The 70,283-nt window shown below is 39.5% G+C and overlaps 1 protein-coding gene across 1 annotated transcript; it reads right to left on the bottom strand.

Moving 5' to 3' along the window:
* Positions 1 to 28,685: 28,685 nt before the first annotated feature.
* TMEM106B (transmembrane protein 106B) lies at positions 28,686 to 48,419 on the bottom strand. The gene is made up of 8 exons (XM_030444520.1): positions 48,264 to 48,419; positions 44,866 to 45,087; positions 41,776 to 41,839; positions 40,436 to 40,595; positions 37,561 to 37,701; positions 37,421 to 37,470; positions 35,068 to 35,121; positions 28,686 to 34,282 (listed from the first exon to the last, which is right to left on the bottom strand). Exons 2-8 carry the CDS (start codon positions 45,083 to 45,085, stop codon positions 34,144 to 34,146), a joined length of 828 nt encoding a protein of 275 aa, XP_030300380.1. The 5' UTR covers positions 45,086 to 45,087; positions 48,264 to 48,419; the 3' UTR covers positions 28,686 to 34,143.
* Positions 48,420 to 70,283: the final 21,864 nt, after the last annotated feature.

Genomic DNA, 70,283 nt, shown 5'->3' with positions numbered 1-70,283 from the left:
TTCTATGCAAAGATTAAGGCATTGTAATCCACATCTTTGTGAATCTGGATTTAGCCTTTCAAGGAGCAAAGTAACATGTTAAATTATTAAAAAAGAGAAGCCTAGAAGTGCAATACTAAATGCCTAAATTGTGCACAAATTCCCATCTTGCTGGTACCTAGGCAATGGAAGCAACTTTTAGATGATACATATGTACATACAGTTAGATTCACCCTGTGCAAACCCATGCTGCAAAGATCTTTCCATGCAGTACTGATGCTGCAAAAAAACCCAATGAGCTAATTACTCATGCAGAAGTTGCCATAGTCTGTAAATTTGTTATCTAGAAAAATACCAACATCCAAACCCTGTTCATATTGCAGTTCCAGTTGTGGTGGGGAGAAGAGTCTCCTCTTGCAAGTATGAGAGTTATTGGATTGTGCAGTGAGAGCACTCTTGGTAAAATCCCTTGCCAGAAATATATTAGGGAATAAATTCTTCCCACAAGGAGTAGCTTTGTCTATGCCAGCCTGTAGTGAAATGAGGCAATGAGGCAGCCAGGTGCCACTAATTGCCAGGTAGTGGGCATGAGCTTGTGTTAAGCCCACCTGTGCCTGATTAGGGCAGGCCCCCACTCCGCATGAGCATGATTAGGGGGCCAATAAAAGGTGAGCTTCCAAACACAGGCTCAGCTCATTCCTGAGTAAGTCAGCAGAGAGGTCAGTTGAATCTGGAGCAGTAGCACTGAGCCAGGCTAACCAGTCCTGAGGGCAACCAACTCAGGGCACTGTTTGTGCGCTTCTGCTGGAACACCTGTTGGACCTTGAAGTGCCGTGCCCTAAGAGAGGTTCGTCTTACAGCATCATCAAGCTGTTTTATTGATAAGGATTTCCTCTAATTGCTTATCCCTCCTGGAGAAATTTGAGGGGCTCAGCCTTTAGAGCTGAGCTCGTGGTGTCAGCTGCTGTGGGCAAAGGTGGGCTTAACACAAGCTCATGACCACTACCTGGTAATTAGTGGCACCTGGTTGCCTCATTGCCTCATTTCACTACACCAGCCTTACAAGAGCAAAAGGAAAGAAGAAGAGAACTGAGACACTGATTCTGGTCTGTATTGTTCTCTGGGTGTATCATAATTTTACACTTCCTTGGCTTCTGCCAATAATTTTGACCATATTGTGTTCTTCACAGTATTATTTTTTTAGTTTTGTCTTTTCTCCAGTTTAATGTGTAAGTGTGCCTTTTTGATATTAATGCTTAGCAACAATTCATTCATACAGAATTCCTTTCAGCTATTCCTCATTGTTCATGTAGACCATCTGATTTCTAAAGTAGTTCTGTTTCATCCCATATCCATGCTTTCTTATTCCAAAAGATGACTCCTGGTGGCTCAGGTTAATTAAGAGCCCTTTTGATTTTAATTTTTTTTTATTTATTTCTCTTCAGGTTTCCCTTGAGGATAGTAAAATATGAAAGAAAATGATCATATTTTGAAATATGGCAAGTGCCCCTTCAGCAGAGATAATTAAATGCAAAGACTATATTAAATAAGCTTGCCCAGGTGTTTCATTGAATAAAATAAATTTGTTTAAACATAATCTTCTATAGGAAGGATTAGGCTGCTTTGCCATCTTTGTGCATCTAAATTCATCTCGGGGCTTATGAAATTTACTGAGTGTATGCCTGCATTTTAAAGGGGTTTTGTTATGCTAACAGAGGTTCTCGCTGAAAACAGAAATGCTTCTAGACATCCAACATACTTTAGCCTTAGGAGCACAATTTGATTTAAAAAAAAAAATGGCAGTTGTGGAGTTGCTAAGTGGAGAGTCAAAGAGAATTCACATTCATTCATTCATGTTGTAATGGTTGTTATGATACTTTCAAACTAAAACCAAAACAAAGCAGTTTGAGAACTAGGACTTTCACAGGCTCATTTTTTGCTTAATTAAACATTAAAAGAAGGAGTGTCAACATTACACTGCTATACTGGCTGCCTGTATCATGAACAACAATGTGTAAATGTCTCTTGAGGCTTTTGAGGGGTACTTCTGCCCAGTCCAGAGAAGACAGGGAAGGACTGAAACTTGCATTATAATCTGAGCTAAGGTACTCAGCTTCTTACTGCAAAAATAAGAATGCTCACTGGGAGCTTGGGATTCTGCTTCCTGTAAGGCAGAGCAGTTGCAAGGATTGGGCTCTCTCACAGCCACCTGGCCACTTTATATGCCACTTCTCTTATGTCTCTCTTGCTTGCTTCAAAGACTATTTCATTACAGGGTGAAAAATATTTAAGAAGTATAAGCTGACATCTTTATGTGCCATGGGATGGCTGAGCCATCTGTAATACAGCACAATCTGGTCTCAAAAGTACACTTGTAAGAAAATGGTAAGCCTAGGAAGCAGGATTCAAAAATTTAGAGGGTGCTTACACAGTGGTGTTGCACAGTCATCTAGTAAAGTATCAGTAGCTCATTAATCAAGTAGACTGGCTTGAGTAGGAGGTGATGTTAGGAGGTGTATTATACAGGTAACCTCTTTCCTAGCACTGTGCAGTTCAAAGCTTTGACGACCGTAGCTGCGCTGTTATGGTGCACAGCTGGACTTGGTGATTTATTTAATTACATCTAAAATTATGTCATCCAGAGCTAACACTTTGTTTACCAGTGCAGCATCACAATTAGCACCCACATTTATACGTCTCAGCATAATTTGATGTTCATTCTATTATGTACAGATGAGCCATCATGTAATGGTAGAGCTAAGTAGCACTGACCTAAGCTGTATCCCAACTCAAGTCCATGTCAGATTTTTCATATAGTAGAGACTTATGACCAACATCAGTCATCTCTGTTGACAGTCTGAATACTGATGTGTCTTCCAGTGCAATTGGGCTTTGGTGGTATTTGAAAAATATGTATGAAAGAAGGAAAATTACATATGGGTTTATTTTCAAACATTCCCTGTATGAATTAAGTGAGCAGAAATATTATAGATATTGTGTGATATAGATATGTACAGGGTGTGTACAAACACTAATCCACATGCACATCTCTTGTTGGTATGCAAAATTAAGGCTCTCTGTGGACTGCTTATACAAATTGTCACCATTAGCACACCAAGTCCTCTTTTCATAATGTTAAGCCCCTATTTTAATTTATCTGAAACAAATATATTAATCTGAAGGGTACCAGCCCTGTATGCAGCTTTCAAAACCTTCGTAAATTATCATCTTCACATAATGGCAAACTCTCAAAAGGTGAAGTTTAGTCAACAAGACTGATCTTCACTGAAGTCCTTGTTCACAGATTTATCTTGCTTACTAGGCAGAAACATGGAAATGGTATGGTTCATGAAATACTACAGAATTAACACTTTTATCATTGCAATTAGTTATAAATCACTCATATTTTTTCCTTTCCTAAGCATTTCCAATTAGAATACAGAAAAATCTGTGCCTGGGGACTCTGGCTATCCCATAGCAATACAGGAGTATTGTCATAAGACCAGCCAGATTCACTAGAAACAGTTTAGCTCTGTTTGAAGCTCTGTTTTATGCACAACAAGGTCATCCAGTCACTAGTCTCTCTTTAGAATCCTAGATGTAAATTACCTGACAGGAAAAGAAATGCTCTTTCTTTTACTCATTAAAGATTACTGAGTGAAAAGATCAAGGCTTGTCTTATTCCCTGGCAAACAGCTCAGCTTTCAGCTGTAACCTTAATTCCTTGTTGGATCTGATTCTATCTTTTGGGAACATTTGTTGATGTATAGGCTAAGAAACCTTCCAGTTCTACAAAGCTGGTAGGCCAGTGACCCTTTATCTGATTTCACAAACATAAAGCAGTAATTCAAAGTTACAAGTTTATAAAACAAAGCCCTGATCTTCCACTGCAGGTCACCTTGGTTAGTAGCTGCAATGAGGAGAGACCAAATGATTACACAAATATTGTGCGATTTAATTTTGAAAGCTGAGGACAATCTCACTATAAGGAAATCTGTTAAATTCTATAGGTCAGTCCCATTCTATAGATGCTTCTTCTGAAAAATGAAGAGCAGATACCCATCAGTGGAAATCAAATCTGTCATTCTCCGTATCTTGTCTTCATAGGAGAGGTGCTCCAGGCTTCTGATCATCTTCGTGGCTCTCCTTCTCCACTTGAGGACCAAAGCCCAGGTAAAACAAGACCATGAGACACTTCTAAGGATCACATCAAGCTTCCTTTAGAGGCATCTGGGACATCTGGGAACCTTTTTTTCTTCAGCACTGTGGTGTCAGATTCTGCATCCTGGAAAATAAATGCACAATGTTACAAGCCACCAGGTAACTTGAATTTTTATTTTTCCTGCTGTTTAAAGGGCTCAGTATCTCTCAGTGCCATCCAGGTCAAACTGAAAATCCTCTTCCATCCCCTTTTCTTCTCTGCACTCTGCTAAGCTGCTGAAGAGAGCTTGTAAGCAAATGAAAAGAATTTGATTCATTCACTACTTGGAGGCTCTCAGCCATGTCGCTCATAAGTAAACTATTTTTTTTGGCACTGAATCTTATATTTTGCCCTGAAAGAAATTTGGCATAATGTCCAATGAAAAGAAAAATTGAACAGCACTTGGTATAACTATTGACTATAACTCAGATACCACACCACTGCACACCATATAAATAGCAGGAGCCTATTTTTCTGTAAGTTTGTTGAAGTGGAAAGTCCCTACTCATAATTCCTCTTGATGAACTCTAGAGAAAAGCCCACGAAGGCAAACACTTGTTCTAAGGTAGTGAATTCTATATTGTTAAATGTCTGCCTCATAGGATTCAGCTTTGTATCAACTTTATTTGATTCAACTTTCCACAGTATCAAATACTAAGAATTTTATATTCATGTAGTTATTATTGTACCATAATTCCTAATTACACTCAGCCTGGAAACCATAGCAATGCTACTCAAGCTGCCTCAAAGCAAATCCAATGTCTGTGGAAGCATCCAGAGATTCATCCTTGAAACAAAGATATCACTTTGTCTGCCACAAAAATGCTGCCAACTTTAGGTTGAATGTGGCTACTGTTCAACAGGGCACAGTAACACACCCCAGCAATGTGGAACAGGAAATGAATAAAAAAGACTACATCTAATTGATATTTAGATATGGTAGGATGTAATTACTCATGCTGGAATTCAGTGAAAGCATCAGCATGCTGAATGCTCCCTTATTAAAAAAAGAAAAAAAAAAAAAAGTACATTTAGTTCCTTACTGTCCACCAACAGAGAAGAATTTAGTTTGGCAGCTGGTGGTTAAAAGGGAGGTTGCAACTAGATAATCTTTAAGGTTCCTTCCAACCCAAACCATTCTATGATTCTATGATTAAATATGTGATCTCCAGGGGATAAGCTCAGCTCTCTCTGCCACTCATGTGCTGGGCTCCCATTTAAACTCAGTCCCTTGATGGACACTAACTCTGATGGATGTTTTCATCTGCACTGACTGGGAAGACTTTTCATGCTGTACTTAGTGGTAAATGTCACATTTAGACTGCATATTAGACTGTTCTTTAGTACAAGGGTGGTGAGACTGGAACAGGTTGCCCAGAGAAGCTGTGGATGTCCCCTTCCTTGGAAGTGTTCAAGGCCAGGCTGGATGAGGCTCTGAGCAACCTTGTCTAGAGGAGAGGTCCCTGCCCAGGGCAGAGAAGTTGGATGGGTGATCCCTTGTAGAAAATCCGCAGAGGCTTAAGGACAACACGTAGTCACCAGTATGGTTAAAGTGAAGTCATCCTTTAACAATTCACACTCTCTTTATATAGAGCCCTTGTTTATATAACGATATCTTGCAGGTGGCTATATCTTGGCCACAAATCCTGTTCTCACAGAACTTCTGCTGGCTACATCATTATCCTGTTATTCTTCTTTTCTGCTGTCAGCTCCCTTATCTTTTCCCCGTAGCTCATCTTTCAGTAACCTTGCAGCTAGGCCTCAAGGCCCTTAGCTTACTCTAGCTAAAGCTAAATAGTCAGGATTGCTCACATGTGTTTTCTTCCAAACAGTTTCCCAACAATCTCTAAAGACCCTTCCCACCATTCTGTGATTCTATGGTTGTGCATGGACCGTGCTGCCTGAGTTTGCACAGTTTGTGGCTTGTTGGTTTTATTTCTTTGTTTGAGGGGGTATTTTGTTGTTGGTTGTTGCTTTGTTTTGTTTTCCTCCCCTAAACCTTCAGTTTCTGGAATCCCATGAGCAGTTTTAATACTAAGTGTTAATTTTAAAAGCTGTGAGATAGAGGTAAGAATGAGACCCCAGAAAACGCCAGCAGATAAGCCTCTTCTGTCAATTTCTTAAAAATATTTTTTAAGCCAGTATATTCTGTGTCTGTCTTGGGCTGTTCCTAGGGCTGGTAATACTGTCCTTAGTTTCTCTTTTTATAATGTGCAATGGTAACTTTGTACATAAATGGATTTCTCAGAACACATGTTCATGAAACCAGAGCCTGAGGTGGCCTGGCATTCTAGCACAATTCCATAGACTGAAAATCCTGAAAATCAAACTTCCAAGACAGAAGATTCTCCACTTGCTAATTTAGACATCACATTTGCAATAACTATTGCAGTCCTCTGCATCATCTTAGGTTATTTTGACATTTGATGACTTTTAAAATTCCATTTCTTAGATTTGGCACTCTGGAAAGCTTCATCCTTGTTACAAAACAGCATATACAGTTATATTTATTCATGTTATGTCCTCTTATGTCACAACCTTATTATTCTGAGCTGGTTTAAAACCAGCACTGACAAAGGTGTCAGTTATCCAAGTGTGACATCCTGACCACCACAACTGGTGATTCAGCATAAGTAAACAAGATTTCTTTCTGCACCTAGCTGTCAACCACTGGGTTGACTTCAAACTCAGTGTTCCTTGCCTCAGATATTTTTTAGGGAGAAGGTCTTACAAGGATAGGCTGAGGGAGCTGGGGTTGTTTAGCCTGTAGGATACTCCAAGGGGACCTTATCACTCTCTACAGCTGCTTGAAGGGAGGCTGTAGTCAGGTGGGGGTCAGGCTTTCTCCCAGGCAATGAGTGACAGGAGGAGAGGGTATGGCCTGAAGCTGCACCAGGGGAGGTTTAGGTTGGATCAGGAAGCAGTTTGTCATGGAGAGGGTGACCAGACATTGGAATGGACTGCCCAGAGAAGTGATGGAGTCACCATCACTTGGAGGTGTTTAAGGAAAGGCTGGCTGTGACAGTGCCATGGTCTAGCCAGTGTGGTGATGTTAGGTCACAGCTTGGACTGTATGATCCCAGAGGTCTTTTCCAGCCTTAATAATTGTGATTCTGCATATGCTGATCCTCCCTATTGCTCTATAATGAAAGTTGTACTGAATGTATAGGATTTAGATGATGAACTTGGGAGTTCCAAAGCTGCTGCAAACACCACTCTGGCTTGAAATGTGGTAGGAATAAGCTCAGCATTAATGTTTCAGATGACTGAAAAGAAAACATTGACTTTGTACATTTGACTGAGTATACTTGATGAAGATGAGCTTGATAAACCCCCAGCTGCTTAGCACTTTAGACTTACAGCTCATGCTGCTTATCCATAAGATAATTTTGATAAGATAAATTCAGTGTTGCTGGACGGATACTTATAGATAGATTGGACATATGCACTATGTCTTATTTCAGGAGAAGACAATGATAACAAAAGTTATGAAAATGTAATCTGAAACCCAGCCTCAATAATGCAAGCAGATTGTAAGACAGCCTCTTCCCCTCTGCAAGGGTTAATATGAATGCTGAAATCTCTCATTTTTACTTATTGATGAAAAGTCCAGTCCATGGGCTGAAGATCACAAAAGCATAGCTACCATTCCCCCCCTCAGCCAACTCAGGGGTGGCATGCAAGCATTCCAGGCATGACCTTTACACTTGGTAATCAATATGAAACATCAGTAATGTTTGACTCGCCATTAAAAGTGATTTTTGTTACACTGCTGAAAAAGAACAAGGCTGATGGGAATCTGCACCATCCCAGTGGGTCCACCTCTCCTGCTACACCTCTCCTCAGCATTCTGAGCCATCCAGCACCAACAACCTCCACAAACTAAAAACTCCTAATGGGTAACATCAGCCTCTCAAGAAAAGCGTGTTGTTCCTCAGGAAGAAAAAGGCAAGATACATTAAAGACTTCACCAAAGCTTTTGTTTTTTACACCTAGGTGGACTTTTCTCTGTCAAAACTCTGATAACCCAGATAACCTTAAGGAGGAAAAAAATCCCATCATAATAAAAGACCTCACCAGGGGCTCCTAATTAGCCCAGCCTGTGAGAAGCAAAGGAAGACAGGAGCTTCTCTTGAACACCACCATCAGAGACAGGTAGTAGTCATTTTGCCTACACAAAAATAACCTCACTGAAGTCTGCCTAGTACAAAACCAGCATTATTGCCTAGGTACTGGCCAGGCCTATCACATAAGCAAAGCAAGTAGTATATAAAAAAAGGCAAGCAAGACTGATTATGAAGTAGTTCCAAACAAAGAAAGCTGCAAAAATCACAACTGCATGGGTTGTATATTTCTATTTCATAATAAGAATAAAGCCAATCTGATAGTAGTCTGAAAAAAAGGGAAGTTTCCTTTCCTGTTTTCAGTTCTAAGAACACCTTTATGGAATAACACCATAGCTATTTTTCTTTTACAGCTGTTATCTGGAAGCTGACATGGATCAATATACAGTACACTCTGGCACAGTTAATGGAGTTATTATGAGACCATAAAAATTTTTGTCTCCTTTGCAATCCTCACATTCAGTATTGGCCATTATGGATTTTTATTCAAGGAGACAACCCGGGAACATGCACAGCCCTAATAGTACATCCCATTGCCTCACTGGGACTTGGTGACTGGGACTTTTCTCATCTAAGCTGTTCACAATTTATATATACAATGGAACTAAAATGGAGTAAATACCTTAATGTCTTCCTTGGTTATGTCATTCTTCAGCATTAGCTCTACATCTGTAGAACTTTGTTCAAGCTGCTGCAGAAATATCTATTCAAACATGTCTCAATTTTTAGCTGTGACTTTTTGACATGTCCCATCATATAGCCAATAATGATACATTTTTTTGGCATTCTTAAGACTGCTTCCCATGTCCCTCAGTTACTTGCCCCCAGCAGAATGGCTGCAATTATTAGTGTTTGCTTCACTTTGTCATTTGTATTCTTCTAGTTCCATGTGAAGTATGACTTCCTGCCATTTATTTCCTAATAGCAAGTAGCTGCCTTCCCCCCACCCTGAGGTTTTTTTTTCCCCTCCAAAGTGTACTAAATTATTTTCTGGCCAAAAGCATAATTGTTCTTTACTGTCAATATTTTCCTGAGCTTCTTTAGGTTCTGTTCACACCCAGCAATAGAGTTCCTAGAATTACTTAGCCACAATTAAACTTCTAGACTGTGATTAGAAGTGTTTTCATAGTAGCAGATCCAAACAGCATGAAATATATGACAAAACTTGGACAAAAATGCAACCTAAAATAATACTTTGAGACTTACAGTTTTTTATGTGTGTGATCATCTTACACTATGATTTCTAATTCTGAAAAACAATTTTTTATTAGCATTTGCACAGTAATGATGCAAACAGAATTGGTAGATTTTTAATCTGATATTGTGAAGAAAAATTAATGTTTCGTTTACTCTGCTTGGGTCAAGCAAAACTAAACACACTGAAATACACCTCTCTCTGTTTTGTTTTCCTTTGCCATGTTGTAGATTTGTTTACCTGGCATCCATTACTGAAAAAGTCCTCCCTGCATTTCTGGGTCTTACAGATTGTGAGCATGGAGTTTGCTAATTAACTGCTTGCTGGGGAGGAAGAGTAGGGGTTTGTAAACCTCTAGCAAGGAATGAAAAATAATAAACAACCAGAAGAAAAGAAAAAAAAAAAGAAGAAAAAAAAATTAAAAAAAAAAAAAAGCTAAAGTTGTCAAAGCATGGAAAGTTACACAGTTACACATATCCCACTTAAGTTTTCCTCCTATAATTAGGTTTACAGTCTGCAGCCTAACATATAAACAACACAGATATAATTGCAACCTTCACAAAAAAAACAAATTACTACTCACAACATTAATCAATTGTCCTACATTTTACTGGGGGAAAGTCATCAGTAAAGACAATAATCATTAAAAAAGAAAACAAATCTGTCTCTTCAGCAGGCTCAGTATTGTTAAAATGCACAGAAATGAGAACACATAACCAAGCATTCTGACAACTGTCTACAAGCAAGATACTTGGGGAAAAAAAAAGTAATTTGAATGTATTCTGGAGGCAGTAAATGTCCCTCTGAATTGTGTGCATCTGGGGTTTCATATGTATATCCAATTCACATTGATTTCTGTGTAAAGCTCTAACCATACTTCTTGTTGCTTAGCAACTCAAACAGCCTCAGCGTGAGTCTTACAGAAAACAAAGGCTTATACTTTTACCTAGGAGCCTGGAATTTACCATAGACTAAACAAAATTAATACATTTATAAATGTTTTCTTATTCATTCCAATAAAATCAGAAGAAAAAGGCCTGTAGACCTCAGTTTGAGTACAGTTATGCTCAATGTTAAGAAAGAAACCCTGGTGTCACATTTGACATAGCATAAAACAATCATCACCCCCAGAACCCTTGCAGCAACAGCAGTTACCTTACTCTTTCCAGAATAACTCTTTTCATATAACTCCTCTGAAGCAAATGCAGAAGAACTTGCCTTCACTTTTAATCCATGTGACAAATCTATACCAGAAAATAAAATTCACCTGCCTGATGTGTAAGTGGATGGCTTGGCCCCACTAAAACCCAGAGTGAGACCTCTGCTTGAAGCACTCCCATATCGTGGTACCAAAGGAATGGCTGCTGGTCAGTGCTTCCTGAAGAAGCTAATTACAAGCCCAATTAAATGAAGAGGGTGAAATGGTAAAGTGGGAAGAGGTTAAAGAATTTAAAAGCTATGATCATAAGTTTTCCTGTTTTCTCAAAAGTTCCTACCTATAATGCTGCAAGGGATGGAAAAAACTTCACATGGCAAATCATTTGTGCTTCTAACGAGTTAAAATGTTGCTCCTTACCTTTACTGTGACCTTTTGGGCTCTTAAATATCTTCTTGTGAGAAGACTCTTTTGGATTTCTTTTCACAGGTAGAACAAATCCAAACAAAATCTGATTTTATATTGATAGAGGCCTTGAAACTAATCTTAGACAAAGCTTAAGAAGCTAATCTTAGGCAAAGCCCTTAATTAGTTACATGGGTGATATACATGGAGCCTTAAAGTCAGGACATCTGGCTGCAAGGATGCTCCTGTTTCTAGAAGATTCACTGTTCATTAGGCAAAAGACTTAGGTATAGGCATGAAATAACCTGGGCAAGAAGTGGGCTGGAACAAGAAACTGCCTGGAATAGTTCTGTTGCTAACAGTTTCAATACAGTGAAGTTTTAGCCACAAAAAAAGTACCATTTTGGTGCATGGTGCTGATGGTAAGTGGGAAGGGTGATAGAAAAGAGGCTGAAAACTGCCCCTGCCTGAGGAGTAAAGCACTTATCTGCTGTCTAGGAGGCCAGCAGAGATTGAGATGTTAATCCTGAACCTCTGTGAAATGGCTACAGCTCCTTGGCTGCTCAGAGGAGGGCTCTTCTATCCAAGATATAATCAGGTGCAATCAGAGAGCTAATGGGGACCTCAAAGCACACCTTGCCCTCATTAATGCTCTTTGGGCACAGTGTAAAGAAAATGTGAAAGTAGGATTGGGAAATTAGTTTCCTGCAGTTAACTGCTCAAGAACAAGATTTAGATTGCCTGCCACCAGCATTTTACCTTACCACCCCTGTGCCTGTGTTAAGGCTTTGGTTACCTGTGATGCTCCAGGCTCTTACCAAGAGCTTTCTGGCAGAGTGGGAGGAGGTTTTGCAGAGGTTTTATCAGCATTACAGCTCGTGGGTCTGTACCTAAACCTAACCTGCATAAGCAGCTGTTATAGCCTGAAGGTGGTCTTTAAAAATGTGCAATAAATCTAGGCACATGCAAACTGGTGAAACAGTGGAGTTTTTGTGTGTCTATGTGAATTTAAAATAAATTAATAATGGTTTTGTTTTGGGGTTTGGCTGATGTGGTTTATGGCTACCAGCACATCCAGCAGCTCCTGACACTGCAGAAACATTTCTTCTCATTCTGTATCAGTGTCCAAGGGACAGAGGGTGAGAGCAAGCAGAGTACATTTTAGAAACCTTTTTATGTTCCACCTGGTATTACTGACTGCTTCAGCCCCTGGCTACCACAATGCAGATTAGGAAAAGCACAGCTATGCCTTAAGGCCATTTCATCCCACATTCCCTTGAATCTCACCCACACCTCACAAGGAATCTGGGTAGTGCTTCCCCTCTTTAAACTGAAATTAGTCTGAGAACTGATTAACCTGCTCTTGGGAGATACTTCCCCCGGTTTCAGTGATTCAGAACAAGTCCAGCAGCTATGGCTTGCACAGTGAGGAGGAAGCAGGAAGTCTCTCTCATGTTTAAGGGACACTGTAGGTTTGTTCTTCAGAAGCAGCTGTTATTTCTCAACTTAAAAATAAGATGTTGTGCCATGAAAAAATGTGCATTTTCTATCACATTGTGACTACAGAACACACTTCTAGCCTGTATACTATACCTTTTGTGGCCCAGTAGTGAAAGTCTATGTGAAGAAAAAAGAAACAACTAGAAGAGTCAAGGCTGGAAGCTAGTCATTACTCTTCTTGTCAGTGGTTGTATCACAGTGAACTTCATAAGTAATTCATGATTTTTTTTTTTTTTTTCTTAACTGTCCATTGAGACTGTGATTCCTTGTTGGGATTCACAAAGAGTCAATGGATGACCAAGAAGAGACAAAGGAGGTTTGTGAATCTATGTTGAACTGAGGGGCTATTACATTTTTAGCTAAGTTTGAGAGGAGGAAAACGTCATTTAGAAACAAAAGGAGAGTACTCAGTCCATATGTCAAAGCCTAATAAATCCTGTCTTTGATTTTGTGATTGTGAATAGATCAATTAAATGGATGTTACATTCCTGAATGAATCCTTTTAGTTTTTATCCATTTGTGGCATGAACACACTTTCCTGAGAAAGACCCAGGGATTCGGGAAACAAAGGGCTCTTGAACCAACTTTCATTTCCTTTTCCCAAAGTGCCCAAATCTGAAATGGTTTTCAGATGAAAAAAAGAAATTAGGACTCCATGCTTAAGTGAAGTAATTAAATGAAGCCTCTCCATTACATTCATATGTCTGGCTAAATGATAAGCAGTGCAGACAAAAGCTTTTCATTTGAAGCATTTAATGAGAGTATTTCTGAAAGTAAGAGCACTTCAGAAGTTGAGGACCATTTTTTTCCTCCCTCTCACAAGCTGTAATTCTTATGCAGAATATGGAAACGTGTGGAAACTATTTTTCCTTCCTGCCTTCAGGAAGGTGACAGCCACAGTGCTGGGAAGACAGGTGAATCCAAATGTTGACAAAGTGCCTGCAGCTCTGGTTCCTCTTTACAGAATCACACAACAAACTGAGAAGTCACAGAGGCCAGAGAAGAGCATGCCAGGACCAGCATGACTTCCACTTCATATGATCAAGATGGAAGAGGCTTTGACTGCTGCAGCACTAGCCAGCTCTGACATCTGTTTATTAGAAATTGAACTGGGAAAAAGGAAGAACAGAGAGCATTGCAGTGAGGGGTCCACCAGCTACGTCCTCCTCATCCAAGAGATAAAATTGATACAGCACATGGATACTGGCACATTGCAGTGACAAACACAAATGAAGTTAACTTTAATTTTGCTTATTTGTGTGACTGTCTGCTTGCCTACATGATGTTGTTAACGAAAAATCCTCACCTCTCATTTTTGCCGTCTGTTGCTCATACAAAATAAAACTAGCAAAAATGGTTGTTCATACAAAATAAAAATAGCATTTTTTTTCCCCAATGCTGGCTACGTTTAACATGTTCTCCCACAGCTCCATAGTTCATAGGAGACTGTGCAAACAGTAACTGTACAGTCAGGAACCAGAGATTATAAACATTTTTTTGCTGTGTTAATTCACAGTTCAGTCATGGTGTTGAAAGTCTAACAGCAAGACAAGCAACTTTTCCAGCAAGGCACATGGGAAAAAAGCTGACTGATGAATATATACAGAAAGAACTCTAGGACCTGTTTAAATTAAGCTGGCTGCAACTGGTGTGCTAAATCAAGGTAGCCCAATGAAGAGTGGAACCTACATCTCCCTGCAAGCTCTTAGCCTATGAAACATCTTTGTTTCTTCCCCCTAATGTCATTAAATTGCAGGTACAATTTGTCAGAATTTGCTTGAAGGCTTGAATTTATGAATTTCTGATAGGACACTAACTCATCCAAGCATATGTGGTTTTACATTACAAAACAGAGTGGGAATTGTACCCACAGTATGAGCCCCGACAACTTTGTCATTTGTTATTTATGAAAATGCAGATACATGGCAAAGAATATGTTCTCTACAGTATTTTTTCCTTCACGTCTAACACTACATAAACCTAAATTCACTGGAGACTTTCTGAAATAACCCCAGTTACAATGGTTGCCTGTTGCCTAAAAAAAAAAAAAATCTATTCAGTTTACTGAACATTAGCTTGGTGGAAATCTTACTTGGGAGTTTGATTAAATATTAACAGCATATTACCCAAACATGTCTTTTTCCAGCTAAATGTACAATGACCCAAGAGTACAAGGATGTGAGCAAGTATATAACTGAGTCAACACATTAACAATGTGACTGCCTTGAATGAAGGCACAGAATTAAGACTGAATAAACAAATAACCTCCATTATTGGACATCAAGTCCCCAAAGTGAGGGGACCTGCCAAGTGGGGTTTGTCACACTGCATGTAGCTGTCTCTGGAGGGATTCTGCTGCAGGATGAGCACGAGGCATGTAAGTGAGCACATCCCTCCTGCCACCCCACCTTGGTGGAGCATCTGCAGAGAACCTGCTGGGGAAAGGCAGAAGCCTGTGAAAAGCCCTGGGCACTCAGGGAGAAGACAAAAAGCAGTGCAAGATGCATCTTAACACGTGGCCCTCTGGGTGCTGTGAGCACCTGAAACTGAAGGGACACTGAAATGCTGACAGTGCTACCCTTTCCCTCTGTCCTGGCTCTTCCAATGAGGAACCTGACTGACAGGTTCAGCACATCAGCAGGCTTGAAGCTTCTTCCAACAACAGCAAAGCTAAGGGCTATTTTCCAATTGTCCAACAGGGCTGTCACATCTAGTATGTGACCAAATGGAGTGGGTCAGAACATCCGGACAGTATTTCACATTGCATTACAACCCCTGGGTATTAACTGAGTCAAGGAGCATCTCCTGTGTGCCTGCTCCCCAGATCCAGCTCTACGCTGAAGCAGAAAGCAAATGTCATCATAGCTCTTGAGATGTCATCCTTTCCAGGTCATGTTAAAATCATCTGAAGAATGATGACTGCCCAAAACAAAAAAAATAAGTAAGGACATTCATCTCATCTACAATAGTGATTTTGGCTTCAAAAGAAAAAAAGAAAAAATTGTCTTATTTAAATTATATTGCCAATGTAATATTTACACGTAACTTTGGACCAAAAAAAAAAACCTTAAACCTCAAAAAACTCTTAGTTTAATGAAAATTATCTTTAAAAAATTAACAAAACACTGAACACAATGCTAACAAAACTAATTTTCTCAATTCAGGTAAAGTCTGCTCCAAAATCCCAGTTCAGTAGAATTCCTCTACTGACTAATTTGAGGTTTGTACCTGGTCCATTGCTAGTTTCAAGTAGAAAAATGAACATTTTTTTCATCAGTTAGATGTTTAACTTGGGGTTTGCGAAATGTGACACAAAAAGATATTTCTGGCTGAATAGTGTAGGTTAACCAGGGGTTCAGGAATAAGTTTTGATAATGATCTTTAATGAGTTTTATTGACCACATATTGTTACTTGTGTTTGTTGCTTCATAGCTCTCGTATTCTGAATATGTGCACAGGCGTATGCATTCATGAGAATAGATGGAAACAAACAATATGGAAAATGGTGTTTTAAGCAATCTCCTGACACCAAAATGTAAATTATTCTCTGTAGAAATGAAAAAAAATAATAACGTAAGAAAATTAATTATGAGTCTGCTCTGTTGGAAAACACCTCAGCACAGATGTTACCCTGGAGGTGAGGTACCTGTAAGGAGAAACACCTCTTTCCTAATCTAAGTTTTGCCTTCAAATCTGTTAATGTGTTTTGTGGATATCAAGTAATTAATTCCTAGATCATGCAAGCTTTAATATTTGCTCCTTCACAATCCCCTTGCCTGGCAGCCACTGCTGATCATCTGAAACTATCAGGTCCCTCATCTTTGTGAGTTGGGCACAAAACTCTACCTACCTATGACAGCGTAAGACCCACAAGGTACATTTCATACATGAATAGATGGGAAACTTTGTTTGGGACATCCCAAGAGAATACCTGTGTTACTTACATAAATGTTAACTTTGCCATTCATGTTCACTGCTTCTCAAATGACAGCTGAACTAGAAGCTGTATTTCCAGCATCCTCCACCTGACATGTCCAGGGTTATGGCCTCCAGGCATTTTTGCTTAATATACTTTCAGATGGAGCCTAGAAACATTTCCGTAGAATCATAGAATCATAGAATCGGCTGGGTTGGAAGGGACCTCAGAGATCATCAAGTCCAACCCTTGAACCACCATTGTGGTTGCTAGACCATGGCACTGAGTGCCACATCCAGTCTCTTTTAAATATCTCCAGGGACGGAGAATCCACCACTTCAGTGGGCAGCCCATTCCAATGTCTGATCACCCTCTCCGTAAAGAAATTCTTTCTAATATCTAACCTAAACCTCCCCTGGCACAACTTAAGACCATGCCCTCTTGTCTTGCTGAGAGTTGCCTGGCAAAAGAGACCAACCCCCACCTGGCTACACCCTCCTTTCAGGGAGTTGTAGAGAGTGATGAGGTCTCCTCTGAGCCTCCTCTTCTCCAGGCTGAACAGCCCCAGCTCCCTCAGCCTCTCCTCATAGAGTCTGTGCTCGAGTCCCTTCACCAGCTTAGTTGCCATCACACGTTTGAAGTCAGTGCTGCACCTTTGCAGCCAGGAATAAGGGCAGAGGAAGTGGGAAAGGTTGAATAAACTATAGCAGGAAATTATTTGGATAACCCCACCATGAGGTGATGTACATCAGTACTCAGGTTAGATACACTGTCATATGAAAACCAGTCTGTAGGTCTCCAGTTTGAGCCATTAGCCATTTTTTTCCCCTGTCACCCTGCTCCAGAGGGAACATCACTCTAGAGACAACAGTAGGTGATACTATCATTATTTATCATCACCACTTCCCTCCTGGGACTGTTAACAAATGAGTCCCATATGTCTCTTGGAAATCTGTCAAGAGCATAAATACATTACAAAGAAGGTGCAGACAGTCATTATGTAAAATGACTTCTGCAAAAGTTCTTCTGCAAAAAAATAGAGTTTAAACTCTGCAAAATTAAATGGGCCTAATAACCTCTTTATCAGCAAAACCAGAGTAATCCTTAGAATCATTGGTACCATCAAAATTTATGTCCTTTATCACTGGCCTTCAGTGTATTCATATATTCATATGTGTATTCATATACGCCTATAGATAAACATATACCCACATTTTGGTGCTCTGGAGTTCAAAACTATAGAGTTCTTTAAGTCACTGAATAGAAACAAAAAAAAAAAATCAAAAGCTTGCAGAGTATCTGTGGTACTGGTACCACTGTTCTTCCCGTGCAGAAGTTTAATTGCCTAGTCTCAGTTTTTATTATTTCTAGTAGACAAAACAATCCTACTGGTAGATCTCATACTGAAGCCTTAACCAAATTCAAATTTTTCTCATCTTGATTTAACCCATTTTAGGTCCCCCATGAGCTGTACCTCTAAACCAGATGCCCTGCTTACAAACCATAACAGGGACAGAAGCTGCTCATGAGACCCTGCTTCTACAGCACAGTGAAATGCATTATCTAATAGGTTAAATTTCCATGTTATATTTTATTCAGAATATTGTGTTCAAACAGAATTTTCCTTCTGTTTCAAAACAAAATAGAAAGCATTCCATGAATTTCAGCCTGTGCTGATATTTTAATAAGACCCAGGTATTTGAGAAGGAAGGAAGGAAGGAAGGAAGGAAGGAAGGAAGGAAGGAAGGAAGGAAGGAAGGAAGGAAGGAAGGAAGGAAGGAGGAAGGAAGGAAGGAAGGAAGGAAGGAAGGAAGGAAGGAAGGAAGGAAGGAAGGAAGGAAGGAAGGAAGGAAGGAAGGAAGGAAGGAAGGAAGGAAGGAAGGAAGGAAGGAAGGAAGGAAGGAAGGAAGGAAGGAAGGAAGGAAGGAAGGAAGGAAGGAAGGAAGGAAGGAAGGAAGGAAGGAAGGAAGGAAGGAAGGAAGGAAGGAAGGAAGGAAGGAAGGAAGGAAGGAAGGAAGGAAGAAGGAAGGAAGGAAGGAAGGAAGGAAGGAGAAGCCTATGAAATAAAGATCAAGATAGTAAAATTTAAAAAGCCAGATATTTAGACAAAATCATAGCAGTTCTGAGGTGTTTTAACTTTCAACTGTCCAAAAGGTATTCTCAAGACATAATTTATACCACTCTTTAATAGCATTAGGGATGCAAAGGATAAACCATCTTTTCCCCCGTATGTGAAAGGGTTGTACATCTTTCTATCCAACTACCTGAAATTCTAGTAGAATTATCTTAATTACCCTTCTTGCTGCATTTGAATGACTGCTTTTCTTATGCATGGCATATTTAATATCTCATTAGCAGGACCTTCAATTTTTTAAAATTAATCAAAATTTGTTTTATACTTCTGAAATTATTAAATTGACAAAGGAAATTTGTCAAAGGAAATACCATGGGGTTTGTAATGAACAAATGAATTAAACTACTAAAAGATTCTTCTTTCTATGGAAAAAATAAGGGAAAACAATTAAAAAATGATGTGAGAATTAGCTGAATTATTTTGCTAAACAGTGCTGTAACTGATTTACAGTTTCTGCTGTAAGGCTGATTTACAGTTTCTCCCTCTGATATCTTCATGCTTGATTGTATCATTATGCAGGAGCTCATTTTATTTTTGAGGGTGGTAGGGGTTTTTTTTGTCATTGGCAGTGATTCTTTGCACAATTTCATTTCTCCTATCACCATCTGACTAATGGAGAAGTAGAGATTTTAAATCTTTTAAATAAGAAGTAAAATTCTCACCCAAGAATAAAGCACAGAAGCCAGAAGTGGGATCAGACATCTACTCATTCATCTTTTAAATGAATGGCTTTATTTCAGAAAGTACTACACAGACACAAATCTCATTAGCTTTCCAGGGGATATTTTAAAGCTAGTCCACTCTAGGAATACATCAAATATACAGTCAGCATTTCAGTGTAAAGTTCTAGCAGAAGTAGCATATTTATTCTTCCTTCCTGGTAGTTTCTGTTGGGGTATTTGAGAGAGAGATATATACACACATGAGCATGTACACGTTATTTTAATACATATTTTATATATGCCTTATATAAATATGTACATTTAATATCTTATATAAAATACACATGCATATATACACTGCAAATACATACAATTTATTTATTAACAACTGATAACTTCTTTTTCTAAAATGATTCACCTAAGCACATAGTACACAATGTGCCTCATCAGCTCAGAGGGGTCTTCCATTTGAGAGGGATTTATTTTTATTTATAAAAACGTAATATTTCAGTGACATTATATGTACTTATATATTCTGATATTTCATGGGTTATATATACCTGAACAGTTAGACAAGGATTCAGTATTTGTCATTTTTTTATGGTTTTTTTTTTCCATTCATGCTTGATGTTTTCCAATGAAAATGCTCTCTAGTCTTGCAGCACTGCATGACCAGTGGTGATGAGTGGAAATAAACATCTTCCTTGTCTTCTGTACCATCATTAGTTGTGAAATCAGCTCTAAACTCACCTGACAACATCACCATTTAGCATTGATGCAATTTTAGTGGGTTTTTTTTTTCAGAACAGTTTATTTCAGCTAAAGAATAACCACAGAGAAGAATTAAAAGTACTTTTTTACCTTCAAAAGACTGACCCGAAACTATTGTTTTCTTGAACAGTGTTATGTTAATGATAAATTTTATTACCATGGGTTTTCAGCATAGTGTTCACAGGCTTAAAGGGAAGACTGCAAACGCAATGAATTAGGACCCCACAGGGGAAATGTGCACATATGTGCAGGAGCACACATGCACACACAAGCTGAATCACCAATCATCTCCAATACCTCCATAATAAAGTAATTTCTCTTCTTGACACTTCAGATGAGATTTGGGTCAGATTCTGCACAGCCCCAGTTTGTGTCTCCTGGCAGTTCCTTGCACACCTCCCACCATCAATCAGTCAGCACGGGGTGACCACCGGTGCTGCAAGGCAACAGCACTATTCACATTGTACTCTCCCACAGGAACCAAAACCCCAGGAACCTGGGCACATTCATTAGGAAGTCTCTTCAGTAATTAGTTCAAGTTATCAGATAAGGCTTGAGAAAAATAAAATGCACAAAAAAAAAATAAAATTAAAACCACCAAAAAACAACCAACCAAAAAAACCCAAAACCCCAGCCCTGCACCACTGCACTACAGCAACTCATCAGAGGCCATGGCCACAGTGCCTTGTAACATGACCACATCTGCAGTAGTCTCACAATAGCAGCTGTGAACCTATATTTAAATTTTCCTGAAGACATGATGACAAAGAAACTCTGGATTGATGGAAATAGCTAATTATGTGTGTATTAAACAACTAGGCAGAAGTATTAATGTATAGGAGATTCCACCCACTCATGGTTTAGTATCAAAATACTAGTATCATGCAAATGCTGCCCAAATAACTTTCCCAAAATAATTTTTAATAAAATTATATCCAGGACTGTATTTAGTGAAGCCCATCACTAGTGCACTACATTGTCAGATCAAGGCTGAACTGATTACCCTGTAAGGCAATATTTGTAACAGCTTCTATTATTCAAATAGCTCAGGAGACTAAGAAAAAAATCAAGCAAAATGCCATCCTCATCAACCGAAAATCTCAGATCAGTTTGTCTGTCACTGCAAATGGCAATGGCAGAGATACTCTTCAATGCCTTACATGTATAAAAAACTGTGGAGGAGCATGGATGTGAAACACTAACAAATCTGCTCAGTGCATTTGTTGCTATATTAAACATTTGAACCCTAGCAGTGAATTTCCCCTCCCCCAATAATTAAGAAATAACTCAATCACAGGAAGCTATTTTTGCTGGTTGCTACAAAGTTGTCAGCATAGAATAGATGCTACTCCAGATATGCTGATACATGTAACTCTCAAATCCAGTGTTGTTCATAGCACAGGAAAATTGCTTTTCAAAATCTAATTTGCTTTAATAGTGATGATTAAAACACACTTCTTGAAAATGTTATATCCTAATAAGTCTCACTGTAGTGAAGGGGTAAGAACATCCACATTTTCAAAATAAGGCAGTTTGCTCTTTAAAGGTCACAACTAGAGAGCCTGGGAATGAATCCAGGAATTTTTTTGGTTTTGGTTTTGAATGCTGGGTCTGAGCCATTAAGCAATACATCCAGTTTTGAATAAATTACTGTATACAAACTTCAAGTCTACTATATGAGTGTGCTAAAACCTGCAGAGGGAGTTGTGTCTGAGAAATAAGATTTTCACAGCCATATTTTAAGAGACTGAATTTGGGATAGGTTTCTTAACGTACTGTTAACAGCTCACTCTCTAAGGATGGTCATATGGTAACGCTCCATAGACTGAGCAGGTACGGGCTATATTTAATTTCCTAGGATGCAGCAGAAAGTACCTTTCAATGCTAAATACCAATTTTATGTACTTTAAAATAACAGTGAAGACATCTAGGAGAGAACAGGATTTTCAGTACACCAAGATATGCATATTTGCACAACATAAAAAAAAAATAATTTACATGTTAGCTCTCTGTAACACAGTATGTACTTAAAAACATCACTCTGGCATGCTGAGGGCAGAGTACACAGGTATTGTTTCTAACCAAGATCATCCCTTAACAATGTTTCTTAGTCCAGAAGTCTAACATACATTTATCTGATTCTACCCATGTTCATGTTAATAAAATGGTACTGCTATTAACTGCTGTGCCAGTAACGTCCCCTCCCACAGAGGAATTACCTCACACAGGTCTAGGTGTAGGAACAATCCCAACCTACTGAATTCAGAGACAGTTGAAAGGCCATCAGCAGTATAGAAGTTAATGTTGATTTACAAGGAATCAAAATATTCCACCTGTCTCTTCTACAGTAATTTTGAAATTCACAGTCGTATAATCCAAACATTTTTCTCGGTGGTAGAAGAGCTTCTGCAAAAGCTCACTTTCTGCCCAAGGCCTTTAACCCACTGCTTGTTGTCCCATGTGCTCAGCCTCTCACCACTATTCCAGAAAAAACAGGCTTGCCCTCTGAATTTCTGCATCCAGGGGTATCAGGATGATGCCCTTGCAAGACCACCCTCTGTTATTCTTGAAAGACTGTGGAGGTGCAGAGAGGTCCAAAACAACAGGAGAAATGCTGCCTCACCTCCAGCAAAGGCAAAAACCCCCAAATCCAGGAGCCACATACCAGTCAGTCTCACTGGGAAAATCAGACCAAGTCCTCCTGAAAGACATTCCTGGGAAGGAAGAGGGGTGGACTGGGAGAAGTTGCGGTAGGTTTGTGATATGACCACAATGACTGGATTAAGGGATGAAGAGAGTATAGCAGATGTCATTCATCTCCACTTTAGTTTGACTTTCAAGAACATCTCCCACATTATTCTTGTATCTAAGTAAGAACATTATGTTCTGCATAGGGGGACAGCTAAACCAGTTTAAAAACTAGCTGGATGACTGGGCTTGGAGGGTAGTGGTTAAAGGGCAGTACTCTGATTGGGTCAGAGGTCTGTACCAGGACCTGTCCTGTTGTCTTGGGTTAGTGTGGTGGGAGGGACATAGAGGTGGTTCTTGTGAGAAGCTTATGGAAGCTACCCCGCTTCCAGTCCCTGCCCCACCTCTGCCCAGGGCCGAGCAGATACAGGAGGCTGGATGTGACTCTGTGAGTAACACATGCAAGAAAGAGAAAAGATCCTGTAAAATTATATAAAAAAGAGAGACCTGCAGAGCATAGGAGACTAATGCCAGAGAAAAGAAGCCAAGGTCAGTGAAGAAGGAGGGGGAAGGGTGCCCAAGCAGAGATTTCCCCACAGCCCGTAGTGAGATGGCAGCTGTGACCCTGCAGCCCATGGAGGAGCGTGGTGGAGCACTTGAGGGATCACAGTGGGGTAAATGGGGATTTGTAGCCCCTGAAGTGCCACGGGTGAGCAGATGTGAAGCAGCAGCCTCAGCTAGGGGATTGCAGAGAAGGTCAGATGTGGACCTGCAGCCGTGTAGGAGCCCGTGTCAGAGGAGGTGACTGCTCCCGCAGCAGCCGTGACTCTGTGTGCAGCCTGGGCTGGAGCAGTTCCTGAGGGACTGCACCTCCTGGGAGGGACTCATGTCCCAGGGGTTCCTGAAGGACTCTCCCGTGAGAGGGATCCTACATTGGAGTGGGGAAGAATGCAAGGGAGAGTCCTCCCCCTGAGGAAGAACAACCAGGAGGAACAACATGTGGTGAATTTACCCTAAACCCCCCCTGCCCATCCCCTGTGCCCTGAGGGGGAGGCAGCAGTGAAGCGATTTGGTCTCAGGAAGAAGAGGGCGAGCTATTAAGATTTGGCCATGTTTTCTCTTTCTCCTGGTAGATTAAATAAGAGGTTTTTTCTTCCCAAGCTAAACCTGTCTGCTTTTCACCTATAACCATATCTGGGGAAGGAAAACCTCCCTATTTTTGGTGCAGTTACTGAGCCTCGGGGTGTATTTTCTCCTCCATGTCCCACAGTGGGGGATGAGTGAGCAGAGGCCTGGTTGGTACCGGCTGGGCCTAAACGGTGACACCTGTTTAACAATCGTATCAGTGACAGTGAGGATACAATAAGTATGCAGAGGATGTCAAACTGGGAAGAACTAGCAGATATACTCAAGAAGACCACCATTCAGAGTGACCTGGATGGGATAGACGGTTGGTTCCTAGAGATGGGATGAAATTTAACCAGGAGATAGGCAAAGCCCTGCTCCTGGGAAGGTACAATGCCTGCACCATAACCACCTGAGCACCATGGGGAAGGGAAGCAGCTGTGCCTGGGGTGTTGGAAGACAGTGAGCTGAGTATGAACGAGACAGCAGCAAACTTCTCTGCAACATTTTTTCTGAAAGAGACTGTCATCAGTACCATTGACTTGCTGCTGGTATACCATAGGGAACAATGACAGCAGATAGCACAACTGGGCCAGAACAGATTAAAGAAACCCAAAAAAACAGTTCAGCCTGAATATCAAAGTAGACAATGATTACCAGGCCATCACAATCAGAGGTAAGACAGGTTTTGAGTTTGGTAAGCCTTGTGCAGCTACACATGCATATAGATGGGTTGTTTAAGGTCTTTCAATGAACTCAATTTTGCAGCATCTACATTCAGCATTCTCAGTGCTACTCAGTACATACTCAGGTCTTTCATGCTTTAAAATCCAAAATAGACCTCTAAATAGGGATATTTCACAGATTCAGAACAAAAGTCCAATACTGGCTTTATTAGATTGAAATGATTCCATCTGAACAGTTCAACCGGGACAGCTCTGCTCTTTTCTGGATCATTATTTTTGTGTCTGGTTGCATTTAAATGCTGGGGTGGGCTAGGAAGCAGAAACACACTTTTAATTAGGATCCCCTCCTCAGGGAGCTCTCTTCAACTCCTAAAGCATCACCTGAACTACAACCACCACTACAAGGAGGCTGTTGCCACCAGCATGTGCCATGGGCTCCTGGCACCATCTATTGAGGGACAGCAGTGGTGCATGCTGACCCTGGCAGATGAGTTTTCCACATAGAGAAAAACAGATTAAACAGCAGGAAAACAGAGCCTAGGGTGCCTCAGACTACATTGCAAGTACCAATCTGTTATATCTACAAATAAATTTACAATAACAGTGGTGTTATTTGGGGGGCTTTTTTGGTTTGTTTTACTTGTTTTGGTTTGGGTTGGGTTTTTGGTTTTTGTTTTTGTTTTTGTTTTTTTTTTTTTGAGGGGGTTGTATTAGGGACTGAGTGGGGAGGCTCTTTCTGGTTTTTAAAATAAAGAACCCTCCGTACTTCTTCCTCTGGATTTAGCTGGGCTCATCAAGGTTACTAAGTAACCTTGAGTTGCGTTCAGCATTTGTATCGCTCTTTTGAGCAGGGAATTGAATCCCTCCCATGTTTGGGAAGCTCAGCTTTCAGTTTAAATAGGATTTTTCGAGTATTAGCATATCAAACAGTGTAGTTGTCAGCATGCAACATAAGATTAGCACAGTTTATTTTTTCTAAGTCTCAGCTTCCTTCTGTCCTACTTTACATTTTCAGTGAGAATAAAACCAAGACACACTTGGTAGCCATTTTCAGGAGCAAGACACCAGGTATGTCTACACAATAGCTTAATTTACCTCAAAAAAGCAGAGTAGGTTAAATCTGCTGGGACTCCTAAAGTCTATGAGGCAACAGTTTAGTATTGACCACCCCCAAGAATATTTACCAATACAGAAAAGCTGTATTCTTGCACTCCACACAAGGTGTCAGAGGTGTCAAAGTAGCCAGGATCCTCTCTTGATCATAAATTCTTCCTAGGGAAGTGAGGCACATCAGGTCACATAGCATGTGGAAATACCAGCTCTGCCCCATCTCTGAACTGGCAGCAAGCAGAAAAGATTGCAGGAAGTGTGAGCTTTAGGATCTATATTCTGCAGCAATATTTTGGACTTCTAAGGCTTCTTTTAAAATTTCTTTGCATACGTTAGGAAAAGTTCACTAGTGTCAGGGTGGAAAGTGAAATAGTTGCACTGATCATGTCACCATGTTTGAACCCACTGAACACAAAACTTCAATAGTTTAGGGAGGGTGAATTAAATCATTTAAACAGGTCTCCATGCAGACAGCCACTAACCGCTCAAATGTAAGCTACTTCAGACAGACATAACATTTAAGAAACAGTATATATTTCAGTAATATATTAGCCTCCAAAACTCGTGAAAAATAGACATTAGGTCTTTACCTACTGTTTTTCTAGATATTATAATCTATTGGTAATTCTTGTATCACTCCTCTGACCAGTACCACAGCAGCAGCTTTGTAGTATGACTATGAGAGGAAAAGTCAGACAAAAGCAAATCATGCTCATTTCTCAACCTCAGCTACATTGCTAGAGCTGCTAGAAGTGTTACTTCCTGAAAACCTCTCAGGAATGAGATACATCATTAACTTTCAGATATCTATGACTGTAGTCAGTGAAATATTACATTACAGCTGTGCTGTAGCTCCTTAATCAAGTTCTGGTTTTACTGTATTAGGTGATTCACTGGCTTATAAAAACCTAGCTCCATTATGAAGCTGTGTCTGCTCCATAGTGCCCGTGACAGCTCATTAAATTGTGTGGCACCTGCTACCCATACACAGGAAACATGACTGAGGCATCTTGGCTCTCAGGCTGAAGAGGTGGGGATTCCTGGAGAAGAAGGAAAAAACCAAACCACCACAAGTAAGAAAACCCCCCCACAACCAACCCAACCGAACCAAACAAGTTCCCCTCCCCATCCCCCCCCCCAAAATTTAGAGTGGATCTTTACCTCGTGTGACATCAAGAAACTTCTAGCAAAATTGAACATGTAATTTGATATTCTTGAAGTTGCCAGATAGACATCATCTTCACACTGGAAGGCAATTAGTGTGTGTACATCACAAGTGTACCCAGGTTTTCAGGTGAATGTATTAACACAATAACATATCCCAAGTATATGTTCAGTTATATAGAAAGCTGCATAAAATTTTGAGAAGGAAAACAACCTACAGCTAGCCAGGGAAATCTCCAAAACCTTTTGGAAGTTTCTGTCATTGTCATGTCTTTGAAACAGGACATATTATGATGTCAGATCTTTCAGTAGGTAGATCTCAAAAAAGAGTTTCATTTAACTTTTAAGTCAGTTCTTTTCACACTCTACAAATGGACAAAGTGAGGTTTAAAATTTGCCTGTTAGGAATCCAGCTTTGTAGTCCCCTACCTGCTCTGGATGGAGCAAACAGGAGAGGAACCAAAATCATGTAGTTTGAAGTACTGGATCAAATAAAACTGTTCATTACTCAAGGTATACTTTTGCCTACCTGTCCCCAGACAGGTAGAATAGAGAGAAGGGATTCTTCACAGGCCTTTAAACTCCTATTTGTATTAGTGAAATACTGCTTAAAGGCTATTGATCTCCAATTTACAGTGTTCAATAAACAGCTTGTTCAATTAGGAAACTTTGGACAAAAGTTACAATAAGTCGGGAAGGAAAAAAGGACTTTGAGGAAAAAAACAGCAACCATGACTGATTTTTTCCATCTAAACTGTTTTAAATAATAAGCATTTCTAAAGAAATCCACAGGCTGAAAGAAAACAGCCTAAAAACCCCTTACACTCTAAGCCCCCACCAGTTATCCATTTTAACTTATATAAGAAGTAGGCTTAAATATGCAATGTTTCTCCAGGAGAAACCTTAAGAATTCAACTAAGTTGTTCCAAAACACTAGTAACATACTACCTCTAACATCAGAACATGCTAGAAATATTTTGAATGCTCAAAGAAAGCCATGCTCTTTGTTGCTTAACTTTTAAGGATTAAAGTTTTTAGGCAGTAATCATTCTTTAAGATTTTGTCAAGAGCTGTACTGGGTCTGGCTGGGATGGAGTTTATTTTCTTCATAGCAGCCCACATCGTGCTGGTTTGCATTTGTGGCTAAACCAGTGCTGGTAAGACACCAGTATCTGGTTCACTCTGAGCAGTGCTAGTACAGCACAGGGGTTTCCTTTTTCATTCCCTTCTCCTTTTTTTCCACAAACACTGTCCAGCCCTGCAGTGAGGAGGCAAAAACCTGGGAGAGAACATAGCCAGGACCGAGGCTTCCAACTGACCAAAGAGATACCCCACATGAGCTTGTTCTTAGCAATAATAACTCAGAAAAAGGAGGAGGGAGGGACATATGGGATTATGGTGTTTGTCTTTCTGTTGTAAACACCTATCTGCTGATAGGAAATTCATTTATTTTGCTTTGTTTGTGCACACAGCTTTGTTCCCCTATTAAGCTATCTTTATCTTGACCCATAAGCTTTCTTGCTTTTGTCCTCCTGATTCACTCCATCAGACCAGCAGGGGGAAAAGTGTATGTGCTTAGGCTTTTAACTCAGTTACTTTAGTAGTAGTTCAGTCAGACAACAGTAACTTGCTCATATATGGTGCTCATCTTTCAGATACTCCAGTTTATTACAGAATTAAAATAAAGCAAAAAAAAAAAAAAAAAGTAGATTGCAAAGTTTCCACATCATGAAATGCCATTAGTTACAAAAATTGAAATCACTGAAAATACAGGAAAGCTTGTAGGGATAATATGGGTAGATAGGGGGAAAACTTGTGGGAGGAGGGAAAAATATGAAGTCACTTTAAAAAGAGATACATGACCCAAGGTTTTTTTTAATAGAAAATTTAATATCATTCTTTGAGTCAAACAATCCTGTCTAGAAATGTATTCATAATGAAGCTAACCCCAGATTTTGAACCTCTAAATAACAAGATCCCTTGCCCCAGTTAACTTACATTAAGACAGCTTCTGTGTCCTACAAGTCATTCCCAAATACCCCTATAAGTGTTTATCATGCTTAAGTTGATAGATTGTTTGCTACACAGTTACAAGAACAACAGCTTACAACTCTTTAAGTTACAAAAATAGTAATCACTCATTAGTATTTCTATACATATCTCAGGCTATTATATGCACACTCTGTACAATGGATGTTAACAGTGGTTAAGTTTGCTTCCTAAAACAAAAGAAAAAATAATCAAATCACTGACAGTCAGACCCAAAATGATTCAGGAACAATAGTATACTTGCTTGTCTGGAACCAGACATCTCTGCCCAGACAAGGAAAAGCAGTTTCAGCACCCAAAAGACATATGCATCCAGGTCATAAGACCCTTATGCTGGCTACTGGAAGAGGACAGCAGAAGGGTGAGTACATTACTGCCACCCAACAGTCCCATGCTATGCTGCAGAGCCCAACACTAACTTTAATTGTATAGACTTCTTGCAGACAACTCCTGTGTCTGATAGGCCTGCCTAGCAGCTGAAAACCAGGCTTATGTGAGAAAAGCTGTAGGGCAGCAGAACAAACTACTCCTCTTGTAACAACCAGAATTCTCCAGCTAAAGATAAAATAGGAATGTGACTTCTCAAGTAGACAAATGTGAGGTTTTTGCCATAGACAAATTATTTTTTTTAGCCTTTTGATTGGGTTTTGGCTCGGGTTTTATTCCTCCTTTCCTGAAGCCAACAAAAAAAACCAAAAAACAAACCAATCTAGATTTTTTGGCTTGATCAGGCAAACATTAACAAACATTCTGCTGGTTGCAGCTGTGCACTATTGAAGGACATTGGTTGCACTTATATTACTTACCCTTCCCTTTCAGAAGTAATAGTAAGCCTGGAAGCACTCCTAGTGTTGTGGCATTTTGTTAGATAGGCAAGTAATAAATATCAGTTCTCAGAGGTATTACTGGTAGTCTGATTTAGCTCTTAAGTCTCAAAGCCCAGTCTGGTGTTAGAGTTTCACATACTTGCCCGACTCTGAAACAATCTGGGACTGGTATCTAAAGATGCTGCCTGTGAAAAGTCAGATGTCCCACTACAGATCTGGGGAGTGGGAAGAAATGCAAAATCGTAACTAGCCATCCCTTCACCACCACAAAATAAAAAAAGAAAAAAAAGGGAAGCTTTGACTGCTGAATAAGAAATAACATTTTTTTCTTTGACATTTTGTGAACCTAGAAATCTTCCACATACTACTCCAAGCACTATCCTTCCTGAGGGTACAACACTTTATTCAGATGTTTAAAGACCTTAACAATAGAATCCAAGCAGTTAAGAGGTTCAGTGTTTAAAGGGTCAGCTTCACCCAACACACCCTAAAATGCCCAGAGTCATGTTTGTAATGTACTACAATGAAAAAATTTATTCACTTGCTGAACTTCAAGGGCAATTTGGAGCAAAGTCAACTGAGGCATGTACTTTACTCTGTCAACATACAGCTCCAAAATACAGACAGCAGGATGTTAATATCAAGGCCATGCACACACCAGAAATGCATTAAGAACTCCAAAGCTATACCACACAGGAAAAAGATAGTTATGCTTGTCTTCACAAAAGATTAAGAACTAAATGACTGTCCCTAAGTATCACCATGAGTAAACAAATTACCAATTAGCTTCTACAGACTTCTCCTCACACCAGGAAGGAACTCCAGAGCATTTAGTCAGGTACTACATCTTTTAGTAAGAGCACTTCCCTTTAATTCTATCCCAATGGATAGTTGATGGTTAGATCTTTTGAGTCTGGTGGCCTGAATACTTTCATTTGCTTTTAAATATTCATACTTAAAATGTAAAATAATGCTGTTCTCAAGGTCAGAGTGGCCAAATAGCCAACATTTTTACACATTTAGGCATTTCATATTAATTTTCCTTCAGCTACAATTTTAAAATTTCAGTTATGCCATACATAATACTTTAAGTTTTGCTTTTCAGTTATGCAACACAGCAACATCTGGATCACTTAAGAAACAGCTAACAGAGCTTCCATTTTAAAGTGCAACAGGTTTTGGTACAGCAAATGCTACAAGGAATTCACATGATACTAAAAGTAAAATAAATTTATTTACAACAGTAGAGAGCCAGTATATGTGTATTTGATAGTATTTGAAGATAGTGGGGAAGTTACATGTGAAATCTGAATAACTTGAGAAGTCCTTCAGAAACTATGTCATAGGAAAAACAAACCAGAAAAAAACCCTAAAATTCTTCAAGATGACCTTGTTGATTGCACTTGTTGATTTACAGTGAACGGAAAGGCTTGTAATTTTTTATTTTAAAATCAAGATAAAAATTAAGTACCAAATAGTTACAGGTCTGTCACTTGTATCTATTCTGATAGCTTGTTTACAAAGTTACATAAGTTAATACTGACTTCCCTTGCACCCTTTTAGTATGTTTCCAAGTTCAGCTACCAAAATCAAGTCAAGATTAAGTAATTTGACAGGTGTTTACCTGCTTATCTGATGTTACATTAAAATTATTAGTTAAATTCAAATACTTGCCTTGTTTAGTTAGTACTATGGTGACAGCTTTGCAAGGACATTCTAGCATAAGCATTCAAACTTTGATTCAACTTTGAAACAAGTCTTTGATTCTCCTGTCACTGACTTGAGGATTCATCAATAGGCTTTCTACCCCACCCATTATTTTTTTATGATAAGGACTCTTACTCATTCAATGAATCTACTACAGATTGGTGGTGGTAAAGTTGACAGCCATTAGATATGCCAGATGACAGCCATTAGATATGCCAGATGACAGACATCAGAAGCTGTATCTTTCACCTTCTGCTACATACATGGAAAGAATATTCCCACTCCTTTTTTTCTATTTTATGTTAGCCAAGTTAGCCATTTCATGCAACGGGGGATCCACAGATTCCAGTATGCATTTTGCTCAGCAAAGTGACCTTGCTTCCCAAGGTCAGTATGACTCTCAGCACCGTCTGAGTCAGTTTGAGCAGTGTAAACACTCCCTGACATGCTTGCTCAAACACCACTCACTACTGTCACCAAATAATTTTATCATTGTGCTATTCCAGTTATTTCAGATTACAATTTAACCTCTAAAAAAAAAAAGTTTCAAATTCACATAATTACCTGCCTAGAGCTGTTTTCTTTTTCTACTTGAAAAACCCCAACAAACCCCAATGAACCATAACCAACTAGGTGTCAATACTTAGGCTTAGAAGAAAAAAACAATTTCACTTGCTGGTTGATTTCAGATCTGACATGATTTAAACCAGAATTCTCTTCCTGCTTCCCAATATAAACAGATCTTTCTACAAAGGATAACAGAAGACTTTACCTCTCTGCTATTCTGGTCTTCAGTTATCACCTGTATCTTTTAAGACTGTATCAGCCACGGGACTGAGCCTCTTCTATGCTCTAGGAAAACTAAAGTCAACTGTGATCAAATTCCCTCATGATTGAAAGCTGTAATAAAGAATGTTTACTTTTAAGTGCCCAGATTCAAGAATAATTTTCAAAATGTAACAAGTCATCTGAACTTACTATTCCAATTCCAGAAGTTCTCCAAAGCCAAAAGCTGAATTCTTTCTTATGATTACACGAAACTGGCAGTTCAGGTACTAAAATTTTTCATAGACATTCAGAATAAATGCTCACAGCAATTCAAAGAGAGGAGGTTTTATTTGGGTCTTTTTTGTTCTTAAAATAACTTAAATCATCAATATTCTTTCCCCCTCACACCCATTGAGGTCCACCTGAGAAAGGCTGATAAAGAATAATACAGATATGTATTTTCACTAAGTACTGGAGCATAAGAGAGTGTTAGTAGCAAGAAGTTACTCAGCAGTGTTTTTCCATAATGTTTATTGCTAATTCATTTTATAAAGCTTATTTCCAGGAGATGGGCAGCATAAAAACTTGCAATATATATTTAACAAAAAAAAAAAAAAATTTACTCATTACACTGTGGCAGTCTCATTAGTACCTTCTTACAGCTGCATCTGATCTAATTCAGAAATAATCCTGATCTATTTAATAAAAAAGTTTTGTACCAAACCCTTAGAAAAGTCAGCTTTTAGAAGTTGAGCAACTTTGGGCCCACAATTTACAAACACCATGTTTGATAATAACCCCAAAATTTCTCACTGTGCAAACTATTGTACTAAAACTAATTTTTTAGCTTTGTTGTAAGTCAGTCTCATTATTACATCAGCATTTACTCTTACAGAAAGAATTGCTTTATTCTGCCTAACTTTGATGTGAACTGTGAGTGCTCTGGATATGCAGAGAAATAATGCATTGCCTTCTGAGCCTGTGCACTAAATATACACACCTCAATATATTAACACTTAGAAATAGCTTAGATACACAATATATTAAAACAATAAAAGTGATGAAAATCTACATCAAGCTACCCAAACCCATGCTCAGTTTCCCACCCAGTTCCAAACCCCTCAATCTTGATTTTAATAGCTGTACTCAAAAGTTTACTAAAAACCAGAAAGACATTGTCAAGGTCTTTACCCATTCATTTTCTAGCCTTGCATTTTTCCTTGTCAGTAATGATTCTGGTGGTTGGTTTTTTTGGTTTATTTTTTAATCCAATTTTAAGCTAACAATATGCATTCTCCTTATAACATCCCAGAAGTAGCAGGAAGGAATATGAAAAGATGCCAGATTTTAGAAATTGCACATTCAAGTAGAGTATCATCCAAGAGAACTTTCCTGGCTTTCACAGACTGCATGTCTCCTCTGATCATGTATAGAAAACTAAAAGTAGAATTCCAAAGTAAAGAACCACCACCACTGGGTTACTAATACAAGTTTCACACCCAGATACCTCAAAGTAATCTTGTTATGTAAGTAGTAATACTGCCAGTTTCAACAGTCAAATACCAAGAATTGAAGTAAAAACTTAAAATTTTATGAGTATTTTCTAAAATGCTTATTAGTGACACTTTTCACCTAAACACAGACATACACAAAGTTACTCTAAGTTGATGTACCACACTGTAAGGAAAGGTCCCAATTCAGGTCAAGAATCTGATATTCCCCCTCTCCCTCCCACCATACAACTTGACAGAAGTGCTTACAGTAACAGAAAGCAAACAGAAGGGGAAAACACAACATTTAACAAGTGCATCTATATACATTTTGCACCTTTTCCCTCCTTGCATCTAAAGCAAACAGGTCACCATGTTTGCAATGTTTTTCATGCACATACCCTCCCCGTCACCTAACACCAGTCCTGTTCAAAGGGTCTCCACAAGCATCAGCAGCAGGCATCCCACACTAACCAACAGCTGCTTTTATTGTGGAGGCTGAAGTACATTTAAATATTCTGACTGGCCCAGCTGGTAGGTTGTGTTTCCTCCACAGTCCACATACTGGTATCTCTCCTGGGATATTTGCTCCGAGTGGCCAAAGTAAGATGTTGTCACTGTCACTCTTTAAAAAAGACAAAACAGAAAATATATTTGTTTTGTAAGATTCTAAAGATCAGCGTTTTGACGTTACTGGGTTTTTTAAGGAAAAAGATTAAGAACAAAGTAAGTTTATTTAAAGTTAAAACCAATACTAGTTTACCAATATAGATTTTCTCCATGAAAGACATTTGGTTCCCTGAGCACAGACTTTTCTCCTGAAGATGGTAAAGCTGAGGTTTACTCATTTACACCTCTCTTTCCGAGGAGAAAACAAACTATTAAAGAAGCTACAGCCATATCTGGTCTACCTCTTCCAAGAACTTACAGCCATGTCTGGTCTACACCTTCCCCCTGCCATCCCCCCAAAAGACCTCACCATAGCAACCAATCATGAAAAGCAGATTCTGGCAGAATACTAAAGCCTATGTATATACATAATACTAAAAAAATGACACTTCTTCAGTATCATGGAAGATTTGGGGGAATTTTTGAGCAGTGGCCAATACACAAATTCATTTCAATCTATTTGAGACCTTAGCAGCTCCACAGCTACAGCCCAATTGCAAAGCAGATACACTAATAGCAATTCTGCCTCTTACGGTGTTTTTATACCACCAGAACCTGTCAAAAGACAGTTTGGTTTCAAGACCTGACAAAAGTCAGGTAAGCTTCAAGAACTATGAAGCTGATATACTAGAAAGCAAGTCCATTTCATTTTATCTATGATGCACAGACTCCAGAATTAAGTATAAGTAATGCTTCAATGTGAATTATGTAGCTTTTGAAATAGAAAATATCCATACTTACTGCATCATCACAACGATGTTATGCACTTTGATGGATGCTAAAGTACAGAAGTCACTGAAAAAAAAAAAAGAAAAGAAAAGAAAAACAGTTGCTAGATCTGAAACAAGCTTTTACAAGTAATTACCTAGAGACCAAGAATTGTGGCTGGAAATTCTGTTTGGAGATAGACACCATAGAGCTGATAGCAATGGCAATTAAAACACTTGTTGAAAAACACTGCCAGTAACTGTATGCTCACCCAGGTCTACCTTTACATGCACAGTATTGCTTGCACATGAACTACACTCACGTGTGCTTGCTTACACGTAATGCTGGCCCATAAAAGTGTCCTGTGAAAGCCTGTTCACTCCATCTTTCAGGATGAATATACAGAAAGGAAAATATACAACAAATGATCGATCTTATGCCATGTAAAAGCAGCAACTTTAATGAAAAAGTAGTCTTGAAGGCTTGCTATTCTTGTTCAAAAAGTATGAGGAACTCGTGATAAGTCCCATTTTCTTTGCAGTCACCTGTTTCTGTATTATGCAAAGAATAATTCTGCAGTGATTCTGAATCAGTCATTGTCCTCTTGTGAGATACTATTTTCAGACTTCTTCTGATGTGCACCTACGTACCAGTTATACAGAGCACATGCAACTGTGCATTTTTTCCCTTCGTCTCCTAAAATTAAGTGATCTTGGTCACAAATTTATCAGCTCTGAAATGAAAGATGGGATCAATGCAGTAAGATTGCATGGCAGCTACCCACAATATGCCATTGTCCTCTTTTCCCCAGCATCAACAAACATATGATGAAGTATTAAACAATGAATGAGCACCGGTGAACCAAATTACATGAAAATACAAATAAAACAGTCTGGCCTTTAAAGCTGCTTTAGACTTTTATCTGTAATAACACGCAAATCAACCAACCAAAAAAAACCCAACACCAAACACAACACATAGCACAACATGACATTGAAGGTGAGCTCCACATTGAGCCAGCTCTCTGAAATAAGTGTGTGGAAATGTGTGGAAATGCCCTGTGTGGTGCTGATTTCACTGCACAGGCCTGCTGAATCTGGATAATTGTATGCAGATACTTCAGGTCTCTAAGATCCCCTGTATTCAATCTAATCTGATTAGGACCCTCTCCAGGGTCCAAACAACTGTCTAGCAATGACTAACACAAGACCTAAGCTTACTAGCTGAAGAAACCAAAATGCAATTCACTGTTCAACCCCCAGTGCTATAACCCACAGTTAGCTGTTACAGTTAACCTGTATTATGAGCACTATCCCTGCACCTTCACTAGAAGTTAAATATTTGTGTGTGCAGAAAAAACCTAAACAGAGTAACAAGTGCAAAACCCCAGGAAAGCCAGCTGAAGCTACATTAGATGGGTGTTGAAACTCAGGATCTCACTTGCTGTCTCCAGGGTTGCTCCATCCAGTGAACACAGGTTTTCAAGACTCAAAATACAGTGAAAGAGCAGAAACTCATCAACAACAGTGACTGTAAACAGGTCAAGGAATTCAACTAATACCAACTGTGTAACAGAGAAAATATGAAGAAAATGAATAGTTTTGTGCATGTCTCGAATTCTGTTTAGTACATTTAAATATATCACAACAAAGCAAACAAGTGCTTTTCGTAAGTACTAGAACTTTAATGTAACATCATTGTGCTGAAGCAACAAATATTTTCACATGTGCACAAACCACCTGTTAAGTCTACTTTTCTGGTAAGGTTCACAAACACTTTCTGTCCTGAAAGAGGGAAGCTTCACATTACTGGTACTGACACTTGACAATTTCTCTGCCTCTGCTCCAAGACTACCCAATCACCCTCTGATCTGGAGCAGCAAGCACATCATTGTTCCACACTATAGCCAAGGTACCAACTATTAAGCAAAGGAGACAGAAATCCATTCAGTTCAGGCCACAGGCAGAACAGCTTTTGCTTTACCGCTGCATACACATTCTGAAGAAGAGACATTCAAATTAGCCCTTAATTTATATAGAATTAAATACACATTCCCTCTACCACTAGAGAAATTAGTGGGAAAGTTACTGGAAAACTTGTTAGGTGCACTTGCACCCACAAAGCAGCAAGTCCTACCTAATGCCATGGTCTAAACCACTCAGATAGTTACAATTCAAAGTGCTGAGAGGCAGGTACAGCAAACCATTATATGAAACTACTGAAACAACCAATGTGTAACTGATTTTCAATACTGTTAAAACTCAAAAAAATTGAAAATGCCACATCATCTCTGCAAATACATTTCTGCTGACTGTGAAAAGTTTGTTTTAGCACCACTGAAGTTTTTAATAAGACCCATGTGATATTTAGAGGCAAGTACACTTACAACATGTAGCTCATTTCATCTTGTATGACTGTGGGCACCATATAGTCAATCTGAAAAAGGAAAAAAGCAATGGAAACACAAATGAGTAGGTTTTTATATGAACATTAACGTGTATCCTCCAACTTTGAAAGTTTGTTTACCTGTTTCATATCCAGAGGACTGATGTTGGTGATGTTGTTTAGCCGTGCTTTGCCAATAACTGTTTTTGAAAACTGAACTTGGGCTGTGATATTTGCCACTTCAACAGAATAATAGTTGTTGTTTGTTATATTTAGTGTGTTCTGAAAAAAAAACCAAACCATAATATAAGCTAAAATTCAAAATACTAGCAGCTATCCATTCTGCATACTTTCATAAGCACATATTTTGAAATTTGTGCGTAAGACAGGAATACATGAAATTATACAAGTGTATTTTTCTATCTTCTAGGACAGGAGGAGAAAGGGGTAAAGAATCATCACATAGAATCATAGAATTGCTCAGGCTGGGAAAGACATTCAAGATCATTAAGTCCAACCTCATCCTAACCCTATTACCCTATTTCTGATGACCTACCACTAACCTATGTTCCCAAGCACCACATCCAGACAATTTTTAAACATATTCAGGGATGGAGACTTAACCACCTCCCTGGGGAGCCTGTTCTAGTGCTTAAAAACTCTTTCTGTAAAGAAGTTTCTCCTGATATCCAACCTAAATCTCCCCTTGGTGCAACTTGAGGCCATTTCTCCTTGTCCTATCATCTGTCACTGGACAACCTCTCACTACAACTTCCATTCAAGCATTTGTAAAGAGTGATAAGGTCTCCCCTCAGCTTCCATTTCCTCTGACTTTACAGCCCCAACACCCTCAGCCACTCCGAGCAGGGGATGTTTTCCAAACCCTTTCCAAACCTTTTCATGACTTTTTTTGGACTTGCTCCAACACCTCAATGTCCTTTCTGTACTGAGGTGCCCAAAACTGAACACAGTACTCGAGGTATGGCCTCACCAGTGCTGAGGATAGGGGCAGGTTTACTTCCCTAGTCCTGCTGGTCACACAATTTCTGATACAAGCCAGAATGCCATTGGCCTTCCTGGCCACGTGGGCACATTGCTGGCTCCTACTCAGCCAACTGTCAATCAATAGAACAAGGTCCTTTCCCACCAGGCAGTTTTCCAGCCACTCTTCTCCAAGCCTGTAGCACTGTCCTGGGGTTGTTGTGACCAAAATGCAGGACCTGACACTTGGCCTTACTGAATTTCGTACAGTTGGTCTCAGCCCAATGACCCAGTCTGTCCAGCTCCTTTCCACCATCCAGCAGATCAACACTCCCTCCCAACTTGGTGTCATCTGCAAATTTACTGAGGGTGCATTTGATCCCCTCATCAAGATCATTAATAAAGATGTTAAGCAGGAGTTGCCTCAGCACTGAGCCCTGGGGGACACCGCTGGGATGGCACATGTCCTCCCGTTACACCTAGGAAAGACAACCTACAAGGAAAAGCTTCAGTGCATGTTGTCTGCCTTGAATATAATCTGTCTTTGTGTTACAAAAATTATACTCCTCCTCTTCAGTTTGCAGAGTGCCTGGCAACCCAGAAAAACCACTAGCCTCACGCAACCACTGTCCTCAGGCCCTCCTGAAGATAAAGAACATCTTTCTTGCTTATGCAGAGGTTGGTGAGGGTGTGTTACAGTCTGTGATATAACCCATTCTCCTCCAGCCTTCCCTGATACCAGCAGCTGGGATGAAGATCCATTCCCTGGGAGAAACGTGCCACTCAGAAGAACTACTTGTTCTCCCTGGTTACTGCTGGGCTAAAGGCACTGGTCCTCTTCCCAAAACCATATTTCACCCTGACTCTGTATCCCTCCTTGTCTATGAAGCATGCCTGAGCACCATCTCAACATTTTGGGTTTACATTTTTTTCCTCTCTATGGTCCCTGTGAGTTGGAGGTTCAGCACTACTGCTGAACAAGCCTTTTATGGCACTAATTCTTTTGCCAAGCACAGTATTTTGCACAGTAATTTCATTCAGAGGAGGAAAAAAAAAAGCATAAAGAGGGTAGAGCTTTAGTGAATAGTATTTTCTTATGTTGATTTTTCTTAGCTTCCCTTACTCAGTCCATGTTGTTCAGAAACCTACACAATCAATGCATTAATACGAAATAATTCTAGATAAGATATCTGCCAGACAGTGAATCTGAGCCATGGGGGTGCCAGATTGTGAGCCACAGGAGGGAGGGGTGCCAGAGAGTGAGCCATGCCAGGTGCTGCCACATATTGAGCCACAGGCATGCCAAATACTGAGCCAGACAAGTGCCAGATAGTGAGCCATAGCGAGGGGTTTCCAGATTGTGAGCCAATGGGGTGCCAGATTGTGTGCCATGGGGTGTGACAGGGGCAGATAGGGAGCCATAGGGGTGCCATATTGTAAGCCTCTCTCAGTTTTTTGGTTTTGGGGTTTTTTTTGTGAATATACTGAGCAGCACAATTTCCTATGTTCAATTATTCCTTCCAGGAAATTTGACTATCATAGGACCCTTTTCTTCCATGGCCATTTTATTTAAAATGAGGAGCTCTACCCAATTCCTTTAGGCAATCCTACACTGGGTGCATTACAAGTCAAGAAGCATGTGGAAAGAAATACTTTAAGTTGAATAAGACATTTTTCCTCAAAACCAATTCTGTCAGGTGCCTAATACCAGGGCAATATTCAATAACATTCCTGCATACACAGATTACGTTACACTCATATTTCAAAAATATTGCAGAGAACTCTGAACTCACTGTTCTGTGAAATCAGAAGACCAAGTGGTAGCTTCTATCTACAACTCTATCAGCTACAGCTACAGGAACCAGCCACAGGAGGTCCTGCAACATTTTTCAAACTGGTCATATTGCCTTCTTGCATTCCTTGTGGCTCTAACTAAGGTTTACCAGCTAGGGCACAATTTCTGTGTGTATTAACTGTCACAGGTGTATCTCTAGTTGCATTTATCTATTACAAACATCCAAACAGCTAAACTTACTGTAATATTTAGGTATATTATACGTTTCTCCTGTTCATAGTTGACATACACAGACTTCACACCAATGTATTCAACGTCGATTGAGCGAGGAAACAAGAAGAACACAGCCAGCCCAGAGAGTAGTAAACATACACTTACAGAAGCAGTCACGTAGAGTTTTCTGGGAAAAAAAAAAAAAAAAAGAGCCCATTTCAGAGCACAAAGCATGTTAAACAACAGTGGCATGTTCTTTTCTTTGAAGTGATAAGGAGCATGACTAGTCAATGCAACTGGTTCAGTTTATTTCTAGCTTTCAGTAGCTTCCGAAAAGGAAAAAACCCAACAACTATGCTGCACTTCTATGCCTCGGATATGTTGCTCTTGTACATACGACTGAGTTTCAAAAGGAAAACAGAAGAGGTTAATTTTTATATGCTCTGAAACATAACCACTTCCTCTTAAAATTTCTTTTTTTGTCATCTGCATAAGACTCACACACCGGAAAAAATAAAGCCCTTCTAAGCCTTACACAGGATTCTTTGTCATAAAAGACTTTCGGGGAAAGTGTTAGACTCCTGCTAAGGAACAGGAAACTAACAATTAATCCAATATAAAAGGAGTGTTTGTGTGTGTGATAATGAAAACACAAATAAAAGGCTCTACTACAACTTTCTCAAAATAAGAACACTAAAGTAATATGTTTTCAATTTTTACTACTATTATGTCACATATAAAATCCAAGTTAGTGAAGTTACAGTATTTTTTTTCTAGCATTAATTTCTGTTAAATACAGAAACATCTAACCATTAATGAAAACAAAACAAAAAGTACCAGAAAAAGAAGCTATAAGCACTGTAATTAAACCCTTAGCAAAAAAAAAACAAAAACCATGCTGTATCAGAATGATGAATTTGTTCCTTTTGCTAGCTGCTCAGAGCTTTACAAACTCCTGGGTGACTTACTACATAGTTGTGTCCCAAAGAAGTTATCATATCAGACTTTGACACTGAAAATGCATATGTTTAGATTAATAAAGAGGTTACAGAGATTGATAAATACTTGTATAATTACTGCAGACAACCAGATAGATACCTATATGAAGAGATCCTACTCCATTAACTTAGCTTTGTAAAACAGACTGTGATAGAATATGCACACCTGTTAATAAGTAACTCTCCAAGAGTTAGAGATTACTGCTGATAAAACTCACAAGCAAGGTTCTTTCAATACTTTCAATACAAGAGAATATTCCAGGGATTTTTTGCTTGATTCTTCTTAACACTCTCTCCTTTAAATTGCTGAATTTTAACTAGAAGGAAAGAGTTAAACTGCAGATTCATGTATTACAACTACTAACTTACGTTCTTCTTGGCCTCAGTCTCTGATCACTGTATGGAATTAATGCTACCAGCTGATTTTCTTGCCCTGGAAACAAAAACAGCCTTTTAGAATTTAAACAAAGAAAGAATAAGTATTATTGTAATAACTCCAAAAAAAAGAGCTCTGGTTATAACTTAATGGCACCAAAGAATAAACACTAAGGCAAGCATTTAAATTCCAGAGACCAACCCAAGTAGAATACTACTGTATCTTATGTCATTTCCTGAAAAAGAGCATGGCTTACACAACACAGAAAGGAGAAAACACCAATCCCACAAAAACCTTTACAGTAACAAATTTTGTGCTGCTTACATCCAGAGGAGGAGGTATGCCTCTGGCACCATTTCCCCACAAAAACAGAGCTACATGACAGCTATGCCAGATCATATAAAGTCATAGGCAAAACATTCAGAAGCCTGGGCAGTAAGAGCTGATCTAGAAGGCACCTGACATACATGTACCCTTCTGAAAAGCAGCAATCAGGTTTAAAAAAAAAAAAATTAAAAATATATGTATCAACTTGGGTGGCTTTGACAACACAAGCTATACATACACTATATATTCTGGCAATCACCATTTGTCACAGGATCCAGTTGTAGTACCCTGGAAGTTAAAAAAATGTATCTACTGGAATTTTGCCAAGCAACAAGTTACTTCACCAGACAGCATTTTAAAAAGGGGCATCTCTTACCAGTAGAAATACAAAACCAGAAGCACACAGATGAACTGTTGCAAACAGATGGACTACATCTGCTTGTACAGCTTTTGCTACTTGCTACACAGGAAAATGGAATTGAGGTTCATCCATATGAGAACAGAAAGGCCTCTAGACCAAGCCAGATTTGCATTTTTTTATCCCAATGCAGAGCTTAACCAGCATTATCACTTAAATCAACCACACAGAAGTGACTCCATGCTGAATCACTAAGCTGAGGAAATCATGCTAACTAAGCAGGTAGTTGTCAGTAACATCAACCTCCTGGAAAACCTCTGTCAATCAATAACATACTTTCATTTCTACTATAACAAAGCTTCTTCATAACCTTTGCCCAAACCAGCACAGTCCTACTTTTATACTTTATTATAACAAAAAGCTAAAGCTGGCCAAGTAACAATACAATTATACAGTTTAGCCCTTTTAACTCATGCTACAGTCTTTCCTACTAGTCATACAGTCATTCCCCAAACACTTAACTTTTTCTCTCTCCCCTCAAAAAACACCCAAACATGATTTTTTTTCCTAATATACTGAGGAATTATTAAAAAGACAGCCTATCTGTTGTAATAATTATTTTAAAGTTACAGCTTTAATCACATCACTTCATCAGAATATATGGACAACGCACATTTTTAATAGTTACTAAAAAACTTCTATTAAAATAATTAACATATCTAGGTATTACATCCAAGTATCCTACAGTCAAAGAAATAAGCTTTTGAACACAAGACTCCTGTTATTAACTGCATTTTGCCAAGCACTGCTTAGACTAAAACTTGTTATTGGTAATATCAAGTATTTGAAGTTATCAAGCTAACAGAACAAACTTCCTTCTCCAAGGTCTTTCAGTTAGGATAATTTTTAGTTGCATAGCTTTTCCACATTTCAAATCTGCTGAATTCAGAGGTACTCAAAACAATATTGTATAATCATGGCATAACATTTAACAGCTAAAACACAATTTCTTAATGATATTTGCAACCATTTAAATATCCTGTGCCCCCTGCTACTTATTCACTGATAAGACAGAAGTACTTGTTAGGTTCTTTACCAGAACCTAATCTGTCTAAAGCACATGTTCAAGGATAACAGGGCACAGTTATCAGTCAGTTCTGGTCAAAATCAGTTTAGAGAGCTTTTATACTCAGTAACCTACATTGGATAAGAGTTCTGGCAAAAGCAAGGCAGTCCCAAACATAAAAACTTAGTTCCTCCCCACCCCATCAATAGGAATCACAGAATCACAGAATCACACAGAATCACAGAATCCTAGGGGTTGGAAGGGACCTCGAAAGATCATCTAGTCCAACCCCCCCTGCCAGAGCAGGGCCACCTAGAGTACATCACATAGGAACGTGTCCAGGCGGGTTTTGAATGTCTCCAGTGAAGGAGACTCCACGACCCCCCTGGGCAGCCTGTTCCAGGGCTCTGTCACCCTTACAGTAAAAAAATTTTTTCGAATATTCAACTTGAACCTCCTATGCTCCAATTTACACCCATTACCCCTTGTCCGTATCACTGGTCACTACTGAGAAGAGCCTAACTCCATCTCCCTGACACTCACCCCTTACATATTTGAAAACATTGAAGATCTCGCAGCTGAAGCAGAAGGCTGTGCCCTGGTATACTGCATTTGCAACTCTCTCCTTTTTCCCCCATTTCAGATATCCTGCACTCTTCTTTCAGAGCTATTCAGGTGGCTCATTGTATAGGAGAGAAATGTAATAAAGCAGAATGTTTTACTAAAAGGAAAAGCAAATGGTGAGGTCAGCAAGCAAACAAAACAGACAAGAAGACTCTGGCTATGCAGCCAACTCCTTCACTGCACAGCACCAGATTATAACTATTTTCATCTCCCAGCTGGGATCCTTTGCCTAGCAGGGACAGATGGGACAAAAGGAGTAGAGAAGGCAGTCCAGGGGTGCTAGCAGCAGTGAGGGCAAGAAACTGCAAATGATTAGGGAAAAGGTGCTGTTGCACAGATCTACTTTTCACTCTGTATTTGCAGTAATTTGGACAGTTATTTAATGATTCAAGTAGTTTAAAATAAGTAGTTCAAAAAGATGCAAATATAATGTTACAAAAATAAAGGTATGCAAATTTAACTTGCAAGAGATAGGGTTATGTGTGACTTTAAAGCTAGGAAGCAAGGAAAGCTGGCATTGTATAGATAAGAGAAGACCCAACAAGTAACAGCCACAGATGATTCTTTCACCTACTGTAACCATGATAAAATGCTTAGGAAAAAAAAAGTCATTAAAGAAAAAACTTCATCTTGAATAGGAGAGCAGATTACTACAGCTACGATTGCACACAGTTGTGTTGTATGTATATTGGGTGAAAACAAACTTACCTCGTGGAATTCTTCCTGTTCCCTGGCAAGTTGGGCAGGTGACACTGTCTCTTCCTGTAAATTCCACATAGGGAAACTGTGATACATCTCCACATCTGTTGTCTTCGCTGTGTGACTCTGAGTGAATTAACCCATTCCTCATATTATCAGACACGGTGCCTCCATCATAGCCATCTTCCTTGGAGGTATGCATAGGCAGGTGAGAAAGTGATTTTCCCATGTCTAAAAGAAAAGAAGAAAGTTTTCAGGGAGAAAAGTCTAATATAGCTTGCATTTATTCCTTTGCATCAGGCAACTGTAAGTCTATGGCCATTACTCTGACAAGACTCCTGTTGCCCTCTGCTCAGATACCTGAAGACCTGCAAAGTGCTAAGGTCCAGTCACACTGGTGTCAGTCCCACGCTGCAAGTATCTGGGGGCTTTGTTTGGATCCTCCAGTGCACACAAGTTGAAAAGAGACAGATGAGAGGCTTCTAAGTAAGTACAGTACAATTGCTGGCAAAAGGTTGCAACAGTCCAGCAGTGCTTTTCAAAGGATTGTTATTGCACATACTTTCTAACAATGTGTTTATCTCTGTGTAAAAAGAAATCCAGACTGGGTTCTAGAAAGCAAGTTTGAAATTTTCAGTGGACTCTACAGACAAGCTTTTTAGGTTGGATTTGTTCTGAGAACAGTTACCAACTTCCAAGATAGATATAGATCTACAGGTATTTATACTGATGATTCCCTTTAAGCCAAAGGGGACTGAGTCACAAGCAAGTTGAGGAAAAGATGGAAATTATTTAACATAGCTGCTGACAATATGCAGCATTTATAAAGGCTTGCTAATTAAAAAAGAAAAAAAAGAAAAAACCAAACAATTTTTGCTACCAAAGCAAATTTTGGATTTTCTCATTGCAGTTTGTCAGTGATGACACTGAAACTACCCTGAAACACAGAACACTTGAAACTAAAGACTATAATGAAGTGATGCAAGCGGAAACTTTCCTAATTTTCAACAGGTGGAAAGCAAACTCAAAGTTAAAAAATAAATCTGTACAGCGGTGACAATCAGATGTACCGTTCATCTCCACAACCCAATTTAGTTACTTAACACACTGAGACACCAGCCACTCACTTGACCAGTGTCTCGGAGAACAGGATGTTTTAAAAATAATATGCAAAACTTCAGGTTCTCCATTCCAAGTGGAATTTTTAAAGTGGCTGCAAGTACTTATGCTGGTTCCCTGAGAAAGGAAGCCCTAAGAGGAAGATCAAGACAGCAAATAAAGTCAGAATATTTTAAACCAAGTACTTAAGGCACAACAGAAATATCTCAAATACTGTGATGCTAAGATGAGCACAAGATTAATCCACTCTATTGCCACAAAAGCTAGGTGAATATGGGAAAGGAAACGTAATTCAACAAATGACAAAAAGTCCCAGTTACTGTTCCAGCAAATATGCAGCATTAATTTATTCATCCAATTCACTAAAACCTTTCAAGAAGGAACACTTTATACTTGCGCTGCTACAGCACTTTTAAAACATTCTAAGTCTGGAAGACCTTCAATACTGGAAACTGTAAAATTGAAAATTAAAACTGCTGACCTATCTAAACAAATTTTATGAAAAAGCTGTTGATGATTATTCCACATGGGGCTTCTGCTTACTGTTCTGCCTGCAGCTGACCTATATAAGCTCTGAAACTTGAGTCTTAGGCAACAGATTCGCAGTTACAGGTCCAAAAGCTTAGGGCTCAGTCAATGGTGCTGTTGGCACAACTGTATCCAACATATCTGCTCAATTAAATGACAGACTCAGGCTCTGTCTGCATTAACAATTAAATACAGAGCAAGCAGCAACTCCACAGAACTAAACAGGATCCAATTACTGAGGATCCAACATCCATGCTACACGTTTTTGTGTGTTTAATTCCTACTAGCTCTTGTCTAGACAGACAACACCCACTCAATACTGAAGTACACTTTCAAGTTTTACTGTCTTCCAAAGGAAGAGGATTCATGCACTTCCAGATCACACTGTGACGTGAACCAAAGTGGAGTAAGCAAGACTAGGAACCAATTTTAAAAGCAGACCCTTTACTTGAATTAAAATACTTATGCAGATGTGCCCTCTCCATGTGCCAACTGTGCCAGAGTTTCAGTAGTTAGACTTTAACAGTGTTGTCAGAGACTCTGGAGAGGCAGGTCTCAGATAAAAAATGAGAAAACAGACAAGCACCTTTAAGTGAAATGTGTTCCTCCAACAGGCTTCTCCCCTCTAACCAAGCACTGAACCCACCTGATCAAAACTCAAGAACTTTTTTCTTTTACCCAGCACTTATATGCTGAGCAGTAGTAGTTCTGAGGATATATCATCTTCAAACATGACAGCCTCTATAATGCCATTAAAGTTACAAAACCCACTTCCCAACATCTATGTTTTTTTCCCCAATCTCTCTCATAACTGGTGTACACTTCAGCCTCCATGGGCTTATCTGGAGTTTTCTTGAATTCACAGCCTGTTAAATTTGGTGAGTTCAAAATATGTTGTGATAAGGGGGTTGTTTTCCATACTGTACCTGGCAGCTTCCTGTGGCATTGCAGCAAGATAGTACACAGACAAACCCAAACAATGTCTGAGGTTTACAGAACTATCACATCCTGAGTTACAAGACTCAGGGAAAAAACGCCTTGGTTATAAACTCAGTGAAACTTCTCAGTGTTACACTTCTTTAAGAAGTCAAGGTGGCATTTTTACCAAATTTGTATTCTGTGCAAATGTTTAAATCTGATGCTACAAACCTACTTCTTGAAAAAAGCAACAACATTCAGAATCACAACCATGTTTTGCCCTACCAGCTGCATCTTAATAATCCAAATATCACGAGCTCCTCCAACACAGAGAATGCAGCAGGGTAAGGCAATGACTTAGCAGCCACAAACTTGCTCAGCCTGAGTATGCCCGTACAGAGCTGCCCTTCACGACCTCTCGGACGCATCCTGATCGGTCCTAAATACAGAACCAAAAACCTCTCCGAGATTCACCGATTTCCTCGCCCAGCAAGCCAGAGCCGCAGCTGCTCTCGCGAACATGGCGAAGTTTCTAGCCGGAGACACGGACTGAGGCCCGACGAGCTCGGCCCCGGACGTACCGCCCCGGGTGAGCCCATGCACTCGCCCGCCTTACGGGCGGGGGTCTCCGGGGCGTGAGGAGCAGACACCCCGGGGTAAGGAAGGCCCCGCCGCGGGCATGCCCAGGCCGCGCCGAAGCCCACTACCCGCGCTGCGGCCCCCCCGCCCAGCGTCCCGCTCCCACACGGCCTCAGAACCGCAGGCCGCACTCGGCGCGGCTCCCGCCCCAAGCCCGCCACCTCCCCTCGGCTCCCCGCCGCCGCTGGAGCGGCCTTCCCCACCTGCGGCGCGGGCTCCGCGGGCCGGGCCGGGCCAGGCCGGGGGAGGGCGGGCGGGCGGGCTGCGCCAGGCACCGGGAGCAGCAGGATCGGCGGCTCGAGGTACGGCGCAGCTGCCCCGACGCTAAGCCCCGGATTCGGGGCGTGCGCAGGCGAGGGGCGGTGAGGGGCGGCGCCGCGTCGGTCTTGTCCCGTCCAGTTCTGCCGCTGCCGGCAGCCGGAGGGGTTGGGCCCGGTTCCCCGCAGGGGCCGGGGTGTAGGAGGTTGCAGTGGCCACCGGCGTAGGGGAAAGCCCGGCGTTCCCCTGTCCGCTGGGTGTTGGGCTGGCTGCTGCTGCCCGGCTGGGCCGCACTCGCCCTCCTGGCCGGCGGAAGGCTCGGCAGAAACCGCAATTCTGTATGTGAGGCGGTGCTCGGGTGCGCGGTGCTCCCGGGTCTCAGGGATAGGGGTAGAAACAAGGGTAAGGGAAGGGGAAATCAGGAGATGGCGCAGCCCCTCTCCGCAGGTAAAGGCCGGAGAGGAAGAGCGCGTTTCCTCCCCGGCGTCTCTGTCGGCACCGGTTCTCTGCGCTGGCTGCAGCTGTGTGGCCCCCCCCTCCTCCAAATAACTTCGGGGATTTTTCTTCCCGAGTTTACTTCGTGGTACTTTCGCAGACACCATCGGTGCTTTCTGTTCCTTGTTTGAGAGCTCGGGTGGAAGTGACTCACCAGACTCTGCTCCGCGAGATGCTTGCGCAGGGAAATAAACGGCAGGTCAGCAAAAAAGTGTAGGAAGCGAGACACAACACCATTGCAATTCAATTTAATAGCTCGTGTCACATCATACAAGGTTGCTTGTACAGATGATGATTATTCAGGGGATGGGCTGTGAAGAGGAGATGGGCTCCAAGAGATTTGCCAGAGCAACATAAAGTGCATTGGAAGTGAATTGTTTGTGATTGTTACTCCTCTTCATGTGCCTGCCTCTGGTCCATGAAAACCACTGCCCAGTGCTTACAGCAACACAAGTGACCACTGCTATGTGGGGATGTAGGGACAGCAATGGGACAAGAGTTGCAGTGGGGGGACACAGCATGGGATAGGAGAGGAATGATGGAGGAGGAGCTCTGCCTGGGTTATGGCCTCCTCCAAGCTGCAGGAAAGTATCAGGCTGATTTCGCAAGGGAAACCTTGTGATTCACATCATGTATCTAAATTCAAGGGCAAGCGTAGGGACAGGGCCCAAGGAAAAGGATAAGGAAGTGATGTGCTTATGACAAGTTGGGGTGTTCACAAGGCTGGGGCAGAGTGCCAGGTCAGGAGCAGACAGACTGCACCCAGCAGCCACCCAGAGGCCACCTGTACTGCAGCCCTACCCAGCAGCATGCCAGGCACCTGGCTGCAGGTCTAGGAAGTGCTCAGCAAAGAAGATAACCTCTACCCACCCTGCCAAACATCTGCTGAGAGAAAATAGCTCTCCATGTATCTTTACCTGGGCCCATGCCAATACATTGATTTCCATTCTCCTTGCAACAACTTTGTGTTTTCTGGGGGGTTAAGAGATCCTTGCTAGCATTTATCCCTTGCCTTCACTATCCAATTCAAAGAAAGGAGAGTCCTGCATGCTGCTCACTGGCGGCTTGACTCTACTTCTCAAGCCAGGGATGATCAAGTTCCTGACATTACTGGCAAAAACTGGCACATCTCTTGTCTGTCTGGCAGACCTTTAGCTGAGTCTTTGGGCAATCATGATTCCAGGTTCCTGAGGTGCCTGTGGAAAGACTGACCACATTGTGAGTTCCTAGCAGTAAAACTGTGTGTATAAGATACCTCAAACATATTCTGGGCATGCTCAGGATCTATATGAAGTTTGTATCTTGCTTTAGAGCATCAGCAAGTGCTAAATTATGAGAATTTGGCAGGCTAAGACCTGACAATTAGTTTCACTGGATCTTGGGTTTTGGTTATTGCACGACTTTATGTTGATCCATGGAGCACAAAACACAACAGAAAAGTAGCCTTAGCTTTCAACCTTCCAAACAGAAAGTGAGAACACCAAGTCTTTGCCTTTTACTTTGTTTTAGGTAATTGTGACAGGCAGGCACATTGACCTGAATTATCCCACAACATGGAATGTGCCAGCAAATGTCTAGAAAAATGGTTTTTGGAACAGCTTTGCAGAATCATGCTGAGTTCTGGCTACTCAAAATTATTCAGTCTGACAAATTATTTCAGTACAAGTTTATTCAAGAGAAATATTCCAAGCACATTGTAGTTATCATGAAGGCTTTGATCAAATCAGAATTTTGCACCTTGGACTTCAGCAGCTTTACCCAGTACTTCCAGCCCTCAAACTCTACACAGGCTCCACATAAGGCCCCACACAGATAAGAATGTTACAAGGTTACCCCAATGTTTCCCTTCCCATAACTGAAGCAGCAGTGGAAAGAAGCATGGGCTTTAGAGATAGTTCTCTGCTATTGTAATCAGTAGAGAAGTTTCTTACTAAAGAACACTCACTACTTGCCATAGTCTTTCCTCTGTAGCTTTGACACAGCCATAAAGGTTTGAGTTTTTTCTCTTTAAAGCTGTCATGGTGGCAGAGAATATTAATCTGGGTATCTGTTTGCTTTATGCTATTTTCACTTAGAAAGTAGGTGTTAAAGATACTGTTTCAGAAAGAGGAATTGAAACACTCGGGGGATCTGGCTCACTGATTAGCGACCTCAACCTTGTCCATAAAACCTCAGGGTTAAGTACAACTTACTTTCTATAGACTACAGTAATGCAGTGAAAACTGAGAATAAACACTAGTATAAAGTGTCACACCTACTGTGCAGCCTTGAAAAACATGAAAATTCTGTGGAGAAGATGTTTACATTAGAAGCACGTTAGAAGTGCTTTGATGAGATGTTTTACTGAAATGGGCCACTGAGCTTGGGCTGCTCAAGACAGGGTTCTTGTGATTATGAAAAGGGTATTTTGCATTAAGGAAATAAATATTGCACAACCTCCAGTATTGCTTGTTCATGATCTGAACAGATTATGTCTAGGTGAGGATTTTATGCTTAAACACAGACACAGGAATTAATTAGCCCAGAAATGCATGGCAGAGGGGCAGCATGCAATACAAGTGCTAGTAGGAGGGGTATGAAATGGAAACAGATGGCATAAAGAGAGAAGCTGAACTCATCAGCTTTGGACTGAGTTATGGGACAGCTGCAAGTAATATGAGCTCTTAGTTCTCATAGATCACTACACAGGTGCAGTTTGTACTTCTGATAGTACAACAGTAAAAAATTCAAGTGATGAATGTGGTTTCAAGTTGAGTGTTGCAGCTGGAATATAAGGGGGTAAGGTCCTTGAAAGGGATGGAGTTAGCAATCCCCATAGCAGCCAATTGTGCCAGTGTGCAGCTTCACAGGTCCTGTGAGCACCTGCAAAAGATGTAGACTTTAAAAGTACAAGCAAAGAATTATATTTACTTGTAATTTTCCCTCCATGATGAATAATGATCTCCTAACATTGGTTATCTGAAGAAACTTGGCTGCCCACATTTATTTCATCCTTCAGAAACATAAGGTAGTTCAGTGAAAATTGAAGATAATGAAGCCTGATTTCCTGTGGATTTGCTTCTCAATTGGCTATTTACCTGAATTATGAGAATATTTTCTGTTACAGCTGCATATACCTAGCACTTTCTCCTGTGGAGCATTTTGGCAAAAACTTGCAGGCTGCCACATTCAGAAGTGGAAGTTTGTAGAAATTTGCTGGGTGGGAAAAAACAGGCATTAGGTGTAACTCCTGAATGTTCAATCCATAGTGTCTCCTCTGCCTGGTTATCTATATTTATGAAATTTGTATAAATGTTGTTATCTCTCAAACTACTCTGAAACTGGCTGACACCTTCAAAGTTATCAGACCTCGGAACATGGAGAGACAGGGTGACTGCACAAACCTTGTGCATTTTAGCCTTCTAGACTAAAAATTGTAGCATGCTATATGAATGCTGAGCTAGATACAGAACTTATTTTTATCTCCAGGCTACCTCCACTTCAAGCAAACAAACAACAACAATAAAAACCCCCAACAAAACCAAAGAGGATGTGAAAACTACATTCTCCATCTAATCTAGAGTGTAAAATAGCAGTATGTGGCATTGTGTCCCCTTGCCTGTTGCTGATGGGAGAGAAGATACTTAAGAAAGCCTATAATTAGTTTCATGGTAACATCACTGAGGTTTTTATATAGAAGAAAAAGCAGGCTTTGCAGAACTATTAACAGCTGTCTGCATGGACAATGTTCCTCTTCAACCTTAAGTAGCTCAGGGAATAATTATCCCCACCATACCATAAAGATCATGTTTTTTCCTACTAGCTCATGAGAACACCCTAAAAAAAATGGTGCTTCCCTATAGCATAGTTTTCTTCTTGAGAAACTTCAGAAAAAGAGATAAAAGTTAATCTGACAAAAATAAGATGAATAGTAAATTTTAGTGACTTTGCCCTTGATTCAATAAAATGAAAACAGTCATGATTTTTTTACAAATCACCCCAAGATGCACTAGCTGAGCAATGTGGTGGTTGCAACAGTAACTTGTCCCATAATTGAAAGGCAGCTAAAATCACACTCAGGCCAAAAGGAAAAAAAAACCAGCATAAAAAAGAGGGAATTCTGCAAGGCTTTTCCAACTTTGGTGCATATAATCAGAGGCAACCATACTCCAGGCAAGAATAAGACACAGACTATTATCTGTCTGTCCAGTCAGTTGGTTTTGGTGGTTTTTTATCCTGTATCTTGGTGCTGCTTTGAGAAGTGGCTGCACTGAATAAAAAAATTAAAATTTATGTTTAAAAAGGCCACTGTATTAATTTGGTCCATTTGGATTTTTAAAACAGTTCCATGTGAGGTATTCTCTGTATTTCAGAATTGCTGATCTGAATAGTATTCCATGGTAAATATTTTTAGACACATCTAATACTTGAATATAATTTGTCACAGGTACTTTCATGGCTGTGTATTTTCTGATGGTAGGCCCTATGCACTGAGTTATTTTGTATGAATAAAACATAAAGAGTCTTTTATAACTGACATGTTTCTGATGTATTACCCAGCTTCTGATAACTGTCATTCCTGCAACACAACACAGTCTTCTGCAGTGTGTACTTCATAGCTTCTCTTTTTCTTTGCATGTGCACAAACCTTAAATTCTGCATTAGCTGTCAAATGAATCCGATTATTATATTCTGTAAGAGTATTATTTTGTCCCATTCCTTCACGATTCTGATTCTGTACTAGAACTGCAGCTTACTCATTGCAATATGTAAATAGAATTTTAAAATCATAGGATGGTTTGGGTTGGAAGAGACCTTAAAAATCATCTAGTTCCAACCCCCCTGCATGGACAGGGACACCTTCTATTAGACCAGGCTGTTCAAAGCCCCATCCAACCTGGCCTTGAACATCTTCAGGGAGGGGACATCCACAGGCTTCCAGTCCTTTTTTGGGAAAATAGGTCCTATTTCTCCTGTTTATGGAAAACTTAAATATTGGTGAGGAAAAAACAAAACTGATAGTAATCCACAGATCAAAGAATAATAAATCTTCTACACAATGAATAATAAATCTTCTGACTGACTGGGTGAATGACCTAGTGGTTATACTTTAATACTTTCAAATAGCTTCTTTCAGAACAAGGTTTTTACAAATCATGTGCTGAGCCCATTTGTCTTTACCTTAGAGGAGCAGCAGTGGGTGGTAGCTGTGGCTGCCTTCAGCCATACATATGGGCATAGAATAATACTTACTGAGCAGTCCCATTGATCTTAGACTCCTCTGATTTACATATGATCTGTGCTGCAATTTCTGGTGGAGGAAAACTGAAGAAAGGAGATTCTAGCTTTAGTATTTCTAATGCATGGCTTGAGCCAGCAGTGTGCCCAGGTGGCCAAGAAGGCCAATGGCATCCTGGCCTGTATCAGGAACAGCGTCGCCAGCAGGTCCAAGGAAGTGATTCTGCCCCTGTACTCAGTGCTTGTGAAGCCACAGCTTGAGTCCTGTGTCCAGTTCTGGGCCCCTCAGTTAAGGAAGGAGATTGAGGTTCTGGAGCAGGTCCAAAGGAGGGCAACCAGGCTGGTGAAGGGATTCGAGCACAGATCCTATGAGGAGAGGCTGAGGGAGCTGTGGCTGTTCAGCCTGGGGAAGAGGAGGCTCAGGGGAGACCTCATCACTCTCTACAACTCCCTGAAAGGAGGGTGGAGCCAGGTGGGGGTTGGTCTCTTTTCCCAAGCAACTCTCAGCAAGACAAGAGGGCACGGTCTCAAGTTGTACCAGGGGAGGTTTAGGTTGGACATTAGAAAGAATTTCTTTATGGAGAGGGTGATCTTGGAATCCCATTGGAATGGGCTGCCCCAGGAAGTAGTGGATTCTCCATCCCTGGAGATATTTAAAAAGAGACCGGATGTGGCACTCAGTGCCATGGTCTAGCAACCGCAACGATGGTTCAAGGGTTGGACTTGATGATCTCTGAGGTCCCTTCCAACCCAGCCAATTCTATGATTCTATGATTCTATGACTGGCTTTAATCTGAACCTGGAAGGCTTTTTAACTAACGTAGCTTCCCAGGGGCAGAATTGAACAAGAAGTGAAACTTTTGGCCTTTAAGCATTCAAATTTATTGAACATTTAAAAAGAAAACGTTTTTCATATACATTTGGGAAAAGTATTGGCATATATCTAAGGTACACTGTTGTCTGAGAAGTTTCCTGCATTTGGAAACTTGTGTGAGTGATGATGTCTTAGTCTCTAACTGACAGAATTAGTACTTCACAATGCAATAAATGGTTTTTGCTATTGTTTGCTTCTTATGTAACTTGATTGGCACCGAGAAAATCCCGTTATATCTTAAAAAGTTCCCATACTTTTTTCCTAAAACATCTGGTATTGAGTCCTCTAGACTTCCTTTAGAGTTGCTCAGGAGTCAATCTGTGCATTGTTCTCCACAGTTTATTCCACCACTTATACATAGAAATCAATTTATGACATCATTCTACCAGATAAATAAAGCACTTTTTTTAGCCACTATTAAAATATGAGAAATGGTACCATAACGGATAAACGAGATAACACAAGGTGCAGTATCAGGAGCAACAGTGTAAGCAAATAACACTGAGGAAATTACAGCCTGAAGCCAGCTTGTTCCTGGCTTCCTGACTGAAATGTTCTTTTATTATATGTATTGCAACAGTAAATATCACAATAATCAGCACCATATGTCAAGACATCTTTGATAACCTACTTACTGTAGCAAGATTATAGACAGTTTGACCAACGTGTTAAATAACTTAGTGTGTTAGCCTGTCAGATAACCTATTTGCAAATATATAAGTATTTTGGGAGTACTATTCAAAGCATTATCAATGTCACGATCTTATCTTCCCTGTCATATCTCTCCTCACTCAGCTTCTTCTAAAAGTTTGCCAGGTGACGGTGCCAGAAGACATTTTTTTTTTTTTTTTTTTTCCTTGGGAAATAGATAGAGGCATCCAGCTCACAGAGTTCATTTACATTTGAGAGGTTTACATTTCAAGAGCTTACAGTTTTTGTTACTTGTTACCAGGGTCAGAAGCTTTGTAAGGGACCAAAAAATTTATAAGTGTCCTAGAAATGGAATGCTTTGAATTTCCTCATCTTTCAACAGGATCTTCCATGTAATGGCAATGGTTACTTCTAGTTTTTTCCTGCTCAACAGGCTTTTTAGCTTAGTAGTTTATTCAGTAAGCAGAAGCTTTCTTTTATTTTTTCCCCATGTCTATCTTTTATTTTTCATATTTAAAACCTTTCTTATTATAAAATCCAGCATCATAGTTTATGGAGGCAAATAAAAACCAACAAATCTGCTTTAAGTAGCTATTCTCATGAAGATTATACTTGCAAGTGCATTTTATTTCTTCAGAAAACTACTCAAATAGTTATTTTTAGTTGGGACATTTGCTGTTCAAAAATGCTTCTAGAGACAGTGTTTATGTTTCTGTTGTAATACGTTCTGCAGAAATCTAGTAGGAAAAAAAAAAGAGGTGGAATTAGAAATGAAAATTTTAATTTATCATCAGAAAAAAATTTTCATGGAATAGATTATCATATAATTGTGTTGCAATTATCTTAATGAGTATAATCTGTTATGTCTGATTCTTTGTCCATTTTTGCACTCCTTTGAAATTGAATCCAATTAAAATGGTTTTCATTATTGTCATGACAACTGTGTCAAAATTCTCTATTGAAAATTTAATCAACCTATTACTGACTGGTCTCTTAATTGCATGAGTAGTTTGACCAGAATGGACTAAGTTCCTAAAGAATAGTCAGTACACAATGGAAATGTGTTTTTTCTGGTAATACACAACATAATTTAATTCCTTTTAAAGGAAGAAAAGAAGTCTATTCCAACAAGCGTAATGGCATCTTTAAAGAGGGTAGTACCATATGAAATTATCCTTTTATTCTTTCTTCTATAATACAGGAAAGAACTTCTGTTGTTTGTGGCACTGTAGATATTTGAAGAATACAGGCTTAGCTGCTTGAAGATATTTGAAGAATACAGGCTTAGCTGCTTGAAGATACTTTTTTTTTTTCCAACAAATCATGCTTATGTCAAAAAATATACAGTGCTCACAGATTTCTGATTCCTCATAGAACCTCTTACTCATTCATAATAGATGGTACTCTGCTGCTACAGCTTTAGATTTCAGAATTAACCCCTTTATTTTCCTTCCCTTCTTTGAGTGGAAAAGAATATGAGCTTATTATTAAATAGGTTACTTTACAGAATGTCCATTTTGTCTTACATCTGTAGAAGTTAGCCTCACAGAACTACAGCTGACATGACCTGTTTCCTCAGTATGGAAACCAGTAAAAATATCATACACCTGCAGTTAAAGGATCCGTATCTCAGATAAAGAAATGATCATTAGTAATAAGTAAATCTTACTGTGCACTTCCCTTTCTAGCTGTTTAGTGTCTCATGTGCATTCCTGTTATCTGTTAACTGTTTCCCTTTTGTATACATATCCAAAATAGTGCCACTGAAACTGGGAAACAATCTGAAATTAGTAATTTAAAAAAAGTAATTTAAAAAGAAAGTAATTTAAATTTTAATAAATGAAAAAAAAATTAAAAAGAAGTAATTTAAAATCACTTTTTAATGGAAAAGCAACAGTATAGCATTTCTACACTTTTCTGAAGGAGTAAATTTGTCTGAAGTGTTTAGTAGTGGTAAAAATGCCCCTTTGGCTAATTATGAGAATTTAAGTAATTAGATCAGTAGCTAACTTGTTTAAAGTTAAAACCATAGTTGTAATACCAGTAGCCTGAACATTCAAAGGAAAATGTACAACACATTTATGCTCATATCTAGAGCAAACAGTAGAGTGGATGACATCAATTTCCCTAAGTGAGGCCTTGAGAAAATTAAATTTAGGGATGAGGACATTTAAAACCATATAAAATTACTGCTTAGGTTGCTTAAGTAATGAGAAAAAATAAATGCTTGAAGGACAGATTTTTTTAGTTGAGTTCACAGCTTGTTTTGGAAGCATGAACATTTCACTGATGAAACACACAGTCATTGAAATCTGTGTTTTCAGGCATGTTTATGAGCAAAGTATAATGTTTGGACATTTCTGTGAGAGAGTGTGAAGAACCAGAATATTTTATCTCTCAACTGGAATCAAACATGAAAAAGTAATCAGTTGCATCTTCCAAGACTGCTGATTCGATTTAATTTAATTTAATTTAATATTTTATTTTATTTTATTTTATTTTATTTTATTTTATTTTATTTTATTTCTTTTAACTTCATGTTCTGTGAGAAGAATGCTGTTCTCTTAGGAGGACACACTGTCAACACAAGGGTAGGTGGAATGTAAGGGTATCTGGTTTGTGAGAATATCTGACTAACACTTTAGAAGGGAAGGACAAGAGGTGAGAGAAGTGATAAATTAAACTCTCTGATACCATAAACACTAAGGAGCAATGATAACAAGACAGTAAAAAGTCTGTAGATGCTCAGGGTGCTGATTATTGGGCCACTGAAGGAACCTCTGAAGCATGGCCTTGATGAGGCTCAACCAGAACTTTTTTGCTGATAGAGAGAAACAAGATTACCATAGATGTCATGGGAAGATGCAGACTTCTAATGGAATGGGAGAACTTGTGAGGCTCTGTAAAACTTACTATGGCTTTGGGGGGGAATTGAAATGGACAGCATTTATTATGACACATTTAGGAAAGAGGCCAAATGCAGGGAAATTAAGAGATGGAGATGGATCAGAGAGGATCGAGTAACAAAATAGTGAGGAGAAAACATGGGTTGGTAGTGCATGAAACAAGCTGCCGCCCACTTCTTTGCCTAAACCTTGGACTTCATTGCCTCAGTGTAGCCCATTTTTCTATTAACCTCTCTTCTTACCAACAACTTGTCCATGCTGATGTGCCTGATCAGCAGTGAGCTTCCCAACAGGCTATAGCTGGTGGCTGGGACCAGATGTCAGGGTTCTTGGACCTGTACACAGAGGCCACAGGTCAAAGGGCCCTGTAAATATAGGGGTCAGTGACTGGAGAGATGGCTGAGCTGCCAGAGGAGCCCATTTGTGTGCCTGTGGGACAACCCCACATCTAAAGTACTTGATGAGCTGGGTGAGAGAGCTGTGAGCTTGATGCTGGAGGGGCTGGGGATCTGATAGGCAGCTACTGGAGGGACCAAAGGTCTGGACCAGGTGCCAGGGAGTCCTGTGTCTGTGTGTGTGTGCTAGCAAGCTTTGAGCCTGATTGCCTGGCCACCTGCCCAGCCAGACTGCCAGCTGGACCTGGGAATGGCAGCAGCAGCATCCACAGCCACAGAAAAAAACCCTGGGGTCTTACAGCCCACCAGCCTTAGCTTAACTTAATAGCCAGCTCCATGGTCTTATGTCTGGTTTTACCAGACATCTGGTATCTGTTTTATGGTGTTATCTACACCATGTCTATGCTGTGAAAAATTTAAGAAGAGCTGGGTGTTCCCAACTGCAGAAGTAGTTGGGTGTATGAAGAAGTCTGTGTGTCACAAATTTATAGTGTTGCTTTTTTTGGTACATTCTCAGAGGTGGTGATGTGGTTTTGTAAGCATACATATACCCCAGGATCTGAAAACTTCTGGAGAATAAGCGAAGCTGATGTGCAAGTGCAACAGAGAACTGAGACATGTCTATCTGAAATGTGGGTGTTTGTAGGAGCCCTATTCATATATTACAGCAGCACATTGATTTAGTGTCTTATTTCAGGTCCAGCTCATGGATCTCTGGGAATGGCATAGCTTTTGCCATCAGTATGATCAGGCTTGAAAAGTTGCTCTTCTATCTTCATTTTTATTCCCAAATCTACTTTTTTGACACTTGATTTGTGATAGCTGACATCTCAAAGCTGATCTATGGCTCAAGAGCTAAGAAGGGCAAGACAGAATGAGCTTGCTATAATCTCTCAAACATACAGTACTCTCTGACATCAAACGTGAAAATCATCAGCATGTGTATAGTGTCATGCACAAAAAAAGAAAAAAAGCACTAAAATGAAGTGGAAAATTACTTGAGTTTCGACTCAGAGGAATTTAAGCTTTTAAACTTCCTGCTCTGTGTTTTTTGTCTCTTTCCCTTTCTTTTCAAGGGTATAGGAACCAGCATTATATTCGTGTATTCCAGGTCTACTCCTGTGTCCTTATTACTATGAATTCTGAAGGGAAGGGAAAAGGGGAAAGAAAGAGAAAGAGAAAAGGGAAGAAAAAAAATGAAAGAATTAAAGTCTTTCCCAGCAGGCTGCTGGGTTGTTCAGTACGGCATTAGAAGTGGCAGCTAAACTACAAAGGTAGCCTTTATTTCTGATACTTGCTTTGAAAATGATAATTGAAATGAGGTAGAATTTACCAGGCTTTTTAGGGGGGAGGAAAACAGAAGTTGCTACACCATGAGTTGCTATACTAAACATATGTCTGTTTAAAATTAATTTGCTATAAATCAGTATCTTTTGTGGATACAAGAAGCATATTTTGTGTATCTTAAAAAATCTAGAAGATGACTTTGCAGGTTTGGAAAACTGTAATGTCACTACTAGGAGAGTGCATGTGTAGATTATGGTTTTAACTGTTCTAGTAATCGTCAAATTATTTTGGATGAGAGTGAGCTCCAAAGAAAAAAGATGAAACAGAGATTGTAGGTTATGTGTCATTAAAACTGATGGCCAAAAAAACTGTACAGAGGAATATGAGGCTTTGAAGACTTTTTACTCCCTCTCTCCTTCCAGAGGGCAAAATGTTCCTCAGAGCTGAGCAGTGTTCTTGGTTCTGCACACCAGTCTCTGGCTGTAACTATAAACATGAATCTTTATCAGTCCTAGAAGCAGACACTGTCTGAGAAACTTGCTGTTAACTTCAGCAAGTGCAGCTACTTACAAGAGACTTAGCTGAAAGCAAAAGTACAAGACAGAAAATTACCTTTATCCTGGCCCAAACCAGGACACTCTGCCACCTGCCCTAAGTGCATGCTAAGCAGTACCCCAGTACTTCAGCTGCCTGGTGTTAGGACAACTCCAACATATGGGGAATGGTCAAGTAGTGCTGAGCTTGAGTATTCCAGTGAAGGTATCCATCAGCACTTGTAAATCTTCTAGCTCAGCATTTCAGTGACTTCTGGTTACTAATACTGAACCTACATGGAAAATTTACCTTTCTTTTATTCTTCTTCCTGCAAGCTTTAAAGGATTAACCAACAATGTATGTGTGTTCTTTAACTGTCTAGCCATAACTTGTTTAAACTTGATTATTTTTTGTGTAATAAAAGGCTCCAGTAAAGTAAACTATGTAACATGTGTAAAGATAATACTTTGCAGCCTGGTTATAGCTTTGGACAACACTTTGAAGCTTACTAGCAATTGTGAGTCAATACATGTCAATTAAATGTAAACCTGGCTGCCACTTTAAATTTGTTCTGTATTTATTTACTCAGGTTTGGCTGCTACCAGTTGTTTCACCTTTTATCAACTACAAGCAGTGTAAACCTAACAATGAAGAATGATGCAAATGTAATGATTCTATTGATTGAACTGCAATTCATTCCTTGAGAGAGATTGAATGCACCTACTGAAAGAAAAGCTACTGAGGTAATGGACTTAGCTGAGGTAAAAATCAACTGAAACTCTCATAGAATGGACATCATGGTATTTGTCTCTTGAGCATTAACTAGAAAATAGTCAGTTCTAGTCAGAAGTTGTACCAAAGCTGTGTTTCAGGCAACATTAAGGTGCACCATAGCGTCCTCCACAGCTCAGAACAATTAAAAAAATAACGGTGAATGAAAATAATACAAGTGGCTTCTTTTCAAAATACTGAAAATAGTTTACAGCTGTGGTTTTCCTTAGCCTTATGGAAGATACATCCCCTTTTTCTTACCCCTGACCAGTTCTGTGGCTAGGTTTCCTGTGGTCCAATTTCAGCCCTGCCCGTTATCCTGCCCTGCAAAGAGAACAGGGAATGTACAGAGCTGTTGAGACAAACTCTATTTCCCCTTCAGAGCAAATGAGGAATCGATACTGCCTGAGCTCATTATCTGCTAGTGGGTCTTCATTGACTGTATAAATTGTTATTCCTAATAAATGACTAACTCAGCACCCATTTATCTAAAATAATGTGATCATCTCAAGATTTGGCTGTATTTCAAACAATTCTCCAGGCAAGTGTGTAGTTACAAGGGTACTATCTCTGTGATATTATCACGGCTAAGTTAAAGTATGTGGTGAGAACTTATATACTAGAAATGCTCTTTCCACTTATGCTTTTAAGATGTGTGAAGCAGATTTTCCAGTTTCATCCAAGGGCCAGTACACATGAAATATCATCTTCCTGACAGGGAAGAAGTCCAGTCACTTAATTGCATAAAACCTAAATCATTTAACTATCTTTAATGTAATCTTTTAAAATACGTTTTTAATGTAGACTTGTAAGTCCTCCAAGCTTAGAAGGTGACTGTCAGTTCTGGTGCCCCAGATGGACATCTAGCTGATAGCACTGAATTTGGGATCCTCACCCTGTGGCAATGGCTCCACTATCTCCCAGCTGAGACAATTGTCTTAATCCTTTAATATTCATACTCTGTTTTTTCCCACTTTTACAAACTCTGGTTCTGTTCATTTGTAGTTCCATTGTGCTTATAATAACAGTCCTCCCAGAGTTAAAAATAATTAAAGATAGGAGGAGGTCCAGAGACAGTAACTAAGGTCAGCCACTCTCCCAGGATGGCTGGGCAGGGCTGTGCAGATGCAGATGGGCTGAGGCCAGGCTGACATGCCAGGGTCAGAGGCATCCACACTGCCTGTCTGGAGGAGCTTTTTTGATGGGCTCCAGCAGCACTGTCTCTAAGTTGGCCCTGAGCTTTGGCAGCCAAACCCCTGGGGCAAGGCATGTTCTCAGAGCCTGCCACCTTGAGATGGGAATTTTTAGAGGGAAACTATGGGAAAATTCAGCTTGTCTGTATGAAGAGGAGAAGTTTAGTTTGAGAGCTTGAGGGTATTTTTGCTGGGAGGTTGGATACAGAGCTGGCGTCCTTGATTTCAGTGGTTTGAATGTGGCTGGAGAAAGGATGGGAGTGAAAAGTGACAGAACAGAAACCAAGTGTCTTCCTGGTGTTTAAACCTCTGTCATTTGATTCATGTAACTGATAAGTTAAGTTTCACTTCTTCAGTCAATCCTACAAAGTGCATTTGTCATACAGGTTGCTCTGCACTGTGAAACATCCTCAAAGATATCCTTCAAAATGGGAAGTGAGCTGTGCATAACCAGGTGCTTATGCAGTGGTCACACTCCCAATACACAGTGCCTCTGGTTCATGAAGAGCTGGAGGGAATATTAGGTTTTGCATTCTCAGCACATCTGCTCTCCTATTTAGAAGCTTTTTCAGAGTTTAATATGCCAGACTATATCAGGATGGACAATATTTTTAACATCCTTTCTTCAAAAACTATCTTAATTCCTGGACAAGAGCAAATAGGTCTTTCCTCATGCTTTCTGCCTCTTCATTAACAAATACCTTCTCTGGTGTAGTTGATATGCAATTTCAATATAAAAAGGTCTCAGTTTCATCACAGATTAAATCAGTTTATTGGGTAGGACTAAGAAGAGCATAACTAATCAGTGGTGCAGAGACTGCACAGCCTAATTCTGTATGCTAAGAGATAGTATTTTTAACTCTTGTTGGGGATGGCTAGCAGTCAGCTTTCATTAACTGAAGTAATAAAAGTATATAATGTCCCAGAGAATGCAAAAATTTAGACTGTTGGATGTAATGCTTGTGGCCCGTATACTAAGACCCAGTTTATCAGGGTTCATCAGTTCTGACAAGGCAGGATCAGGGAGTTCTGCAGTCTCTTCCCAGTGTGTAGGTTTATTAACTGGGTGCAAAACCAGCTCTGGTCTGCTTTGCATCTGCACCCATGTATTCTCTTAGAAAGGGAGCTCCCAAGGAGTTCCAACACATCCATTAAGTGGTCCTCTGTGAATCACATAGCCAGGTTCAAATTGCACTGTTCTCATCCCATGATAAGCTATCCCATACATCAAAATAATTTTATCTTAACTGTTTAAGTTCTATTTCTGTGTAATATTATTTGTAACCTCCCAGGATATCCAGTTGCTTGGTTTGACTACTACTTTCAATTTCTATTAATGATTTCTCAGGTCAATACTTTGCATCAAATATTCATTTATACTATGATTATAGCTGGCAAGTCAGTCTTCTAATGCTCTAGTAGATTATGAGAGAAAGACAGGGTTATTAAACAAGTTTCACTAGGCAATTGCAACCAGATACCTTTCACTTTTTTTTTTTTTTTTTGTTAGGGGATAAGACAACAAAGTATCACACTGCAAAGCATAATTACAGGGATCAGTAAAGGTGTTGGTAATATAGGGTTCAAGCTTGCTGATATGTAGTTAGCAAATAATGAGAGGCTGCTCACATGAAAGAGCCCATGTCAAAAGACATTTAAAATGTATGTTTGCATCACTAAAGGGAACAGGAGAAGAAGTGCATAAGAAAGGCACATGAACAATGGTTGCACCTTGTGTGAAACTTCTGATGAATAAGTATGCCCTTTTTATGTTCAGTAAAAAGAAAATGGTTAATTTCAGGTTAGGTTAAGTTTTATGCCATTTCTGTGGATCTTATTTGGTCTTTTATTTAGATGAAGCTGTAACTCAAACTAAAGGCTATGAAATTTTGTATTGATGTACTTCTAAAGGTTTCATACTGGAATAAATCAATTTGATGATGCAAACTCCATCTTAGATCACTGTAGCTCATCTGTTTCTGAGGGCATAAAAACAGAAAAGCATGAACAAGGCTAAACCCATCCTTCTGAGATTCCAAAGCTCTCATGCAATAGAATCGATGTTTTACACATTTCTCAAATTTTTCTAAATTTCATTTGATGGATTCCTGACTTTGCACAATCCCCTGGCCAGTTTCCAATAGACTTTCAATAGAAACAATTGAGTTTCACCAAGTTCTACTGATTTGTTTCAGGATTTTCAAACATTGTATTTTTTTATCTTGCTGATATCGTCCTTCCTCATGCCTGTGTTTAGTTCTAAAATGACTTCTTCCAATAAAGATATTCATAACTAGTGATATTATTGCTGGTTTTATTACTCATAATATTTATGGTGTTTTGAGAGCATGCTTTAAATATATTGCCATCATAAACCTCACTTGCTTTAGCAGAGATTAGATATCAGCAAACTTACAACATTGTATCTATGAGCATGCCATGTAAATATTATGGTCTGTACTTCCCCTAATGCATTACTGTATTGTGTTGTTCCATGATTCTTTAGTGGGATGCTGGACCCCACTGGCCAGGTTCCAAGAGCAGCACATTTAAGAGTCAGTAAGAATGCTGAAGATCAGCCAGACACCTGAGTCCTCAAAATAACAAATTATGTCTCTAGATTCAATCAAAATGGAAGCTAAACCAAACTACTTGGCTCTACAGTTTGTGGTTTTAGTAATACATCTGCATTAAAGGAATAACTGATTCTGACAGAATCAGCAAAATGCTGTGAAAATGTACGAAGTTTGGAAGAAGAAAAGAACCAGATTCCACTCAAAACTGAATCATAAATTAGCATGTGATTAAGATGTGAGACTTGTTTTTGCATCTAGGAAAAAAGCACATGCATTATCTATCTTTTTTTTTCATTGCAGCATGACTCATCCTGCACAGTTCATTTGAGTGCATCTGTGGGAGTTTTGTTTTTTTGCTCTTGATGTTACAGATTCCTCGTTTTTTTACTCATTCTGCTTTAAAAAGATAAAAATAAAATGTAACCTTGCTTCTCTATCTGAGAAGTAAATGAAATTCAAAGGTCAAAATCATAGAGTCTGTGAGTCCACAATTAAAATCAGTAATGTGACATGAACTAAAAAACACATTTAACATATTAATATGTTTACTGGAAGGATAAAGCAGGTCCTGAAAGATATGAGAAGCAACTAAGCAGAGTAGGATATCTTAGGCTCAGAAAGAGTAGACAGCTGGGTAGGAGAGTTATATAAATTGTGAGTAACATGGTAATGATAAATAGGAAAGTAATGATTATTCAATATAGCTAAGAAATTAAATTATCAAGTGACAAGTTCAAAACACAGATGTATTTCATTATGAAGTAGTGGTTACTCTCAGGAAATCATTGCTGTAGTTTTACAAGGTTGCTAATAGTTTGTAGAAGTTCAGAAGCAATTCAACACATTCATAGAAGAAAAATCCATCAATAGTTATTTACACAGAATAAATTTACACTGGAGTTTCAGAAGGACATGTTTTCCCACCTTTAAGCTGTTCTGACAGCTGGTCTAAGATGGCATTTACAACCTTGAGATGATTTATTCCAGTAAAAACCTTTATAGAAGTACATCAGTACTAAATTTCATAGCCTGTAGTCTGATTTACAAGCTGTTTACAGATCTACACTTTCTGGCTGACAAAACCCCTTGCTTCAGGGCTCTGGAAAAAAGGGGGATGTACTGGGAAATCACCATCATGTGTTTTACCTTTTCATCCCTCTTCAGCCACTCTCAAGGACTGTATGAACCTTTAGTCTGACCCCATGCAGTACTGACACTCCCATGACTCTCTTGTATATTGCTTGGATACTCGTAAAGTAAAAAGTCATTTGCAGACTCAAAAACTATCAAAGAGTATATCTGGGCAGCTCTATATGAGGCAGTCATGTTACAGCTTTCAGACCACTTGTAGCATCACTGATTTGGCAAGTTCTTCTTCCACAAACTCTTAAAATAAAGGTACAATTTTAAGAAAAGAAAAGGTTTATGCTGTGTTGGCTAGTCTTAAAAAAGCTAGGTTTATTTCTGTAGCAGGAGATGAGAATCTTGCAAGACGTATAAATAATATTTAATGTAAATGTGTATGACTTGTAATAAATGTATCCATGAGAAAATTATAGCTTTACATCTTTTTGAGAGCTGTGTAAGAGGTGAGGTTATTTTAAAAAAGAATTCTTTCACTTCTTGGGTACCTTGTAATTCATTTAGAAGTTGTCCTTATGCAGAAGAAAAGAATAAAATATAAAATTTGTTAGTAACACTGTTGCTTTAGTACTAAGCAAAGCACAGTCATCTTTTCTTTACCCATAGTCTGTAATAGGTATGATGTAGCTGACTTTCTGAAAGGTACAAAAGCAGAGCAGTTGTGGTAGAATATGCTGTAGTCTCCTGAGGATCATTTGCAAGAACATTTATATGTTCATGTACATACAGATACGGTGACAAAATGGTCCTCTTCTTCCTGTGGCTTGCACAGAGCACTGCAATCTGTTCATTGCTGTAATGGACATTAATCATTATTCATACATATGTATGGAGTTCTCGTTTATTGGTCAACCTGACTTTGAGAAAAGGCACTGTTATTACAGTCTCCTTGAGTTAATGAAATGGTAAATGCTTCTGTCACTTGTCTTACAAAGGAAAGCAAGAGTATGGCAAGATAAACATTGGAACTTGCATTGAGCATATAACTATTTTAAATGGAACCTTTCTAGTCATACTATTGTCTATAGTTTTATAAAATTTTCTTTTTTTTTTTTTTTTTTTTTTTTTTAAATAAGAATTTACATTGTCTGGTTTTAAAGCACAAATACATCCTCCACATTTCACCACACAACAGACAGAGCTGGCAGACACTGGCAAGCTGCTTACATGCAGACAGACACAGACAGGCTCATCAGTGCTTCTTTACTAAGAGTTAAATGTCCCCCACAAATATGAAAATATGGATAGTTTAATTTTTATCTTCCTTCCATTTCTAACAGTTCTGTCCAGGCTGTCATTCTAACACTGCAAATGCTTACATGAGTAGTAGTGTTCATGAATATGAGATGTTCCCTTGAATACAAGACCTAAAGCAGAAAGTCTTTGAATCAGTGATGCTGCTCATGTGCATAAAACTGTGCAGACATCTGCAAGATCAAGGCCCAGGGGTGCAATTACTACAGATGGCTCTGTGAGGTAAATATCTGTCTGTTAGCACCTGGCCGGGGACCAGAAACTCATTTTACATTGGTCAATGAGTAGCATTTTGTATTAATTATAGTTTACCCCTGATTTGAACTAAACTGCACATAATGAAATGGGATTTGACCACTTAATGGGCCCTTTCTCTTTCTAAAAATTGTATATGATAATATATATTTTTCATAAATTTCTTTGAAATTCAATTGAAAGTCATGCTCTAGCTACTATTCCTTTATTATGCATTATCATGAAACAAAGATACTTGAACTGAGTATTTGAATATTTTCATGGTCTAATTCAATGACGTTCTCTTCTGAGTTAGTGTGTCTTTTTTAATGCTGTAGATTCCTTACTCTTCTGAAAGAAGCTTTTTGGATTTTCTTATGTTAGACCAATCTTCCTCACTTGTGAACTATAATTGATGTTAGAACTAAAAGTTCATTTTCTGCCTAAGTGAGGTCTTTCCTTCCTGAAGGCCCAACAAGTAATTTTTGAGTCTCCAGTTTATTCCCTTGAGAACGCATTTTTTTAAAAGTATAATTTCAGTAAATTAGTAAATCTTGTTTCACTAGAGGCAAATGAGCTGTTAGCCCCCTCAGAGTACACCATACCAGATCACAGGTGTAAGCCTGTGGGTGATTTATCACCCTCCCATCCCCCCCCTTACCAGAGTGGTTATTTTACCTTTAAATGCTGCTGGATTGCTAGCCCCTGAGCTGGGATGGATTCTGTGTGACAGAGTGGGTGACAGTGGAGCAGCTGTGTAAACTCAAGGCTGGGTTGTTCCTGCTTGTGTGGTTCTGTCTGTAGGGATGCTTTGTTTTAATAGCAGCAATTCAGGGATGGAGTTATCTGGTTCTTCTACAGTCACATTTAGACTTAGGCAGCATATTTAAGGGGGACTACCAAAGTTGTCACTTTTGAAAATTCAACATCCCTTTAAAATAAAGAGAGGTTATAAAAAAACTGTCTTAATTTGCTAAGTGCACTTTTCCTCTATTCTGTGTAGATCCACTGACCTTTTTCTCTCAGTGTAGGTGAAATAGTGTAAGACAGAGGAGAAGAAGGGTGTGATAGGAAGTAGGGAATACCTAAATTTATTTAAAATATTTTCAGATCTCTTTGTTGTTCAAAAAAAGCCTTCTAAGATACTTTCTTATGTGATGCTGCATTTTCTATATACACCATGGCATATTTCCCCAATTTGCCTGTAAATTTAAGTACCCACTGCAACTGGATGGATAAAATACTTTAATGTTGGCATTCTGGATTTAAACTAAAATGCAAAACTTCAGTCCTTTCCCCAGGCAAAGAAGCCCAAGGGCAAACTAGCAATTAACATGTGAAAAAGATTGCTAGGGGGAAGAAAAGGCTTGATTTATTTGCATACTAATGTAAATTAGAAATGAATGCATTTCTGGAATAATTAAGATGATTTAACATTTACAGCTTTGTTCAACATTTGAAATGTTCCTGCTAAAATTTTTCAAAAACACTTGTGCTCTCAGCAAGGTGACACCATAGGGATTGCTTTCAGTATTTGTTCTTTAGTTCTCTTTGTAGTTCTTTTAGTTTTGCTTTGTAATTGATCACAGGAAAGATGTGATAGTCTTCCTACTCCCTGTAATGGTAAACCACCCAGAGAACATTTTGCAAGAATCTATAATACCTTCTTTGCATCTAGCTTTGCTTACAAAATACACACATAGACAAAATGAAAGGATCTTTCTTAGATGGGTTTATTTGTTTTGTATGGTTAAAAAAATCCTTCAACTTCTAAACATAAAAAATAACTAGTGTAACTGCTATCATGGGGAAGGAAGAAAATGCAGAGAAAGCTGTCTGGAGGTGTGCTGGCTTTGGCTGGGATAGTTAATTTTCTTCAGAGTAACCAGCATGGGGCTATGATTTGGATTGGTGCTGAAAAAAGTGCTGAAAACACACAAACATTTCAGTTACAGCTGAGCAGTGTTTACTCTTGAGTCTCAAGGCCTTTTCTGTTCCTGGCACCATCCCACGGGTGACCAGGGTGGGGGTGTGCAAGAAGCTGGGAGGGGGAACAGCGAAGCCGTCTAACCCCAAATGACCAAAGGGATATTCCACACCATATGACATCCTATTCAGCATACAGAGCTGGGGGAAGAAGAAGCAAGGGAGGGACATTTGGAGTGATGGTGGTTGTCTTCCCAGGTCACCGTTGTGTGTGATGGAACTCAGCTTTCCTGGCCGTCGAGGTTTGGGGGTATCTGACACCAACCAGACCTCCACTCACCCCTCACCCTGACTGAGGGACAGGGAGGAGGAAATCCACCTAAAGACTTGTTAATCAAGACAAGGATAGAGAAGCTTTCATTCCCCAATTATATTAACGACCAAAAAACCAGACAAATTCAACTCGGAAAGAAAAAAACCTAACTTAATATACCAGGAGAAAGAGAAAA

This window comes from Calypte anna, chromosome 2 (genome assembly GCF_003957555.1).
Source record: "Calypte anna isolate BGI_N300 chromosome 2, bCalAnn1_v1.p, whole genome shotgun sequence".
Taxonomy (NCBI): domain Eukaryota; kingdom Metazoa; phylum Chordata; class Aves; order Apodiformes; family Trochilidae; genus Calypte; species Calypte anna.
The sequence above is the reverse complement of the archived record's forward strand: the minus strand, read 5'-3'. Positions and strand labels throughout refer to the sequence as shown.

Excerpts from the sequence above, each read along its gene's own strand:
- TMEM106B (XM_030444520.1), bottom strand. The coding sequence starts at position 45,085 with ATGGGAAAATCACTTTCTCACCTGCCTATGCATACCTCCAAGGAAGAT. Across the intron at positions 41,840-44,865 it reads AACAGGAAGAATTCCACGAG|GGCAAGAAAATCAGCTGGTA; the intron begins GTAAGTTTGTTT and ends TTTTGTTTCCAG. Across the intron at positions 40,596-41,775 it reads AGACTGAGGCCAAGAAGAAC|AAAACTCTACGTGACTGCTT; the intron begins GTAAGTTAGTAG and ends TTTTTTTCCCAG.